General features: G+C 46.0%; 3 protein-coding genes and 1 non-coding gene across 5 annotated transcripts; 2 read left to right on the top strand and 2 right to left on the bottom strand.

Moving 5' to 3' along the window:
* Positions 1–17,927: 17,927 nt before the first annotated feature.
* On the top strand, positions 17,928–19,893 carry LOC125555754 (putative glycerol-3-phosphate acyltransferase 3). Its single transcript, XM_048718609.2, has one exon. The coding sequence runs from the start codon at positions 18,110–18,112 to the stop codon at positions 19,730–19,732; it is 1,623 nt and encodes a 540-aa protein (XP_048574566.1). The 5' UTR covers positions 17,928–18,109; the 3' UTR covers positions 19,733–19,893.
* A 1,704-nt stretch (positions 19,894–21,597) lies between these two features.
* On the bottom strand, positions 21,598–21,669 carry TRNAG-UCC (transfer RNA glycine (anticodon UCC)). Its single transcript has one exon. It is a non-coding gene; the product is annotated as a tRNA-Gly (tRNA).
* Positions 21,670–24,143: 2,474 nt separating this feature from the next.
* LOC125508132 (protein REGULATOR OF FATTY ACID COMPOSITION 3, chloroplastic) lies at positions 24,144–27,308 on the bottom strand. Of its 2 annotated transcripts, XM_048672733.2 has the most exons (5): positions 26,992–27,307; positions 25,450–25,504; positions 25,312–25,368; positions 25,106–25,183; positions 24,144–24,797 (listed from the first exon to the last, which is right to left on the bottom strand). In XM_048672733.2, exons 1-5 carry the CDS (start codon positions 27,229–27,231, stop codon positions 24,316–24,318), a joined length of 912 nt encoding a protein of 303 aa, XP_048528690.1. In that variant the 5' UTR covers positions 27,232–27,307; the 3' UTR covers positions 24,144–24,315. The 2 variants fall into 2 exon arrangements, with proteins under 2 accessions (XP_048528690.1, XP_048528689.1); XM_048672732.2 differs by having other exon boundaries at positions 25,312–25,504; positions 26,992–27,308.
* Positions 27,309–27,393: 85 nt separating this feature from the next.
* LOC125508131 (rhodanese-like domain protein) lies at positions 27,394–30,956 on the top strand. The gene is made up of 9 exons (XM_048672731.2): positions 27,394–27,704; positions 27,817–27,978; positions 28,087–28,192; positions 28,338–28,536; positions 28,632–28,713; positions 28,825–28,907; positions 28,991–29,123; positions 29,243–29,414; positions 30,053–30,956. Exons 1-9 carry the CDS (start codon positions 27,489–27,491, stop codon positions 30,775–30,777), a joined length of 1,878 nt encoding a protein of 625 aa, XP_048528688.2. The 5' UTR covers positions 27,394–27,488; the 3' UTR covers positions 30,778–30,956.
* The last annotated feature ends 41,133 nt before the right edge of the window (positions 30,957–72,089 follow it).

Raw genomic sequence — 72,089 nt, forward strand, 5'->3', positions numbered from 1 at the left:
GTTATGATGTTCGGACACATCATCACACTATGGTGTTCTAGGCTGTATTAGTTGTGAAACGATTTCCACAATGTCTTAATTCTGTGCCAAACTCGTAATTCAGATATTCATCTCTATGATCATATCATAGATATTTTATCCTCTTGTCACGACGATCTTTCAACTTCACCCTGAAATTACTTGAACCTTTCAATAATTCAGACTCGTGATTCATCAAGTAAATATACTCAACATCTACTCAAATCATCTGTGAAGTAAGAACATAACGATATCCACTACACGCCTCAGCACTCATTGGACTGCACACATCAAAATGTATTACTTCCAACAAGTTGCTCTCTAGTTCCATTTTACTGAAAAAGAGGCTTTCAGTCATCTTGCCCATGTGGTATGATTTGCATGTCTCAAGTGATTCAAAATCAAGTGAGTCCAAACGGTCCATTTGCATGGAGTTTCTTCATGCATATACACCAATAGACATGGTTCGCATGTCTCAAACTTTTCAAAAACGAGTGAGCCCAAAGATCCATCAACATGGAGCTTCTTCATGCGTTTTATACCGATATGACTTACGTGGCAGTGCCACAAGTAGGTGGTACTATCATTACTATCTTATATATTTTGGCATGAACATGTGTATCACTATGATCGGGATGGTATTATTCAAATAAACAGAGTAACCATTATTCTCCTTAAATGAATAATCGTATCACGATAGACATAATCCAATCATGTCTATGCTCAACGCAAACACCAAATAACAATTATTTAGGTTTTAATACCAATCTCGATGGTAGAGGGAGCGTACGATATTTGATCCCTGGTGCTACTAGGAGTACTAGTAAAGTACACATTATAATGCATATCCAATATACTTCTGTCGACCTTGCCAGCCTTCTCATCTACCAAGTATCTAGGGTGGTTCTGCTTCAGTGACTGTTCCCCTTATTACAGAAGCACTTAGTCTAGTGCTTGGGTTCAACTTTGGGTTTCTTCACTAGAGCAGCAGCTGATTTGCCGTTTCATGAAGTATCCCTTCTTGCCCTTTCCCTTCTTGAAACTAGTGGTTTCACCAACCATCAACAATTGATGCTCCTTCTTGATTTCTACTTTTGTGGTGTCAAACATCGCGAATATCTCAAGGATCATCATATATGTCCCTGATATATTATAGTTCATCACGAAGCTCTAGCAGCTTGGTGGTAATGACTTCAGAGAACCATCACTATTTCATCTGGAAGATCAACTCCCACTCGATTCAAGCGATTGTTGTACTCAGACAATCTGAGCACAAGCTCAAGATTGAGCTTTTCTCCCTTATTATGCAGGCTAAGAAAATCGTCGGAGGTCTTATACCTCTTGATGTGGGCACGAGCCTGAAATCCCAATTTCAGTCCTTGGAACATCTCATATGTTCTGCGATGTTTCAAAAACGTCTTTGGTGCCTCAATTCTAAACCATTTAGCATTACGCACTGAACTATCATGTAGTCATCAAAACGTGTATGTCAGATGTTCGCAACATCCACAGACGACGTTCGAGGTTCAGCACACTGAGCGGTGCATTAAGGACATAAGCCTTCTACTGTCTACATAATTGCTACTATCAACTTTCAACTAATTTTTCTCTAGGAACATATCTAAACAGTAGAACTGAAGCGCAAGCTACGACATAATTTGCGAAGACCTTTTGACTATGTTCAGGATAATTAAGTTCATCTTATGAACTCCCACTCAGATAGACATCCCTCTAGTCATCTAAGTGATTACATGATCTGAGTCAACTAGGCCGTGTCCGATCATCACGTGAGACGGACTAGTCAACATCGGTGAACATCTTCATGTTGATCGTATCTACCATACGACTCATGCTCGACCTTTCAGTCTCTTGTGTTCCGAGGCCATGTCTGTACATGCTAGGCTCGTCAAGTCGACCTAAGTGTTTCGCGTGTGTAAATCTGTCTTACACCCGTTGTATGTGAACGTTAGAATCTATCACACCAGATCATCACGTGGTGCTTTGAAACAACGAACTATCGCAATGGTGCACAGTTAGGGGGAACACTTTCTTGAAATTATTATGAGGGATCATCTTATTTACTACCGTCGTTCTAAGTAAACAAGATGCAAAAACATGATAAACATCACATGCAATCAAATAATAGTGACATGATATGGCCAATATCATATAGCTCCTTTGATCTCCATCTTGGGGCTCCATGATCATCTTGTCACCGGCATGACACCATGATCTCCATCATCATGATCTCCATCATCGTGTCTCCATGAAGTTGCTCGCCAACTATTACTTCTACTACTAAGGCTACCGGTTAGCAATAAAGTAAAGTAATTACATGGCGTTGTTCAATGACACGCAGGTCATACAATAAATAAAGACAACTTCTATGGCTCCTGCCGGTTGTCATACTCATCGACATGCAAGTCGTGATTCCTATTAAAAGAACATGATCAATCTCATACATCACATATCATTCATCACATTCTTCTTGGCCATATCACATCACATAGCATACCCTGCAAAAACAAGTTAGACGTCATCTAATTGTTGTTTGCATGTTTTACGTGGCTGCTATGGGTTTCTAGCAAGAACGTTTCTTACCTACGCAAAAACTACAACGTGATATACCAATTGCTATTTACCCTTCATAAGGACCCTTTTCATCGAATCCGATCCGACTAAAGTGGGAGAGACAGACACCCGCTAGCCACCTTATGCAACTAGTGCATGTCAGTCGGTGGAACCAGTCTCACGTAAGAGTACGTGTAAGGTCGGTCCGGGCCGCTTCATCCCACGATGCCGCCGAATCAAGATAAGACTAGTAACGGCAAGTAAATTGACAATATCGACGCCCACAACAACTTGTGTTCTACTCGTGCATAGAAACTACGCATAGACCTAGCTCATGATGCCACTGTTGGGGAACGTAGCAGAAATTCAAAATTTTCCTACGTGTCACCAAGATCTGTCTATGGAGAGACCAGCAACGAAGGGAAGGAGAGTGCATCTACATACCCTTGTAGATCGCTACGCGGAAGCGTTCAAGAGAACGGGGTTGATGGAGTCGTACTCGTCGTGATCCAAATCACCGATGATCCTAGTGCCGAACGGACGGCACCTCCATGTTCAACACACGTACAGCCCGGTGACGTCTCCCATGCCTTGATCCAGCAAGGAGAGAGGGAGAGGTTGAGGAAGACTCCATCCAGCAGCAGCACGATGGCGTGGTGGTGGTGGAGGAGCGTGGTACTCCAGCAGGGCTTCGCCAAGCACTGCAAGAGACGAGGAGGGAGAGGGGTAGGGTTGCGCCAAGAAGGAGAGGAACTCGTGTGTATTGGGCAGCCCAAACCTCAAGTATATATAGGGGAAGGGGAGGGGCTGCACCCCCACCTAGGGTTCCCTCCCTGGGGGTGGCGGCAGCCCCCAGACCCCATCTGGGTGGCGGCCACAAGGGGGAGAGGGGAGGCGCACCTGGGGTGGGCCTTAGGGCCCATCTGCCCTAGGGTTTGCCCCCTTCCCCTCTTGGAGGCGCCTTGGGCCTTGGTGGGAGGGCGCACCAGCCCACCTGGGGCTGGTCCCCTCCCACACTTGGCCCATGCAGCCCTCCGGGGCTGGTGGCCCCACTTGGTGGACCCCCGGGACCCTCCCGGTGGTCCCAGTACGTCACCGATAAAACCCAAAACTTTTCCGGTGACCAAAATAGGACTTCCCATATATAAATCTTTACCTCCGGACCATTTCGAAACTCCTCATGACGTCCGGGATCTCATCTGGAACTCTGAACAACATCGGTAACCACATATATCTATTCCTTATAACCCTAGCGTCATCGAACCTTAAGTGTGTAGACCCTACGGGTTCGGGAACCATGCAGACATGACCGAGATGACTCTCCGGTCAATAACCAACAGCGGGATCTGGATACCCATGTTGGCTCCCACCTGTTCCATGATGATCTCATCGGATGAACCATGATGTCAAGGACTTAATCAATCCCGTATACAATTCCCTTTGTCTAGCGGTACGATACTTGCCCGAGATTCGATCGTCGGTATCCCGATACCTTGTTCAATCTCGTTACTGGCAAGTCTCTTTTACTCGTTCCGTAACACATCATCCCGTGATCAACTCCTTGATCACATTATGCACATTATGATGATGTCCTACCGAGTGGGCCCAGAGATACCTCTCCGTTTACACAGAGTGACAAATCCCAGTCTCGATTCGTGCCAACCCAACAGACACTTTCGGAGATACCTGTAATGTACCTTTATAGCCACCCAGTTACGTTGTGACGTTTGGCACACCCAAAGCACTCCTACGATATCCGGGAGTTGCACAACCTCATGGTCTAAGGAAATGATACTTGACATTAGAAAAGCTTTAGCATACGAACTACATGATCTTGTGCTAGGCTTAGGATTGGGTCTTGTCCATCACATCATTCTCCTAATGATGTGATCCCGTTATCAACGACATCCAATGTCCATGGTCAGGAAACCGTAACCATCTATTGATCAACGAGCTAGTCAACTAGAGGCTTACTAGGGACATGGTGTTGTCTATGTATCCACACATGTATCTAAGTTTCCTATCAATATAATTCTAGCATGGATAATAAACGATTATCATGAACAAGTAAATATAATAATAACCAATTTATTATTGCCTCTAGGGCATATTTCCAACATTGCCTTCCCACCGGAGCTCACCCAGTTGATCTAGCAGCAGAGCACATTGATGCAGTTGCTAGTCTAGAATCAGAATCAGGGGAACAACAACAACAACCCACCACCACCACCACCACCACCAGTTGATCACTTAGCCCGTTTTCTTAGGCTGAATCCACCGGTGTTCTCTAGTAGCACCGAGCCGATAGTAGCAGATGATTGGCTCCATAAGACAGCAAGGGAGTTGACCACCGCAGGATGCACAGATGCGGAAAAGGTGAAATTTGCCGCACATCAGCTTGAAGGACCCGCGGCATCATGGTGGGAGAATTTCACAGCCACTTTCCCTGTCGACACTGTCATGTGGGACCAGTTTCAGCATGTTTTTCATACTGCCCGTGTTTCAGCAGGAGCTATGGCCATGAAGAAGCGAGAGTTTTGCAACTTGCGCCAAGGAGGAAGGACAGTTGGTCAGCATGTGGAGGACTTTAGTAAGTTAGCACATTATGCCCCAGATGACGTAGCTACAGATGCAGCTAAGCAGGAGAAGTTTCTGGAAGGACTGAATGATGAGTTGAGCATGCAGTTGATGGTAGCAACCTTCAACAACTACCAGGAGTTGGTAGACCGTGCTCTTATGATTGAAGGGAAGCAGCAGCAAATTGAGACCCGCAAGAGGAAGTATGGACAAGGGAAGTTCAGAAGCTCAGCAGAAGCCACGTTTTACCCCTAGACCGGGAGGACATTTTCAGCATACCCATGGAGGAGGTAGCTCGCACAATCACAATGGCACCAAGAATGGTAATGGGAATGGAGGAAGCAATGGCCAGAACCGCACCAACCCATCAACCCCAGCCAAGAGAGACCTGAGCCAAGTCACTTGTTTCAGGTGCCAAAAGACCGGACATTATGCTAATGAATGTCCTGAATCCCAGAATGGAAATGGCAATGGAAGCTCTGGGAAGAAGCCGAACCCTTTCAACAGGGGACAGGTGAACCACGTTAACGTGGAGGAGGTTGAAGAGCAGACGGATGCTGTAATCGGTAAGTTTTTGGTTAAGTCATTTACTGCGCTCGTTCTTTTCGATACTGGTGCATCGCATTCATACATATCAAGGGGATTTGTGGATAAGTATAATCTGCCCACCAAAGTTCTTAGAACACCTATGTTAGTAAGCTCACCAGGAGCGGAGTATATGGCTAGCCAAGGATGTTTTCAAGTGCCATTGAGTATAGGTAGGCATGTGTTTCCCTCGGATTTAATCATTTTGGAATCACAAGGATTAGATGTAATTCTGGGTATGGATTGGCTGACGATGTATGGAGGAAACATTGATTGCGCCAGTAAGTCGATCTTGCTTACCACCCCAGAAGGGAGAAGGATCAAGTATGTATCCCGACATGTGCCAAAGAGGACTCAAGTAAATTTTTTAACAGGAGTTGTGCAGGAGGAAGTACCAGTGGTGAAGGATTTCCTTGGTGTATTTCCAAAGGAGTTGCCAGGCATGCCACCGGATAGAGATATTGAGTTTTTGATTGAGCTTTTGCCAGGCACAAGGACAATATCAAAGAGACCATATAGGATGCCCGCAAAGGATTTGGTGGAGATTAAGAAGCAGATTAAGGAGTTACTGGATAAAGGATATATTCGCCCAAGTTCTTCGCCTTGGGGATTGCTAGTACTTCTAGTGGAGAAGAAGGATGGATCGTTAAGGATGGTTGTTGATTATCGAGGATTGAATGAAGTAACCATCAAGAACAAGTACCCACTACCAATAATCAATGATATGTTTGATCGATTGCAAGGAGCTAAGGTATTTTCTAAGATCGATCTGCGATCAGGATACCATCAGTTGAAGATTCGAGAACAGGATATACCTAAAACGGCTTTTACCACCAGGTATGGGTTGTACGAGTATACCGTTATGTCATTTGGTCTGACTAACACACCTGCATATTTTATGAACATGATGAACAAAGTAGTCATGGAGTTTTTGGATAAGTTCGTCGTAGTGGTAGCTGGAATTTGACATGCAAGCTCAAGAACAGGGTCACCTAAGCAGCAAAAATTTGCAATGAATAAAGCACTAGAAAAAAACTAATTGGACCAATGGAGGAGTCACATACCAAAGAACAATCCCCCAAAGCAGTTTTGTGAATGGAGCTTAGAGCTAGGAGATCGAAAATGGCAGCAAGATGAGCTTGCACTCGAGTTTGAGCTGGTTGGTGATTTTTGTGGGAGGAAGAAGGAGTGTGTGGTAGCTGGAATAAGTGGAGGGGAGCCACCATGGGCCCATGAGGCAGGGGGCGCGCCCAGGGGGTGGGAGCGCCCTGGACCCTCGTGGCCAGGTGCTTGCTCCCCCTGCTGTGTTCTCAGTGCCAAATATTCTCAAATATTCTAGAAAAAATCATATTTAATTTTCAGGGCATTTGGAGAACTTTTATTTTCGGGGTATTTTTTATTGCATGGATAATTCAGAAAACAGACAGAAAAATACTATTTTTGCTTTATTTAATATAAATACAGAAAGTAAAAGGAGGGTACACAGAGTTGTGTTTTCAAAATTCACCCATCTCATGCTCATCAAAAGGTATTCACTAACAAGGTTGATCAGGTCTTGTTAACAAACTCATTTCGAGTAACATGAAACCGGAGAAATTTCGAATAACACTATGTTACCTCAACGGGGATATGCACGTCCCAATAATAAGAATATCATATTTCTTCTTGACAGTAGGTAGAGGAAATTCAAAACCTCCAAAAATAATCGATGGAATTTTTCCAATAGAATTGATACTGTGGACTTGAGGTTGTTTCCTCGGAAAGTGTACCATATGCTCATTACCATTAACATGAAAAGTGACATTGCCTTTGGTGCAATCAATAACAGCCCCTACAGTATTCAAAAAGGGTCTTCCAAGAATAATAGACATATTATCGTCCTCGGGAATATCAAGGATAACAAAGTCTGTTAAAATAGTAATGTTTGCAACCACAACAGGCACATCCTCACAAATACCGACATGTATAGCAGTTGATTTGTCAGTCATTTGCAAAGATATTTCAGTAGGTGTCAACTTATTCAAATCAAGTCTACGATATAAATAGAGAGGCATAACACTAACACCGGCTCCAAGATCACATAAAGCAGTTTTAACATAGTTTCTTTTAATGGAGCATGGTATAGTTGGTACTCCTGGATCTCCAAGTTTCTTTGGTATTCCACCCTTAAAGGTATAATTAGCAAGCATGGTGGAAATTTTATCTTTCGGTATCTTTCTTTTATTAGTAACAATATCCTTCATATATATAGCATAAGGATTCATTTTAAGCATATCAGTCAAACGCATACGCAAAAAGATAGGTCTAATCATTTCAACAAAGCGCTCAAAATCCTCATCATCCTTTTTCTTGGATGGTTTAGGAGGAAAAGGCATGGGTTTTTGAACCCATGGTTCTCTTTCTTTACCGTGCTTCCTAGCAACAAAGTCTCTCTTATCATAACGCTGATTCTTTGATTGTGGGTTATCAAGATCAACAACAGGTTCAATCTCTACATCATTATCATTGCTCGGTTGAGCATCAACATGAACATCATCATTAACATTATCACTAGGTTCATGTTCATTACCAGATTGTGTTTCAGCATCAGAGATAGAAATATTATTGGGATTCTCAGGTGTGTCAATAACAGGTTCACTAGAAGCATGTAAAGTCCTATCATTTTTCTTTCTCTTTCTTTTAGAAGGACTAGGTGCATCAACATTAGTTCTCTGAGAATCTTGCTCAATTCTCTTAGGGTGGCCCTCAGGATACAAAGGTTCCTGAGTCACTTTACCTCCTCTAGTTGCAACTCTAACAGCAAAGTCATTGTTTTTACTATTCAATTCATTGAGCAAATCATTCTGAGCTTTAAGTACTTGTTCTACTTGAGTGGTAACCATGGAAGCATGTTTACTAATAAGTTTAAGTTCACCTTTAACATTAGCCATATAATCACTCAAGTGTTTAATCATGTAAGCATTATGTTTCAATTGTCTACCAACATAAGCATTAAAATCTTCTTGCTTAACCATAAAGTTATCAAATTCATCCAAACATTGGCTAGCAAACTTAGCAGGAGGGATTTCAGCTTTATCATATCTATAGATAGAATTTACCTTTACTACATGTGTCGGGTTATCAAGACCGTGTGTTTCTTCTATAGGTGATGAATTAAGACCATGTATTTCTTCAATAGGAGGTAAATTCTTAACATCTTCAGCTTTAATACCTTTTTCTTTCATAGATTTCTTTGCCTCTTGCATATCTTCAGGACTGAGAAATAGAATACCCCTTTTCTTCGGAGTTGGCTTAGGAGTTGGTTCAGGAAGTGTCCAATTATTTTCATTAGTCAACATATTATTCAATAGAATTTCAGCTTCATCAACAGTTCTTTCCCTGAAAACACAACCACCACAACTATCCAGGTGATCTCTGGAAGCATCGGTTAGTCCATTATAAAAGATATCAAGTATTTCATTTTTCTTGAGAGGATGATCAGGCAAAGCATTAAGTAATTGGAGAAGCCTCCCCCAAGCTTGTGGGAGACTCTCTTCTTCAATTTGCACAAAATTATATATTTCCCTTAAAGCAGCTTGTTTCTTATGAGCAGGGAAATATTTAGCAGAGAAGTAATAAATCATATCCTGGGGACTACGCACACAACTAGGATCAAGAGAATTAAACCATATCTTAGCATCACCCTTTAATGAGAACGGAAATATTTTAAGGATATAGTAGTAGCGAGTTTTCTCATCATTGGTGAATAGGGTGGCTATATCATTTAATTTAGTAAGATGTGCCACAACAGTTTCAGATTCATAACCATAGAAAGGATCAGATTCAACCAAAGTAATTATATCAGGATCAATAGAGAATTCATAATCCTTATCAGTAACAAAAATGGGTGAAGTAGCATAAGCAGGATCATATTTCATTCTAGCATTCAGAGATTTTTGTTTCAGCTTAGCTAATAGTTTCTTAAGATCACTCCTATCATTGCAGGCAAGAAAGTCTCTAGCAGTTTCTTCATCCATAACATAACCCTCAGGAACAACAGGCAATTCATATCTAGGGGGAGAACCTTCATCATCACTTTCATCAATATTATCAGTTTCAATAATTTCATTCTCTCTAGCCCTAGCAAGTTATTCATCAAGAAATTCACCTAGTGGCACAATATCATCAAGCATAGAAGTAGTTTCATCATAAGTATCATGCATAGCAGAAGTGGCATCATCAATAACATGCGACATATCAGAATTAATAGCAGAAGCAGGTTTAGGTGTCGCAAGCTTACTCAAAACAGAAGGTGAATCAAGTGCAGAGCTAGATGGCAGTTCCTTGCCTCCCCTCGTAGTTGAGGGAAAATCTTAGTTCTTTGATCTTTCAAGTTCTTCACAATGATAAGCAGATATAAATCCCAAGTGACTCAAATAATAGAGCTATGCTCACCGGCAACGACGCTAGAAAATAGTCTTGATAACCCACAAGTATAGGGGATCGCAACAGTTTTTGAGGGTAGAGTATTCCACCAAAATTTATTGATTCGACACAAGGGGAGCCAAAGAATATTCTCAAGTATTAGCAGCTGAGTTGTAAATTCAACCACACCTGGAAACTTAATATCTACAACAAGGTATTTAGTAGCAAAGTAATATGATAGTAGTGGTAACGATAACAAAAGTAACGGTAGCAAAAGTAATATTTTTGGGTTTTATAGTGATTGTAATAGCAGCAGCGGAAAAGTAAATAAGCGAAGAACAATATATGAAAAGCTCGTAGGCAATGGATCGGTGATGGAGAATTATGCCAGATGTGATCGATCATGTAACAGTCATAACCTAGGGTGACACAGAACTAGCTCTAGTTCATCAATGTAATGTAGGCATGTATTCCGAATATAGTCATGTGTGCTTATGTAAAAGAACTTGCATGACATCTTTTGTCCTACCCTCCCGTGGCAGCGGGGTCCTAATGGAAACTAAGGGATATTAAGGCCTCCTTTTAATAGAGTACCGGACCAAAGCATTAACACATAGTGAATACATGAATTCCTCAAACTACGGTCATCACCGGGAGTGGTCCCGATTATTGTCACTTCGGGGTTGCCGGATCATAACACATAGTAGGTGACTGTAGACTTGCAAGATAGGATCAAGAACTCACATATATTCATGAAAACATAATAGGTTCAGATCTGAAATCATGGCACTCGGGCCCTAGTGACAAGCATTAAGCATAGCAAAGTCATAGCAACATCAATCTCAGAACATAGTGGATACTAGGGATCAAACCCTAACAAAACTAACTCGATTACATGATAAATCTCATCCAACCCATCACCGTCTAGCAAGCCTACGATGGAATTACTCACGCACGGCGGTGAGCATCATGAAATTGGTGATGGAGGAAGGTTGATGATGACAATGGCGACGGATTCCCCTCTCCGGAGCCCCGAACGGACTCCAGATCAGCCCTCCTGAGAGAGTTTAGGGCTTGACGGCGGCTCCGTATCGTAAAACGTGATGAATCCTTCTCTCTGATTTTTTTTCTCCCCGAACACGAATATATAGAGTTGGAGTTGAGGTCGGTGGAGCATCAGGGGGGCCACGAGGCAAGGGGGCGCGCCCAGGGGGTAGGGCACGCCCCCCACCCTCGTGGACAGGTGGAGGCCCCCTGACGTGGATTCTTCTTCCAGTATTTTTTATATATTCCAAAATAATTCTCCTTTGATTTTCAGGTCATTCCGAGAACTTTTATTTCTGCTGCACAAAAATAACACCATGGCAATTCTACTGAAAATAGCGTCAGTCCGGGTTAGTTCCATTCAAATCATGCAAGTTAGAGTCCAAAGCAAGGGCAAAAGTGTTTGGAAAAGTAGATACGATGGAGACGTATCAGGGATCGGGACCCTACCCCCTCAATCACCTGTAGCCGAGCGCCCCGGCCCGACCTCTTTCGCGCCCACAGTCACATCCTCCAATGGACGAGTGATGACCCACAAGCCTAGGGGATCTATCATAGTCGTTTCGATAAGTAAGAGTGTCGAACCCAATGAGGAACACAAGGAAATGACAAGCGGTTTTCAGCAAGGTATTCTCTGCAAGCACTGAAATTATGAGTAACAGATAGTTTTGTGAAAAGATAAATTGTAACAGGTAACAAGTAATGAAAGTAAACAAGGTGCAGCAAGGTGGCCCAATCCTTTTCGTAGCAAAGGACAAGCCTGTATGAACTCTGATATAAAACAAAGCGCTCCCGAGGACACATGGGAATTGTTGTCAAGTTAGTTTTCATCATGCTCATATGGTTCGCGTTCGTTACTTTGATAATTTGATATGTGGGTGGACCGGTGCTTGGGTGCTGCCCTTCCTTGGACAAGCCTCCCACTTATGATTAACCCCTCTCGCAAGCATCCGCAACTATAAAAGAAGAAGAATTAAGGTAAACCTAACCATAGCATGAAGCATATGGATCCAAATCAGCCCCTTACGAAGCAACGCATAAACTTGGGTTTAAGCTTCTGTCACTCTAGCAACCCATCATCTACTTATTACTTCCCAATGCCTTCCCCTAGGCCCAAATCATGGTAAAGTGTCATGTAGTCGACGTTCATGTGATGCCCCCGATTCAATCGTACACTAATCATACACGCAAACGTGTACGATCAAGATCAGGGACTCACGGGAAGATATCACAACACAACTCTACAAATAAAAATAAGTCATACAAGCATCATATTACAAGCCAGGGGCCTCGAGGGCTCGAATACAAGAGCTCGATCATAGACGAGTCAGCGGAAGCAACAATATCTGAGTGCAGACATAAGTTAAACAAGTATGCCTTAAGAAGGCTAGCACAAACTGGGATACAGATCGAAAGAGGCGCAGGCCTACTGCCTGGGACCCTCCTAACTACTCCTGGTCGTCGTCAGCGGGCACCACGTAGTAGTAGGCACCTCCGGTGTAGTAGGAGTCGTCGTCGAAGGTGGCGTCTGGCTCCTGGGATCCAACATCTGGTTGCGACAACCAGGTAGAAGGGATAGAGGGAAAGAAGGAGAAAGCAACCGTGAGTACTCATCCAAAGTACTCGCAAGCAAGAAGCTACACTACATATGCATGGGTAAATGTGTAAAGGGCCATATCGGTGGACTGAACTGCAGAAAGCCAGAATAAGAGGGGGATAGCTAATCCTTTCGAAGACTACGCTTCTGGCAGCCTCCGTCTTGCAGCATGTAGAAGGGAGTAGACTGCAGTCCTCCAAGTATCATCGCATAGCAATAATCCTACCCGGCGATCCCCTCCTCGTATCCCTGAGAGAGAGCGACCACCGGTTGTATCTGGCACTTGGAAGGGTGTGTTTTATTAAGTATCCGGTTCTAGTTGTCATAAGGTCAAGGTACAACTCCAAATCGTCCTGTTACCGAAGATCACGGCTATTCGAATAGATTAACTTCCCTGCAGGGGTGCACCACATACCCCAACACGCTCGATCCCATTTGGCCGGACACACTTTCCTGGGTCATGCCCGGCCTCGGAAGATCAACACGTCGCAGCCCCACCTAGACCAACAGAGAGGTCAGCACGCCGGTCTAAACCTAAGCGCCCAGGGGTCTGGGCCCATCGCCCTTAGCACACCTGCACGTTGCGTGGGCGGCCGGAAGCAGACCTAGCCTAGTGGCGTTCCAGTCCAATCCAGCGCGCGCCGCTCCGTCGCTGACGTCAAGAAGGCTTCGGCTGATACCACGACGCCGGGATACCCATAACTACTCCCGCGTAGATGGTTAGTGCGTATAGACCAAATGGCCAGACTCAGATCAAATACCCAGATCTCGTTAAGCGCGTTAAGTATCCGCGAACGTCGACCAGGGCCAGGCCCACCTCTCTCCTAGGTGGTCGGAACCTGCCCTGCCGCTCCGCCTCAAAGATCCACTCGCGGGTGCTCCTACGAGCCGACCCGTCTTTAGTCACCACATGTATCATGTATAAAGTATATAGTATATACCCGTGATCACCTCCTGAGTGATCACGGCCCGATAGTATAGCAAAGCAGACGGACAAGAATGTAGGGACACAGATGGAAATAGTAGCATCCTATACTAAGCAAGTAGGATTGCAGGTAAAGGTATCAATAGTAGTAGCAAGGACAGGCTATGCATCAGTATAGGATTAACGGGAAGCAGTAACATGCTACACTACTCTAATGCAAGCAGTATAGAGAAGAGTAGGCGATATCTGGTGATCAAAGGGGGGGGCTTGCCTGGTTGCTCTGGCAAGAGAGAGGGGTTGTCAACACCGTAGTCGTACTGGGTAGCAGCGGCGTCGGTCTCGGTGTCTAGCGAGAGAAGAGGGGGAAGAAACAATAAATATAATGCAAACAGATGCATAAAGATGCATGACATGACAAAACATGATGCTAGGTGTGCCCTAACGCGGTACGAGGGGGTACCGGTGAAGGGGGAAAACATCCGGAAAAGTATTCCCGGTGTTTCGCGTTCTCGGGCAGATGAAACGGAGGGGGAAAGTTGCGTGTTCGCTATGCTAGGGATGCGTGGCGGATAAACGGGCTGCGTATCCGATTTCGTCTCGTCGTTCTGAGCAACTTTCATGTACAAAGTTTTTCCATCCGAGTTACGGTTTATTTTATATTAATTTTAAAAGATTTAAATCATTTTTTTGGATTTATTTATTTAATTTAACCAACATTATCCAGAATAGTGCCCGCTGACATCAGCATGACGTCAGCATGACATCAGCAGTCAACTGACGTGTGGGTCCCGATCGTCATACTCTGTTTTAATTAACTAACAGTTAATTAGGTTAATCTAATTATAATTAATTAACTTAATCAATTCCTTAATTAATTAATTAATTAATTAATTAATTTTATTATTATTATTATTATTATTTTAAAATTCTTTTCTTCTCATTTTTTTTAATTAAAACGTTCTGGGGCCGGGCCCCACATGTCAGTGGCCCAAGGGGCCACAGCGATTCGGGCGCGCGGGTTACGGGCGCAGGCACCCAGCCCGATTGGCAAATGCCCAGATGGGCAGGGGGCGCCGGCCACGGGCACGGCAAGCCCGGCCGCCTGGGACGACAGCGGCAGCGGCGAGGGTGGCCGGAATGGGGCGGCGCCGGCGATGCTGGGCAGCGGGGGGGTGCGGCAGAGGTAGCAGCTGCCGCAGCAGTGGCGGGCGATGCGAAGGCAGGCGGGCACGACGGCCGCTGCGGTCGTGCGCGCACGGGGAGGAGGAAAGTGGGGGCGCGTGCGGGCTTGAGGGCACGCCGGCGCGGCAACGCAGCGGGGGGAGAGGCGGGAGGTGGCGCACGGCGTGCTGCGGTGGTCGAAGCTGACGGGCACGGCGGAGCGTGCGTGCAAAGGCCGCAGCCAGGGGGTGCGCCCCGGCGCGGGCGAGCGAGAGGGGAGGCACGGGGCTGTGCGGGGGCGCGTGCGGGAGCAGAGCTCCAGGCGGCGGGGGGGCGGAGCCATGGGGCTCGTCCGACCTGAGACGAGGCGGGCGCGAGCGTGCGGCGGAGAGGGGAGAGGAGGCCGAGGGCCTCACCGGGGTGCGTAGGGTCTGGGGAGAGGGGGTTGAGGAGGAAGACGGCGACGACGCCGTAGAGGAGCAGTCCGGTGATGGGGGGGGTCCGGCGACGGGGAGGTCGAGGCGGAGGCGCAGTCCAGGCGGCGACGGGTGCGCGAGGGAGAAGGGCGAGGGGATCGGGCTCCTCCCGATCCAGATCCAGCGCGAGGGGGGGTGGGGGAGAGCGAGTGGGGAGTGGGGGGTGAGTGGGGCGACGGGGTGGGGTTAGGGTTTCGGGGGTGTGGGTTATGGGGGGGTGGCCGGCTGGGCCTTTGCCCAGTTGGGCCAGTGGTGGCCTGGCCGGCTGGGCCGTCTGGCCCAGTGGGGGGGGTCCTTTTATAATTTTTTTTGTTTGTTTTCTGTTTTTTTTTTGTATTATCTTTTCTTTATTTATTTTCTTTTATGTTTTGATTCATTTTAAGTATTTAGGTCTTTTATAAAGGCATGGATCCCACACCATAAATTCCTAGGCATTTATTTGCACACCCCGAACATTTTTGTTTTAAATTTTGAAAAGTTTTATCCCCTGGTTGATTTTGAATTTGAATTTGAATCAGTTTCGAACTAACACGAGATTAGGAACAGTAACCGAGGTGACGTGGCATCATTAGCAGAGGTTCACTGTAGCTTAATTATCCGGGCGTTACAGTTCACATAACACCACTAGAGGAGAGACAACATACATTTCATCAAAATATCGAACGAATACCAAATTCACATGATTACTTATAACAAGACTTCTCCCATGTCCTCAGGAACAAATGTAACTACTGACAAAGTATATTCATGTTCATAATAAGAGGAGTATTAATTATCATTAAGGATCTAAACATATGATCTTCCACCAAATAAACCAACTAGCATCAACAACAAGGAGTAATCAACACTACTAGCAACCCACAGGTACCAATCTGAGGTTTTGAGACAAAGATCGGATACAAGAGATGAACTAGGGTTTGAGAGGAGATGGTGCTGGTGAAGATGTTGATGGAGATTGACCCCCTCTTGATGAGAGGATCGTTCGTGATGACGATGGCTTCGGTTTCCCCCTCCCGGAAGGAAGTTTCCCTGGCAAAACAGCTCCGTCGGAGCCCTAGATTAATTCTGCCCAGGTTCCGCTTCGGGACGCCGGCGCTTCGTCTCGAAAACTTCCTTCTTATTTTTTTAGGTCAAAACACACCATGTAGCAGAAGATGGGCGTTGGAGGCCTGCCAGGGGGCCCACAAGGACGGGGGCCCCTCCACCCTTGTGGCTGGCTGGTGGCCCCCCTCTGGTGCTTTCTTCATCTAATATTTTTTATATATTCCAAAAATATTCTGCGTGAAGTTTCAGGACTTTTGGAGTTGTGCAGAATAGATCTTTAATATTTGCTCCTTTTCCCGTCCAGAATTCCAGCTGCGGGCATTCTCTCTCTTCATGTAAACCTTATAAAATAAGAGAGAAAAGACATAAATATTGTGATATAATGTGTAATACCAGAAACCACCTCCTAATCAGAACCAGCCTCCTCCCTAGCATGGTTCGCATCAGAAGCCATGGCCATCACGCGTGCATGCCCCTCAGCCACTCGAGTATGAATTAGGCCCCTCTTCGTCACACTTTCCGCGACAACAACCTAGGCCAACTCCTGTGCCCCAAAGCTTTCCAACCTCTCCAAAGGGAGCCTTGCTCGGGACTCCAAATAACATGACTACTTGAGGCCACTTTCAACAAGTTTGCATTAGACGTAAGAGCCAAAACTTTAAATGTTGGCATAGATCACGTAATGGGCTTAGGAAATATACCTTCGAGGCCTTGTGTCGCCTTAAGGTTCATTGCCCTCTCCATCATACCCGAACCCGACGTGATGACCGACATCACACTCTCCCTAGAAGGTAGAAGCCGTGATTGGCGAGGTGGGGTCCTGCACACCCTCCGCCGCCTTCTCATTCTTCTCCCCCCACTTGAGTCCCAGCATCCCCTTGAACGTCCCCCAAACATTTTTCCATGGGGAGCATATTTTCGATGAAGGTCTCCCCATCGAACTAGTCCAGGAGTGCCATAGAGTTCCACGGTCTTGTCAGTAACATGGACATTTCCAAACCCTTTAGGTGTCGTGGAGAGCATAAGGGTGAGACTGCGTGACGAGTATACCTGAGCGAGTTGGAACTTGGAAGGATGGGAAATTTTACGGGTTTTGGAGTTTGATCTTTGAGCATGTAGTAACAAATATTTCCTCTCATATCGTCGAAGATCTCTTTTTGATAGTATCAACTAATGGCCTCAAAGTGACACTTATTGCCAAAATGGAATTAACAAATAGTGCCCTCGCCAAAAAATATACAAATAATAGTTAATGAACAGACTGTCTGTCTGCTAGCAAAATTCATGGAAAGGTTTATTAGGAGGGTGTTTGTTTCCAGGGACTTATTGGTCTAGGGACTTAAATAAGTCCCTATAAGTCCCATCTAAACCAAACGGGAGGGACTTATAGGGACTTAAAGTGGGCATTTGGGACTTATGAAATAAGACTCTCAATGAGGGACTTATAGGGACTTATAGTTGTAATATGGTCTTATAGAGACTTATAAATCTCAGAAACCAAACACATAGGGACTTTTTAGGGACTTAGGACTTATAAGTTGAGACTAAAAAAAGTCCTAAGACTTATGAACTAAACAGAGCCTAGGCACGCACCAGGGCGCCGTGGCAAGCCACCCCACATTATTAGGCTTGCACCATGACGACGATGTGCCGCGGTGGTATATATAAGACGGCGACAACTACATCTAGCTGCATGGTTGAGGAGAAATGGCGGGAGCCCACAAGTTCATCTTCCCCAACTTCCTCTCGCTCTTCTTCCATGGTGGCTGTGGGGCCGCATTGCCACCACCGCACCCCTCTGACGTCCTTGTCCACAAGCGGGCGCCACCCTCGGCTCGGCTCACCGACGCAACCGCGCTGGTCGTCGACGTCGACGGCGGCTTGCTCCTCTCCTCGGGCTCCCTCTTCCCCTACTTCATGCTGGTCGCCATCGAGGCCGGCGGCTTGCTCAGGGGCCTCCTCCTGCTCCTCCTCTACCCTTTCATCGCCTGCATCGGCGGCGACGTGGCCATCAGGGCTATGGCCTTCGTCGCCTTCTGCGGGCTCCGCGCCACGAGGTTCCGCGCTGGCCGCGCCGTGTTGCCGCGGTGGCTCCTGGAGGACGTCGGTCTCGAGGCGTTCGACGCCGTGCGGCGGCGGTGGTCCTCTGGCGCTGCCGGTAGGAGGGCGGCGGTGGTGTGGGCCAGCAGGATGCCGAGGGTGATGGTGGAGCCGTTCTTGAAAGATTACCTCGAGGCCGACGTGGCCGATGTCGTCGCGGCGAGGGAGATGAAGGTGCTGTGGGGGCTCTATACCGGCCTCATGGAGGAAGGGGGCGGCGAGGCGGCGTCCGAGGCAAGGAAGAAGATCATGGAGGGCGCCTTCGGCGATGATGTCGTGGGCTTCTCCGGAGGATCCATGGAATTTCTTTGCAACAACACTCTGTCTTCCTCGTGCAAGGAGGTGTACGTGGTGAGCGCCGAGGAGAAGAGCAAGTGGCGGCCATTGCCGCGGGACGAGTACCCGAGGCCGCTCGTCTTCCACGACGGCCGCCTCGCCTTCCTTCCGACGCCGCTCGCTACCGTCGCCATGCTCGTGTGGCTCCCATTGGGCGCCGCTCTCGCCGTGGCCCGCATCGCCGTCGCGATGACGCTCCCATACAAGTACGCCACGCCGATCCTCGCCGCCACAGGCCAGTCGTGGCGCCTCCGCGGCTCGCTGCCGCCGCCGCCGTCGTCGCGCGGGCAGCTCTACGTGTGCAACCACCGGACGCTCATCGACCCCGTGTACGTGTCCATCGCGCTGGACCGCCCCGTGCGCGCCGTGTCCTACAGCCTGAGCCGGCTCTCGGAGCTCATCTCCCCCATCGGCCGCACCGTGCACCTCGCCAGGGACCGCGCCCACGACGGCGCCGCCATGGCGCGCCTCCTGGCCGGGGGAGCGCACGTCGTGGTCTGCCCCGAGGGCACCACCTGCCGCGAGCCGTACCTGCTCCGCTTCAGCCCGCTGTTCGCCGAGCTCAGCGGCGACGGCGTCGTGCCCGTGGCGCTCGCCGTCGAGACGGCCATGTTCCATGGCACCACGGCAGGCGGCTGGAAGTCCATGGACGCGCTCTACTACCTGGCCAACCCAAGGATGTGCTACACCGTGGAGTTCCTCGGCAGGGTCGACACGTCGCCCGTCAGGGACGGCGGCGCCGCGAGCACGGACGTGGCCAACCGCGTGCAGCGGCTGATGGCGGCGTCGCTCGGGTACGAGTGCACCATGCTCACCAGGAAGGACAAGTATCTCATGCTCGCCGGCAACGACGGCGTGGTGCGCGCAAAGGGGGCAGCGTGCCAGTGGCCGTGACGGAAAAGAATTACTCTAGATGCAAGCGTCGGAAAAAAAGAAAAAGAAAATAGAGGGAGTCAGGACAAATTTGATTTGAGATCGAGAGTTTGCTACAGCATATGTACTCTGTAGCCTCTGTTAAAGATATATACTAGTATATACTCTTTAAAGTTTTTGCACATCCTTCAACGCCGCATTACCTTTTCCATATGAGAATAGGGTTCTTTGGCCCTGGCAAAAATATATACTCCTTATATTTTGAAACTCATACATAAATTCATATATACGCAGATACACTTACTCCTATAAAAGCTCCCATCCACACCCTAATTCTATAAGTATTTGCGAGAAACTGACGCACATTACCAGATGACTTGAAATAAATTTAGAAAAAATGCGAACATTGGTGTCAAGTCTAAGACTTCACCACTGTCCTCCTAACCACTCAATCACATATTGGTTCACTCTATATTTTAGAATTGAGAGAGTATATATATCATGAAAGAAATGACACAAATAATCTCCCTACATTATGTTCACTAGGTAGTATTAGAGCATCTCCAAAAGTCCCTACATGTACATTATGTTCATCCATTACATCACCACCAAAAGTTAGCACTAAACCCTAGCCTAGCTACAAAACTCATTTGTACTAAACCCTAGCTAAATGAAAGGGCTCGGCGATGAACGCTACAATAGCCGCGGCCATCACCACATCGGTGGGGGCCATGTGGCAGTTCTGTGGCAGCCTCGAGATCGGAGTGGGAGATGACCACAACCAACATCACCTACTCCTCGGCATCTGCCCGAGACGGGGAAGCCTATCAGCGAGGGGAGTGTGAAGGGAGCGGCGTTCACGATCTCAGAGCAGGGTAACGACCGCGACCATCATTGCCTCCTCCTCGGTTTCGTTGGTCGGCACCAGGGACATGGGCCAAGGGAGGGTAGCGGGTCGTCGTTCGGGAAGAGGGCCTGGATGACTAGCGACCAGAGTCGCCCTCCATTAGCGGCGGTTGAAAGCTGCCTTCTTCCTCGTCTGAGTCATCATGTGTCGTCATGACAACATGAGGTGGGGACGCGCAGGGGCCCCTATGGTGGGACGGCTCGCCATCGTCTAGTGGAGATCGAATACGACGAGGCTAGCCAATGTCATTGGACCGAGGTGCGTGATCACATGAAGGGACCAAGGGGTTGTTTGGTTGCTGCCCCCATTCCTCGCCAATCGTGGGCTGACCAAAAAACTAGCAAAGGATCCGCGTGCACTGGTTTCACCAATTTGTTGGCGTGAAATCAATTGGAGGGTGGGTGGACGGGCTGAGCATGCCAAAAAATAGGAGCTAATCCAAACATATGCCCACGTCTCAGTCAACGCCAATGTTTTGGCTTGGCAGGTGAGGGCAGCGATCCAAATGTCCCCCAAGTACGAGTGCTGTTACCGTTGGCGCGAGTGATTGTCGATCATCCAAAGAAGCTAGATGTCACGGTGGGGTCCGAGCAGGTCCTCGCAACTGTGGCAAGGCATCATGAGAAACGACCGGTGGGGTTTGTAGATTGGACTTCTGGGATCGTAGTGCAGAGTGAACCGGGGCACGAAGAAGAGAGCGAGGCAAGAGAAAGTATGAAAAGGCCCTTTTATGGAGGTGAGGTCGGTGCGGGGTCACACCACTAAATCAAAAAAAAATGTGACTACAATACCAAACAAACTTGCATACATGGCTGCTTGCATTTTCGCTGCAAGACAAGTTGTGGCTGCTTGCATTTTTGCTACAAGACAAGTTTAGGTCATCAAAAGAACCCTACAAAAGTTTAGGTCATCAAAACGAGCATGTAGCTGATTGATATTTTTCCAGAAAAAGGGAAACAAATTGGGAGAAAATGAAAAATGCGTCTGCCGGGAGTCGAACCCGGGTCTATTGCTTGGAAGGCAATTATCCTAACCGTTGGACTACAGACGCTTTGATGTCAGCAACATTTTATTACCTTATACCAACGGAACAGAAAGGCGTCATCACGCACTATTCTTGAGACGTACAAGAAATGAGAGAGAAAATGCCACCGTCACCTGCGCAAGCAGGCCCAGAAAGTCATTACTTCACACTACAGCCAGTCTGGGGGGACGAAACAGTGGAACAAACCACTCCACCGATCGCTTGATCGATGGCCTGGATAGTTCTGCAATGGGAAGGGCTTGCTGGAATCTAGCCTGGATAGTTCGAGCCATGAAAAGATTGCTGAAATGTGACCTTGATGGTTCTTCTGCCATCAACAGCCAGTTTCTACCAAAATGCCAGCATCATCTGCAGAAGCAGACTCCAGACCAGACCTAAATTTGGGGGCTAAACAGTTCCGACATCCTAGATAGTTCATCTGCCATAACCTGGATAGTTTCTTCTGATACAGAGAAGATTGTGCTAAAGTGTTGTCTTGAATGAACAGGAGAAAGTAGTTAGGTCGTGGCTGACAGCCTTCGGCGATAAATAGCACCTAACAAGAGCAGGAACCAGAGATTGGACAGAAAGCCATGGGGCTTTCCACATTATGGCCATAATGTTAAAAGGGAATCTGTACTAATTGCCGCACCTTATGATGAACTGGAAAAAAATCTAGTAAGTTGTCTGTACAAAGTTGGTGGACATAATTAGTTGGTACTCCCTCCGTCCGGAAATACTTGTCCTCAAAATACATTTTGAGGACAAGTATTTCCAGACGGAGGGAGTACATGCCAAACGCGTTGCGTCTGAAGGAATTTGCTTGAAGGTTCTTCAGATTATGACCAAAACAGGCCAACATATCAACAAGATAACAAGATGGCATTGCTTACCAGCAGGTATTGAAAGTTTCCAGATCGTGATCAGATTGATCGAGGGGGGCCACGAGACGTGATTAAAGTTTCCAGATCATAGATACGCTGTTGAAAGCAAAGTGCAGGATCATGCGCAGCAACAGTACCAGTATAAGGACAGTCGTACACCAATTTCGGCTCATCAATGCACCATACGGCAAATAGCAAATAAGTGAAGAAACTCACTAAATTATCTAACCAATGCAGAATGATTTTATTATTTCCAATTGACAATTCTCCTGTCGGCATAAAATCTGGAACCAGCTGCTTGGTATTGTGGCATGGAGAAAATTATGGCGAGATAAGACGGTGAATCAACAAGGTCCCGACAATCAATAGAAAGTCTTAATAATCTCAAGTAAGGTACATTTAAGAAAATCTACCCATAACCAGTTCCAAGTGTTGAATTCTTGATCATCTGAAACTCACGCCACAGGCCCTAAATGCAACATACTCCCTCCGTCCGGAAATACTTGTCCTAGAAATGGATAAAATGGATGTATCTATAACTAAAATAAGTCTAGATACAACCATTTCTACGACAAGTATTTCCGGATGGAGGGAGTACAAAGTAGTGACAGAACAAAATGATATGCCAAATTCAGAGAGATGCATTAGAACTACATACATTTCAAAGAAAGATGGTCAGAAGCATGCACAGATAAGTTCAGTGATGATAAACTGCAAATTTTTAATAGTCTCTATTTGATAGAAAAACTTGCAGGAGACCAGCGAAAAACAAGTTGGGGGCATGAACAAGAATTCTCTACGACCAAAGTTATTGCTACTTATTGATTGGCGAATCCACTCAATCATCTCCAGCCTTTATTGAGCATGGAGGACACCTACCAACAACTGTTGAACAGTATTAAGGTATGATCATTCGTGAAGTTTGCATACCTAGCCAATCATCTTCCACACTGCTAGATTGCCACCATATTGGTTAGATCATGTCATGAGTTTAACAAGTCAATACCCAGCACTGTACTCCGTTAAATGCAGTTGGAAATGTTAGTACCTTGTACAGACGAAAGCAAAAAGATTCTAAGAGTGTCTGGATAAATGATGAAGATATGCTGATTTTTTGGAGTAACAATATGAACCAAACGGTGCATATATAGGCTACCAAGGTTTAATTAACTGATACAGTCCAGCAAACATGAGGACCTGCAGAGGAATTCAACAACTACCATGCAGAATATGAAGGAATTTGCCAGTCACTAAGCATTTTGTCACGCACAGATCAACAGCAACTGAATGCATCGAAAAAATTAGTCTACTCAAACAAGGAGAACATCAGAAGTAACATAAGCACGTCTTGATCAAATTATAGACCAGCTCTTCTTATTTACTGCTAAAATAAAAGCATCTATTCCAACTACCAAGCATCTAGATATGTAATGACTTCGGCAATTAGTTTTACTAATTAAGCCAATAAAAGGATGCATGAGTTTTACAATAGAGAGTTGTGCTAATTACTTAAATTTGCCTTTTTAACCCACACTGGTATTTTGGCTTTTGATGCTTTTCAAAAAATAAAAGGTGTACTAAACAATGCATCTACAAGGGAATGATCATACCACATAATTTGGAAAAACAACAACAGCTCAAGATTTAGGGAGAAGACCTGATGAGCTTATCTCACTAATTACTACCATCGTAATAGTGGTCACCGATACAGGGAAAACACCTAATGTAATTACTTCATCGTACAAGTGTTCCTTTGTATAAGAACTAAACCATACAGTAGATACGCATGCTACCTCAAGACCTTCTCCACGGTATACTTCTCCAGTTTCACCTTCCTATTTCTTCTTCTGAGGTCTTCGGCATTGTCATCGTCAACTTCATCAACAAGAATGATTTCAGGTTCATCGCCATCTTCAACGTCATCGTCAACATTGCCAGAAGACTCTAGTTCAGCCTCATCATCCCCATCGTCCACCCTCCCATATTCCTCATCAATATACTCGTCATCCAACTGTTGAGATCGCATAGCATGGAACTCTGGTGGAGGAGGGCAATCTTCAGTAATCGCCTCATCTCGTTTCATCACAAGGTGTCTAATGATTCTTTCATCCTTATCTAGCAGAGTCTTGAACTCGTTTATGGATTGTGCCTGTATCTCAAAGTTCATTAGGATGTAGTTGGCATGTGTTGCTTTCTTTATCTTGTAAGCAAGTCTGCGCAGTCCCCAGTTGTTCACCCTCCAAATCCTTCCTTTCTTCTCTCTGATAAAGTCTACAATAGAACGAAGAACATAGTTTATAGCATACCTTACAGCAGCAAAATCCTCGATAGAACTGAAATACCCCAAATAGTATGTTTTAGGCGATTAAAGTTAGCAAATCAGCCAGACAGGAGTATTCTTTAGCAGGCCATGGCTCCAGAAGAGTGTCAAACCCTTTGCCGCCATAACATGGAAGTTTGTCATACTCATCATGACTGAGATTAACTCGCTGAGGATTTAAGTACATACAAACAACATGTGGACAAAATCACATCTTTGTACAACTGAGTAAGTGATGCGTGAGTATCGAGAAATGCACCTTGTACTTTTGATACAACGTCTTCAACTTCTTCCACGCGGTCCTCGTGAATGAGGTAAACAACTTCATAGTGTCGCACTGCAGAATGATGGAGAATGTTCATTATCCTGATCTTAGATCACCACATCTGAACAGGCGTGCAATGATGTCGCCATATATAACCAATTAAAATGTTTTGATAAGGGGGGAAAGGGAAGAGGTCTTACTTCTTTGCAGATTTAAACCACTCTCTAGCTGAATGTTAAGAAGCTCGTATAGCTTTTCTGTAAATTTAGTTGGGTTAGACAGATCGCGTATTGGCATCAAGCACAAAAAGGACCAACTGAGTGCAAAATGACTATCACCTTCTTCGGTGTCCGCGAATTCTGGCAAAGCTTCACCGTCCTCTTTCACCTTTTTCTGCAAAACAATCAGCATAAAAAAGTATAATCAACTATAAATCTCATTTTTCGCTTTCTTCTCAAGGAACAAATAAATATTGAAAACTTCTAATCTAAGGAAACAAACATTAAAATGATTATAACCGAACAAATAAATATTGAAAACTTCTAATCTAAGGAAACAAACATTAAAATGATTATAACCATTACAATTTGTCTGTCATTTAAGTCTTAGCAGTGATAGTTTGGTCCATTGGCTAATAGCAACGATTTATGGTGTTCAGAGATTAACGCAATCATGCAAGGAACCAAATTAGAAGGAGCAATTCCTGCTGAAGACCATGCTGCGACGTACTTACAGGACCATCTTCTACCACCGGCAATTCAAAATACAGATTTTTTTGCAGGCAATGCTATCTTCTGTGATGCTGCATGGCGAATACAACCAGATGATGGTACTAAACATGCAGGAATTGGAGTCTTCATCCAGGTTCAGAACAATCAGCATATCCAGCAATTTCACATCTCGGCAATGTCCCCCCGGCTTCTTCTACCTAGGAAGCCGCCGCCGCCGGGCTCGGTGACCTGCACGCCCCAGTTGCCGCGGAGGTGTTTGGTGACGGCTGATCACCTCGAGGAGTTCCGCAAAGCGCTTTCCCGCCTTCCAGCTCGAGGACGAGCTGTTTGTGTAGGCGGGGAGAAATGTTATGAGCGGCATATATTACAGCCAGGCAGTTAGGGGCCTGGCCCAGTTATCTTATCGTGTTAGGGGCTTAGCCCAATTATATCATTAGGAGGATTATATAAACTCATGTAAGGACCTGTTTTGAGATTAAGCAAGAAGCAATCATTATTTGCTCGACTTCCCGAAGGGAGCCGGGAGACCTAACCCTAGCCGCCTCCTGCCAACGCCGCCGCCTCTTCCCTCGCGCACGACGGCGACCGCGAGATCGCCCGCGTCCAGCCCCCTCCTTCCCCTACAATCTCCGCCCTAGACCCAGTAGAACCCTAGTTTCTACCATATTTCTTCCAAACGAAAGATGAGGGGCCAAATGCCAAGCATAAGGGACTGTTACCAGCATTTTAGCAAAATAGAAACATTGCAGATTGTATCAGTAGAATTCGCCCATCCAGCCCAAGAAACATCATCATGAAACTACACTTGTGGATCTACCCATGCTCACTATTAATAAATACTGCAATCTGGAAACTATGAGCAGAGAATGATACCAAACTATGCTCAGAGAATGACACCATATTCAGAATTCAGATACGGAAAGCTGCAACAAATACCATCTATTGCCTCCAATAATCTGCCTAGCTTTTCGGTCCAAGGTCTATCGAATAATATGCCTACTTCACCAAACTAGCAACCATGCTACATTTGATATTCGTCAAAGGGAGTTCATTATCCATAAGCTAACATCAAAATTCTCCGCAACCCAAATGCCAACGCTCTACAGAATTAGTGCAACTGCCCGCAGCACAAATCACGGGCACACGCACCTTTCTGAGAAGCACGGCCTCGGGGAACGGCCCGGTGACCTCGCCGGCCTTGGGGTTGAAGCTGTGCGCGTCCACCCTCTCCTCCCCCGCCTCCCCGTCCTGCCGCCCCCTCTTCTTCCTGGCCCCCGCGGCCACGAACCGGCGCCTCCCCACGCCAAGGGCGAGCCGCACCGTGCTGACCAGCGGCGGCGAAGGCGCCAGGAGGAAGAGAGGCCGCGTCGACGCGGCGGTGGCCTCCATGAGCGACGGTCGTCGGTGAGAAGAGGAGAGGAGGAAGGTTCTCGCGGGGGTTTTGGTTTGGGGACGCGGAGCGAAACGAAACGTGGGCAGATAAGGTAGTTAACGGGCCGGGCTCTTGGGTGGGCCATTTTGTTTTTTGTAGAGGCCGCGCGCTCAATCAATATGGGCCGGGTTCTGGGAAAGCCGGCCTCTCCGTCTTCTTCCTCCTCCGGCCGCAGTCGCCTAGGGTTTTGCGGCTCGTGGTCGTACTCGTAGCCATGGACGCGAAGGCGGCGCTGCCGCCGACGTCGACTCAGGAGCAGCAGAAGCAGGAGGAAGGAGGCGGTGGAGACGGAAGCTACGGCGTGCTCCTGTACTACAAGTACGCCGATGTCCCCGACGCCCCCGCGCTCGCGGCCTTCTACGAGTCCCGCTGCCGCGCTCTCGCGCTCGTCGGCCGCGTCCGCGTCGGCCCCGACGGCGTCAATGCCACGGTGAGCATCCGCCTCTTTCTAGTTCTCCCCCCGCTAACGGCGCCGTGTTTTGCGGATTCCCGTATGTATCGTGGTGGGTACTTGAATTCGTGGCGACGTTTTGCGCTGGTAGCTCGGGGGAAGAATGGCGGCGCTGGAGAAGCACATCGAGGAGATGAGCTCGAACAGCCTGTTCGACGGGACCGACTTCAAGCTGGCCTCCTGCGAGGACCCTATCGACGAGAGGGTCGCCAGGGAGTGCGGCTTCACGTCACTCTCGGTTCGGCTCGTCAAGGTTCTCTTCTTCCTCACAAGGCAAATGTTTTCACCATTTATGAGCTCGTGTAGCACCGTGAAGTCTTGTCAATTACATTGTGTCTAATGCTGTTCTTGGGATTGGCAGGAGCTGGTTACGCTTTGTTCCAACCCATCACTGACAACGCCCGATATCTCATTCGCCGGGAGGCATTTGTCAGCGGCTGAGTTCCACTCGGTGCTTCAGACTGTGGGTGGGTTGATTCTCAAACCGAAGCTTGTATACATCTGGCTGTCAATGTGATCTACACTCTGCTTAGTAGCGAGATCATTCTCTTGCCATTAAGAACAGATGTTTAAACAAGAGCTTGATGCTAAGTTGGATTGCTCTTGTCGCAGGAACTGGTTCGGATACTGAGGCGCCTGCGGGGCAGAATGATGTGGTTGTTTTGGATGCAAGGAATCTGTATGAGACGCGGATCGGCAAGTTTCATGTACCAAATGTGGAGACGCTGCATCCTGAGATCAGACAATACAGTGACTTGCCATTGTGGATAGATGAGCATACTGAGAAGCTACGTGGTAAATCAATTATGATGTATGTATGGCCAGGTCTTCGAATTATACATTGCTTTAGAGTTTAGGCAACACATTTAGCAAGCAATTTAAGAACTACCTTATTGGTATTTTCAGGTACTGCACAGGAGGTATACGGTGTGAGATGGCCTCAGCTTATATCCGCTCCAAAGGTGAAGGCTTTGAGAATGTTTTTCAAGTAAGCTGCACCTTTCGGTTGCTAATTTTGAGATTTCAGACATCCGTACATATACACCATGATATCGTACTTTGCATTATTTATGATCATTCATTATTGTGCTTGCGTTAGTTATACGGTGGCATTCAAAGATATTTGGAGCAATATCCCGATGGTGGCTATTTTGATGGAAAGAATTTTGTATTCGACCATAGGTTAGTGCTGAACTTTGTGCTCGAACCCTTGAACTATTTCATAGTAACTCAGTTACTTAACTTGTTTCAATATGGTTTAACAGAATCTCTGTGGGAAGCAATAAAGATAACATACTTGGAACTTGTTTGATATGTGGATCTACCTATGATGACTATTCCTCTCGGTGTCGTTGCAGCAATTGCAGAATGTTGGTCTTAGTGTGCTCCACATGTCAGGTACCTAAGATGACATGCTTTATATTGTTTTCTAAATTGTTGCTAATTACCTTAATTTCATTCTTGATGACTCATGACAGAATGTGTCTGCTAAATCTTGTAAACATTTTCTTCTCCAGGATTCTAATAAGGAGTATGTATGTGAACTATGTCTAAAGAATGGAAAACAGTGCTGTGAAATATCTGTAAAGCAAGACTGCCAAGCAGAGTCAGAGCTATCTGAACCTTCTGACATTGGAAAGCTATCCATAAGCAACAAAATTTCAACCTCTAAAGCTCCTGGGAGTAATGGTAAGGTCTGTATCAATTCACATTTGTGACATTCGGATGTTTGGCTATTTAAGATATTATCAAGTATGCCCAGCCTAGAAGTCCATATGCTACGTAGGCAGAACTAAGGAAGTGTTGCTCACCAAGAAAGAGTAATGCACAGTAGATTCGCTAATTTTGTAGAGTAACTATGTAGGCAGAACTAAAGAAGTGGTGCTCAGCAAGAAAGAGTAACACACAGTAGATTCGCTAATTTTGTAGGGAGTATTTGAAACCTATGGGGTCAAAATGAACTCCATAGACCATATGGTAGCAAGCTTCTGTACTAACTTAACTAGTCGTTACCCTTGTATTGCTCTGGAGCAAAGAGATAAAAGCATTGGTCAAATGGAAGGTCTGTCCGGCGCACGCCTCAAGCACGGCACACATGCAGCTTTTGACAGTGTTGCAACAAATGTTGATGTCTTTCTCCTGTTTTCTCCTCACGAACTTCCACTTGTAGTTTGAAGTGCCTATTTCTTTTTCAATCAATTCGTTTGTGGTCTTCAATTCATTTTTGTCTGAGATAGTATTACCTTTTGTCGGTACCCGTGCATTGCTTCCGAGTCAGTATTTTTGTCTGAGTGTTAGTATTGCAACTTGTGGAAATGATGTACCAGGTAGTGAGCAGCTGAAGAAGTTGAGGATTCTCTGCTTGCACGGCTTCCGTCAGAACTCTTCAAACTTTAAGGGAAGAACATCATCACTTGCGAAGAAGCTGAAACACATCGCGGAGCTTGTCTTTATAGACGCTCCACACGAGCTTTCATTTGTATACCGACCACATCCAGATGTCTGCTCCGACAAACCCTCACCTCCATCTGGCACAGCAAAAACAAAATCCGCATGGCTAGTTTCTCCGAACATGAGCTGCCACACCATGCAAGATTGGAAGGTTGCAGATGCACCGTTTGACCCCCTTCAGTACCAGGAACAAACAGACAGGTTCAAGGAATCATATGCATACCTTGAAAGTATAATTGCTCAGGACGGCAACTTTGATGGCGTTCTCGGTTTCTCCCAGGGTGCAGCAATGGCTGCCTTACTGTGCAGGCAGCAGCAGAAGACTTGCGGATCTCCAAAGTTCAGGTTTGGGATATTCTGCTCTGGATATCCAGCACCTGTTGGCGATTTTGACAGAGAGCCAATCAGGCTCCCCTCGCTCCATTGCTTCGGTGGCGGTGAAGGTCATGACAGGCAGATTGCAAGCAGGGCAAGCACTGAACTTGCTGGCATGTTTGAGGAGGGCCGGTGCACCATCGTTGAGCATGACATGGGGCATATCATTCCTACCCGGCCACCCTACATCGATCGGATGAAAGAGTTCCTATGCAATTTCATATGACCTTTTTGGAAAATAGGGGATGTGCTTTGTTGTATCTCTGGACCTGCTATGATGTATTTCTTCTTTTTGTATACTACTTTTGCCTCTAAAACCGAAGGAAAGGAAAGACAACAAACAAATCAGTGAGTTGAAACCAGATGCTTTGTGGATGGTGCAAAATAGTTATTGTCCCGCGTACAGCACTGTATAAAATCATGTCTTAGGATGTGCCCATTATTCTGCTTTAGTATTTGTGCAAATTTTTTATATATCTATAAGTGTGAAAGATTTTGATTGTTTGAGCTAAAATTTTGTTTGACCTTCAGGGAAAAATGACATGGATACTTTGAACAAAATGTAACATGTATTTGGTTTAGGACAAACTTTGACCAACAATTTCTCTGCTACCCTCTGTCCCATAATGTAAGACGTTTTTTGACACTACACTAGTGTCAAAAAACGTCATATATTATGGGAGGATGGAGTATTTTACATGGTATAAAATTGGTATTAGATTTTTATTCAAAAGTATTAGCTGGTGATCCTGATATTGTATCACATGAGTTTCGGTGTAAAATTGATCAAATATTTGTCAATAATTTTTTAGGTGATTAATGGCCGGCAAGATTGATAGTTCAGAATGCTCTTTCTCCATCGCCATCTCACTTTGTGCAGGTTTGTAGTGTGTGATCCAACTTACATCAGATATATGATCATTGCAACAAATTCAGACAATAAAGATTTTTATAAAACTGAAACATTGAGATTTTGAAGTTCCGTAATGACTTTGCTGATGAACTATGGACGATTAAAGTTGCACAAACTAGACTAGTGATGGCCAAAATCCACACCATGATGGAGGTAGAATGGTGAGACTTTTATATCATGCATCACTGCCTCAGACACACAACACATAACAAAAATAAACATAAAAACACCCCCCAAAGGGGTACATGTCTTCTCTCACTTCCCTGTGCTAAATAGGGCGTCCTGCGAGGGACCATGGAAATTTGGACCCTGGCTACATTGTAGCTAGGTTTTCTGATTTCGTCTCATAGTCTACACACATATGTTATTGTTGGAAATATGCCCTAGAGGCAATAATAAAATGGTTATTATTATATTTTTTTATTCATGATAATTGTCTATTGTTCATGCTATAATTGTGTTATCCGGAAATCATAATACATGTGTGAATACATAGACCACAACATGTCCCTAGTGAGCCTCTAGTTGACTAGCTCGTTGATCAATAGATGGTTACGGTTTCCTGACCATGGACATTGGATGTCATTGATAACGGGATCACATCATTAGAAGAATGATGTGATGGACAAGACCCAATACTAAGCATAGCGCAAGATCGTGTAGTTCGTCTGCTAAAGCTTTTCTAATGTCAAGTATCTTTTCCTTAGACCATGAGATTGTGCAACTCCCGGATACTGTAGGAATACTTTGGGTGTGCCAAATGTCACAATGTAACTGGGTGACTATAAAGGTGCACTACGGGTATCTCTGAAAGTGTCTGTTGGGTTGGCACGAATCGAGACTGGGATTTGTCACTCCGTATGACGGAGAGGTATCTCTGGGCCCACTCGGTAAGACATCATCGTAATGAGCTCAATGTGACTAAGGGTTGGTCACGGGATGATGTGTTGCGGAACGAGTAAAGTGACTTGCCGGTAACGAGATTGAACGAGGTATTGGGATACCGACGATCGAATCTCGGGCAAGTAACGTACCGATTGACAAAGGGAATTGTATACAGTATTGCTTGAATCCTTGACATCGTGGTTCATCCGATGAGATCATCGTCGAACATGTGGGAGCCAACATGGGTATCCAGATCCCGCTGTTGGTTATTGGCCGGAGAGTTGTCTCGGTCATGTCTGCATGGTTCCCGAACCCGTAGGGTCTACACACTTAAGGTTCGATAACGCTAGGGTTATTAGGAAGACTTGTATGTGATTACCGAATGTTTTTCGGAGTCTCGGATGAGATCCCGGACGTCACGAGGAGTTCCGGAATAGTCCGGAGGTGAAGATCTATATATGAGAAGTTGTCATACGGTCACCGAAAAAGTTCGGGGGCATATCGGTATTATACCGCGGCCACCGGAGGGGTTCCGGGAGTCCACCGGGAGGGGCCACCTCTCTCGGAGGGCCTCATGGGCCGTAGAGGAAAGGGAACCAGCCCTTGGAGGGCTGGGCGCATCCCCCCTTTGGGCCCATGCGCCGAGGGTTGGGGGGAAACCCTAGAGGGGGCGCCCCCCTTGCTTGGGGGGCAATCCCCCTCCCCTTGGCCGCCCCCCGCCCTCTAGATCTCATCTGAGGGGGCCGGCCCCCTTCCTCCTTCCCCTATAAATAGAGGGGCAAGGGGAGGGCTTTAACAAATTCGCATCTGCCCATAACCGCGGGCATGGCTTTCGAAAGTTCAAATCCCTGCAGGGGAGTCCCAACTTAGCCCATCACAAGCTCTCACGGTCAACGAAGGATATTCCTTCTCCCAAGACATTCCGATCAGACTCGGCATCCCGGTTACAAGACATCCTCGACAATGGTAAAACAAGTCCAGCAACACCGCCCGAATGTGCCGACAAATCCCGATAGGAGCTGCACATATCTCGTTCTCAGGGCACACTCAGATGAGCCAGACGTCGGGTAGGCCAGCCCAGAGTTGCCCCTGGTAGCCCCGGACATCGCTCAGTTGGATCAACACTTAGAGAAGCACTGGTCCGGGGGGTTAAAATAAAGATGACCCTTGAGTCCGCGAAACCCAAGGGAAAAAAGCTAGGTGACGAATGGTAAAACCAAGGTTGGGCATTGCTGGAGGAGTTTTATCCAAGGCGAACTGTCAAGGGGTTCCCATTATAACCCAACCGCGTAAGGAACGCAAAATCCGGGAACATAACACCGATATGACGGAAACTAGGGCGGCAAGAGTGGAACAAAACACTAGGCATAAGGCCGAGCCTTCCACCCTTTACCAAGTATATAGGTGCATTAAGATAACAAGATAATAAAGTGATATCCCAACAATAAACAATGTTCCAACAAGGAACGATCTCCAATCTTCACCTGCAACTAGCAACGCTATAAGAGGGGCTGAGCAGAGCGGTAACATAGCCAATCAACGGTTTGCTAGGACATGGTGGGTTAGAGGTTTGACATGGAAATTTGGGAGGCATGATAAGCAAGTGGTAGGCATCGTAGCATAGGCATAGCAAAAGAGCGAGCATCTAGCAAGCAAAGATAGAAGTGATTTTGAGGGTATGATCATCTTGCCTGCAAAGTTGTCAGAGTTGACTTGAGCCTCGTAAGCGAACTCAACAGGCTCCTCTTTCATGAACTCGTCTCCCGGCTCTACCCAAACAAGGACAACAAGCAAACGGAACACAATCAACCACGTGCAATGCTCAAACAACATGATGCAAACATGGTATGATATGCGGGATGCGGTATGCGATGCATATGCAAGATTTGACAAGAAATGATTGAACCTGGCCTCAACTTGGAAATCCAAGAGTGCCACTGGAAAGGTGAGGCGATTTCGGTTGAAATCGATATAAAGATCACCGGAATCCGATGCACGGTTTGGAAATGGCAAGCAAAACAAATGACACCGGTCTGCGATAATCAGCAAATGATCAACTAAATGCATCAAGAAAAATATGCTACAACACTCAAACATGACAACAAAATACATGGCAGGGATCCACTCATGAAGCTTGACAAAAGATGAACACTGAGCTACGGCTAATTCATCCATTAACAGGTTCAAACAAGCATGGCAAAAGTGCAAATGACAACAGGTTTCAGACTTAGTGAAATTAACACAAGTCTGGAATTTATCATCAGGAAGCACACTTTAGAGCATGAAAACTACATGCTACAGGAACTTAACATGGCAAATCAAGGCATGGCATGAAGCTACTCAAAGCACTTAACAAAAGTCCCTTAGTGACCTTGAGCCAAAAGGGATCAGAAAAAACAATTCAAGCATGTGAACATGGCAAAAATATAAACAGATTCAGACTTAGTGGAAAAATTGGAGCATGCAAATCAGTTAACGAGTAGGCATGTTTACGAGCTCGATGCACTCACTACAGAGCATGGCATGACAAACTAAGCATACACCCATCAAGAATACATAGCATAGAAGCTAGACATGGTAAGAACAACAACATAACATGCACGGATCAATAGCAACATCCTCAGAAAAATCGCTAAACATGTCAACAATCTGCCAGGATTAACTTTATAGCAAAAGTAGAGCTCGATTGACTCAAGCTAGGGTGCTTCATAAATGCAAAATAAGACATGGATAGATAGAGCACCACAATGTTAACAAATCATCCTTACTGATCATCCTCAAAAGAGGCACGGATCACTAGGAAACAATATGAACATATGGCATAACGACAAAATCAGGACAAGGACTTAGTGAAATTCTAAGTCCCTGAAATCAGCATTACCGATTACGCTACTTTGCAAGCTTGTGCTAGTCACCACAAATATCACAAAAATACATGGCAATCACCTCTGTAAAGATGGCATGGCATATGACGAAACACATGTAGAGCTCAGGATTATAGCATGCACACATTAATCATGGTAAAAATGACAAATAGCTATTTGATGCAACAGATCTGACAAATTCACCACATAGCCCTCTTCCAACAGCATTTCGGGCATCAAGATGAGCTCAAATGAAAATGATGCAATGAGATGAAATGATGTACTCGACGAGACGAACATTACGATATGCTACACGCACGAATCGGAGCTACGGATGCAGAGTTATAGCATGCCAAAGTTTGCAAATATTTAGGGTTTGGGGATGAAAGTCAACCCTCTCAGATCCAGATCTGGATCCAACCGGTACTGTAGCAGGGCGCGGAAAATGAGGATCGACGGCGACGTCGGGGAAGAAGAAGCAGCGGCCGGCGGGGACGGCGAGGTCGCCGGAGCGGGATCCGGCCGGAGCTGCGGCGGCCGGGGTCGGAGACGGCGCGGCGAGGCCGGGCGGTAAGGACGGGGCAGCGGCCACTGGGCGGCAGGCGGCGGAGGAAGCCGGCGTTGGCGCGGCGGCGGTGGTCGTGGTCGGCGATGGCGGTGGAGGGCCGCGGAGCTCCCAGGCGCGGGCGGCGGAGCACCTCGGCGGCGGCGACAGGCGCGCGGGGTCGGGCGCTCGGGCCCCTGCGCGGCTCGGGCGGGCCGCGGCGGCGGTGAACTGGGGACCGGGGGAGCGGCGAATGGGAGGAGGCCACGTGGCGGCGGACGGGCAGGTCGGACGTGTCCGTCTGGACTGAATTCTGTCCGGCGGCGCGGTGGGGAAAAAGGACTAGGGTTTTGCCCGAAAATTTCGGGAAGTGGCCTTTAAATAGAGGTAGAGGAGGCTAGGAAGCTCCAGATGGAGTGCGGTTTTCGGCCACGCGATCGTGATCGAACGCTCTAGATGATGGAAAGGTTTTTGGGCCAAATTGAAAGGGTGTTGGGCTGCAACACAAACGAGGCCTTTTCGGTCCCTCGGTTAACCGTTGGAGTATCAAACGAAGTCCAAATGGCACGAAACTTGACAGGCGGTCTGTTGGGGAACGTAGCAGAAATTCAAAATTTTCCTACGTGTCACCAAGATCTATCTATGGAGAGACCAGCAACAAGGGGAAAGGAGAGTGCATCTACATACCCTTGTAGATCGCTACGCGGAAGCGTTCAAGTGAACGGGGTTGATGGAGTCGTACTCGTCGTGATCCAAATCACCGATGATCCTAGTGCCGAACGGACGGCACCTCCGTGTTCAACGCACGTACATCCCGGTGACGTCTCCTACGCCTTGATCCAGCAAGGGGAGAAGGAGAGGTTGGGGAAGACTCCATCCAGCAGCAGCACGACGGTGTGGTGGTGGTGGAGGAGCGTGGTACTCCAGCAGGGCTTCGCCAAGCACCGCAAGAGACGAGGAGGGAGAGGGGTAGGGCTGCGCCAAGAAGGAGATTGAATCGTGTCTCTAGCAGCCCAAAACCTCAAGTATATATAGGGGGAGGGGAGGGGCTGCGCCCCCACCTAGGTTCCCACCCCTAGGGGTGGCGGCCAGCCCTAGATCCCATCTAGGGGGGCGGCCAAGGGGGGAGAGAGGGGGGCGCACCACTAGGTGGGCCTTAGGCCCATCTGAGCCTAGGGTTTGCCCCCTTCCACTCTTCCTTGCGCCTTGGGCCTTGGTGGGGGGCGCACCAGCCCACCTGGGGCTGGTCCCCTCCCACACTTGGCCCATGCAGCCCTCCGGGGCTGGTGGCCCCACTCGGTGGACCCTCGGACCCTCCGGTGGTCCCGGTACACTACTGGTGATGCCCGGAACACTTCCGGTGGCCAAAACCATACTTCCTATATATCAATCTTTACCTCCGAACCATTCCGGAACTCCTCGCAACGTCCGGGATCTCATCTGGGACTCTGAACAACATTCGGTAACCGCATACATACTTTCCCTATAACCCTAGCGTCATCGAACCTTAAGTGTGTAGACCCTACGGGTTCGGGAAACATGCAGACATGACCGAGATAACTCTCCGGTCAATAACCAACAGCGGGATCTGGATACCCATGTTGGCTCCCACATGTTCCACGATGATCTCATCGGATGAACTACGATGTCAAGGACTTAATCAATCCCGTATACAATTCCCTTTGTCTAGCGGTACGATACTTGCCTGAGATTCGATCGTCGGTATCCCGATACCTTGTTCAATCTTGTTACTGGTAAGTCTCTTTTACTCGTTCCGTAACACATCATCCCGTGATCAACTCCTTGATCACATTGTGCACATTATGATGATGTCCTACCGAGTGGGCCCAGAGATACCTCTCCGTTTACACGGAGTGAGAAATCTCAGTCTCGATTCGTGCCAACCCAACAGACACTTTCAGAGATACCTGTAATGTACCTTTATAGCCACCCAGTTACGTTGTGACGTTTGGCACACCCAAAGCACTCCTACAGTATCCGGGATTTGCACAATCTCATGGTCTAAGGAAATGATACTTGACATTAGAAAAGCTTTAGCATACGAACTACATGATCTTTGTGCTAGGCTTAGGATTGGGTCTTGTCCATCACATCATTCTCCTAATGATGTGATCCCGTTATCAATGACATCCAATGTCCATGGTCAGGAAACCGTAACCATCTATTGATCAACGAGCTAGTCAACTAGAGGCTTACTAGGGACATGGTGTTGTCTATGTATCCACACATGTATCTGAGTTTCCTATCAATACAATTCTAGCATGGATAATAAACGATTATCATGAATAAGGAAATATAATAATAACCAATTTATTATTGCCTCTAGGGCATATTTCCAACAGTCTCCCACTTGCACTAGAGTCAATAATCCAGTTCACATAGCTATGTGATTAACACTCAAGGTCACATCCCCATGTGACTAACACCCAAAGAGTTTACTAGAGTCAATAATCTAGTTCACATTACCATGTGATTAACACTCGATGAGTTCTGGGTTTGATCATGTTATGCTTGTGAGAGATGTTATAGTCAACGGGTCTGAATCTTTCAGATCCGTATGTACTTCGCAAATCTCTATGTCATCTCCCAGATGTAGCTACCACGTTCTATTTGGAGCTATTCCAAATAACTGTTCCACTATACGAATCCAGTTTACTACTCAGAATAATCTGGATTAGTGTCAAAGTTTGCATCGGTGTAACGACGAACTCTTTTACCACCTCCATAATCAAGAAAATTCCTTAGTCCACTAGTTACTAAGGATAACTTTGACCGATGTCCTGTGATCCATTCTTGGATCACTCTTGTACCCCTTGACTGACTCATGGCAAGGCACACTTCAGGTGCGGTACACAGCATAGCATACTGTAGAGCCTACGTCTAAAGCATAGGGGACGACCTTCGTCCTTTCTCTTTCTTCTGCCGCGGTCAGGTTTCGAGTCTTACTCAATGTTCACACCTTATAACACAGCCAAGAACTCCTTCTTTGCCGATCCATTTTGAACTCCTTCAAAATCTTGTCACGGTATGTATTCATTTGAAAGTACTATTAAGCGTTTTGATCTATCCTTATAGATCTTAATGCTCAATACTCAAGTAGCCTAATCCAGGTTTTCCATTGAAAAACACTTTTCAAATAACTCTGCATGCTTTCCAGAAATTCTACATCATTTCTGATCAACAATATGTCAACAACATATACTCATCAGAAATTCTATAGTGCTCCCACTCACTTCTTTGGAAATACAAGTTTCTCATAAACTTTGTAGACACCCAAAATCTTTGATCATCTCATCAAAGCATACATTTGAACTCCGAGATTCTTACTCCAGTCCTTAGAAGGATTGCTGGAGCTTTGCATACTTATTAGCATCTTTCAGGATTGACAAAACCTTCCGGTTGTATCTTATACAACCTTTCCTCAAGAAAATCGTCGAGGAAACAATGTTTTGAAATCCTATCTGCATGATTTCATAAATAATGCAGTAACTGCTAACATAATTCCAACAGACTTTTAGCATCGCTACGTGTGAGAAAGTCTCATCGTAGTCAACTCCTTGAACTTGTCGGGAAATATCTTAACGACAAGTCGATCTTTCTCAATGGTGACACTTACCATCATTGTCTGTCTTCCTTTTAAAATCCATATGTACCTAACAGCCTTACGACCATCAAGTAGTTCTTCCAAAGTCTACACTTTGTTTTCATACATGGATCCTCTCTCGGATTTTATGGCCTCGAGCCATTTATCGGAATCCAGGCCCACCATCGCTTCTCCATAGCTCGTAGGTTCATTGTTGTCTAGCAACATGACTTCCAAGAAAGGATTACGTACCACTCTGAAGTAGTACACATCCTTGTCATCCCATGAAGTTTGGTAGTGACTTGATCTGAAGTTTCATGATCACTATCATAAGCTTCCACTGTTGGGGAACGTAGTAATTTCAAGATTTTCCTACGCACACGCAAGATCATGGTGATGCATAGCAACGAGAGGGGAGAGTGTGATCTACGTACCCTTGTAGATCGACAACGGAAGCGTTAGCACAACGTGGTTGATGTAGTCGTACGTCTTCACGGCCCGACCGATCAAGCACCGAAACTACGGCACCTCCGAGTTCTAGCACATGTTCAGCTCGATGACGATCCCCGGACTCCGATCCAGCAAAGTGTCAGGGAAGAGTTCCGTCAGCACGACGGCGTGGTGACGATCTTGATGTTCTACCATCGCAGGGCTTCGCCTAAGCACCGCTACAATATTATCGAGGACTATGGTGGAAGGTGGAACCGCACACGGCTAAGAATATGATCACGTGGATCAACTTGTGTGTCTAGGGGTGCTCCCTGCCTCCGTATATAAAGGATCAAAGGGGGGGGTGCGGCCGGCCAGGAGAGGGCGCGCCAGGAGGAGTCCTACTCCCTCCGGGGGTAGGATTCCCCCCCCCCTTTCCTAGTTGGAATAGGATTCGGGAGGGGGGAAAGAGGAGAGAGAGAAGGAAGGGGGGCGCCGGCCCCCTCTCCTTGTCCTATTCGGACTAGGGGGAAGGGGCGCGTGGCCCAGCCCTGGCCACCTCTCCTCTCTTCCACTAAGGCCCACTAAGGCCCATATACCTCCCGGGGGGTTCCGGTAACCTCCCGGTACTCCGGTAAAATCCCGATTTCACCCGGAACACTTCCAATATCCAAATATAGGCTTCCAATATATCAATCTTTATGTCTCGACCATTTCGAGACTCCTCGTCATGTCCGTGATCACATCCGGGACTCCGAACAAACTTCGGTACATCAAAATGCATAAACTCATAATATAACTGTCATCAAAACCTTAAGCGTGCGGACCCTACGGGTTCGAGAACAATGTAGACATGACCGAGACATGTCTCCGGTCAATAACCAATAGCGGAACCTGGATGCTCATTGGCTCCTACATATTCTACGAAGATCTTTTATCGGTCAGACCGCATAACAACATACGTTGTTCCCTTTGTCATCGGTATGTTACTTGCCCGAGATTCGATCATCGGTATCTCAATACCTAGTTCAATCTCGTTACCGGCAAGTCTCTTTACTCGTTCCGTAATGCATCATCTCACAACTAACTCATTAGTTGCAATGCTTGCAAGGCTTATGTGATGTGCATTACCGAGAGGGCCCAGAGATACCTCTCCGACAATCGGAGTGACAAATCCTAATCTCGAAATACGCCAACCCAACATGTACCTTTGGAGACACCTGTAGAGCTCCTTTATAATCACCTAGTTACGTTGTGACGTTTGGTAGCACACAAAGTGTTCCTCCGGCAAACGGGAGTTGCATAATCTCATAGTCATAGGAACATGTATAAGTCATGAAGAAAGCAATAGCAACATACTAAACGATCGGGTGCTAAGCTAATGGAATGGGTCATGTCAATCAGATCATTCACCTAATGATGTGATCCCGTTAATCAAATAACAACTCTTTGTCCATGGTTAGGAAACATAACCATCTTTGATTAACGAGCTAGTCAAGTAGAGGCATACTAGTGGCACTCTGTTTGTCTATGTATTCACACATGTATTATGTTTCCGGTTAATACAATTCTAGCATGAATAATAAACATTTATCATGATATAAGGAAATAAATAATAACTTTATTATTGCCTCTAGGGCATATTTCCTTCATCCACTTCAATTGGTGTAGGTGCCACAGGAACAACTCCCTGTGCCCTGCCACACACTAGTTGAAGAGACGGTTCAATAACCTCATCAAGTCTCCACCATCCTCTCACTCAATTCTTTCGAGAGAAACTTTTCCTCGAGAAAGGACCCGATTCTAGAAACAATCCCTTATTGCTTTCGGATCTGAGACAGGAGGTATACCCAACTGTTTTTGGGTGTCCTATGAAGATGCATTTATCCGCTTTGGGTTCGAGCTTATCAGCTTGAAACTTTTTCACATAAACGTCGCAGCCCCAAACTTTTAAGAAATGACAGCTTAGGTTTCTCTAAACCATAGTTCATACGGTGTCATCTCATCGGAATTACGTGGTGCCCTATTTAAAGTGAATGTGGTTGTCTCTAATGCCTAACCCACAAACTATCGTGGTAATTCGATAAGAGACATCATGGTATGCATCATATCCAATAGGGTGCAGTTATGATGTTCGGACACATCATCACACTATGGCGTTCCAGGCTGTATTAGTTGTGAAACAATTTCCACAATGTCTTAATTCTGTGCCAAACTCGTAATTCATATATTCACCTCTATGATCATATCATAGATATTTTATCCTCTTGTCACGACGATCTTTCAACTTCTCCCTGAAATTACTTGAACCTTTCAATAATTCAGACTCGTGATTCATCAAGTAAATGTACTCAACATCTTCTCAAATCATCTGTGAAGTAAGAACATAACGATATCCACTACACGCCTCAGCACTCATTGGACTGCACACATCAAAATGTATTACTTCCAACAAGTTGCTTTCTAGTTCCATTTTACTGAAAACGAGGCATTCAGTCATCTTGCCCATGTGGTATGATTTGCATGTCTCAAGTGATTCAAAATCAAGTGAGTCCAAACGGTCCATTTGCATGGAGTTTCTTCATGCATATACACCAATAGACATGGTTCGCATGTCTCAAACTTTTCAAAAAAAACGAGTGAGCCCAAAGATCCATCAACATGGAGCTTCTTCATGCGTTTTATACCGATATGACTTAAGTGGCAGTGCCACAAGTAGGTGGTACTATCATTACTATCTTATATCTTTTGGCATGAACATGTGTATCACTACGATCGAGATTCAATAAACCATTCATTTTAGGTGCAAGACCATTGAAGGTATTATTCAAATAAACAGAGTAACCATTATTCTCCTTAAATGAATAACCGTATTGTGATAGACATAATCCAATCATGTCTATGCTCAACGCAAACACCAATCTCGATGGTAGAGGGAGCGTGCGATGCTTGATCACATCAAGCTTGGAAAAAACTTCCAACACATATCGCCAGCTCACCTTTAGCTAGTCTTCGTTTACTCCGCGGCCTTTTATTTCGAGTTTACTAACACTTAGCAACCGAACCGGTATCCAATACCATGGTGCTACTAGGAGTACTAGTACACAATGTATATCCAATATACTTCTATCGACCTTGCCAGCCTTCTCATCTACCAAGTATCTAGGGTAATTCTGCTCCAGTGGCTGTTCCCCTTATTACAGAAGCACTTAGTCTCGGGTTTGGGTTCAACCTTGGGTTTCTTCACTAGAGCAGTAGCTGATTTGCCGTTTCATGAAGTATCCCTTCTTGCCGTTGCCCTTCTTGAAACTAGTGGTTTCACCAACCATCAACAATTGATGCTCCTTCTTGATTTCTACTTTTGTGGTGTCAAACATCGCGAATATCTCAAGGATCATCATATATGTCCCTGATATATTATAGTTCATCACGAAGCTCTAGCAGCTTGGTGGTAATGACCTCGGAGAAACATCACTATCTCATCTGGAAGATCAACTCCCACTCGATTCAAGCGATTGTTGTACTCAGACAATCTGAGCACAAGCTCAAGATTGAGCTTTTCTCCCTTATTATGCAGGCTAAGAAAATCGTCGGAGGTCTTATACCTCTTGACGTGGGCACGAGCCTAAAATCCCAATTTCAGTCCTTGGAACATCTCATATGTTCTGCGATGTTTCAAAATAACATCTTTGGTGCCTCAATTCTAAACCATTTAGCATTACGCACTGAACTATCATGTAGTCATCAAAACGTGTATGTCAGATATTCGCAACATCCACAGACAACGTTCGAGGTTCAGCACACTGAGCGGTGCATTAAGGACATAAGCCTTCTATGAAGCAATGAGGACAATCCTTAGTTTACGGACCTAGTCCGCGTAATTGCTACTATCAACTTTCAACTAATTTTTTCTCTAGGAACATATCTAAACAGTAGAACTGAAGCGCGAGCTACGACATAATTTGCGAAGACCTTTTGACTATGTTCAGGATAATTAAGTTCATCTTATGAACTCCCACTCAGATAGACATCCCTCTAGTCATCTAAGTGATTACATGATCCGAGTCAACTAGGCCGTGTCCGATCATCACGTGAAACGGACTAGTCATCATCGGTGAACATCTTCATGTTGATCGTATCTACCATACGACTCATGCTCGACCTTTCGGTCTCTTGTGTTCCGAGGCCATGTCTGTACATGCTAGGCTCGTCAAGTCAACCTAAGTGTTTTGCGTGTGTAAATCTGGCTTACACCCGTTGTATGTGAACGTAAGAATCTAACCCCCGATCATCACGTGGTGCTTCAAAACGACGAACTTTTGCAACGGTGCACAGTTAGGGGGAACACTTTCTTGAAATTTTAATGAGGGATCATCTTATTTACTACCGTCGTTCTAAGCAAATAAGATGTATAAATATGATAAACATCACATGCAATCAAATAGTGACATGATATGGCCATCATCACTTTGCTCCTTTTGATCTCCATCTTCGGGGCTCCATGATCATCATCGTCACCGGCATGACACCATGATCTCCATCATCATGATCTCCATCATCGTGTCTCCATGAAGTTGCTCGCCAACTATTACTTCTACTACTAAGGCTACCGGTTAGCAATAAAGTAAAGTAATTACATGGCGTTGTTCAATGACACGCAGGTCATACAATAAATAAAGACAACTTCTATGGCTCCTGCCGGTTGTCATACTCATCGACATGCAAGTCGTGATTCCTATTAAAAGAACATGATCAATCTCATACATCACATATCATTCATCACATTCTTCTTGGCCATATCACATCACATAGCATACCCTGCAAAAACAAGTTAGACGTCATCTAATTGTTGTTTGCATGTTTTACGTGGCTGCTATGGGTTTCTAGCAAGAACGTTTCTTACCTACGCAAAAACTACAACGTGATATACCAATTGCTATTTACCCTTCATAAGGACCCTTTTCATCGAATCCGATCCGACTAAAGTGGGAGAGACAGACACCCGCTAGCCACCTTATGCAACTAGTGCATGTCAGTCGGTGGAACCAGTCTCACGTAAGAGTACGTGTAAGGTCGGTCCGGGCCGCTTCATCCCACGATGCCGCCGAATCAAGATAAGACTAGTAACGGCAAGTAAATTGACAATATCGACGCCCACAACAACTTGTGTTCTACTCGTGCATAGAAACTACGCATAGACCTAGCTCATGATGCCACTGTTGGGGAACGTAGCAGAAATTCAAAATTTTCCTACGTGTCACCAAGATCTGTCTATGGAGAGACCAGCAACGAAGGGAAGGAGAGTGCATCTACATACCCTTGTAGATCGCTACGCGGAAGCGTTCAAGAGAACGGGGTTGATGGAGTCGTACTCGTCGTGATCCAAATCACCGATGATCCTAGTGCCGAATAGACGGCACCTCCGTGTTCAACGCACGTACAGCCCGGTGACGTCTCCTACGCCTTGATCCAGCAAGGGGAGAAGGAGAGGTTGGGGAAGACTCCATCCAGCAGCAGCACGACGCGTGATGGTGGTGGTGGAGGAGCGTGGTACTCCAGCAGGGCTTCGCCAAGCACCGCAAGAGACGAGGAGGGAGAGGGGTAGGGCTGCGCCAAGAAGGAGATTGAATCGTGTCTCTGGCAGCCCAAAACCTCAAGTATATATAGGGGGAGGGGAGGGGCTGCGCCCCCACCTAGGTTTCCACCCCTAGGGGTGGCGAACAGCCCTAGATCCCATCTAGGGGGGGCGGCCAAGGGGGGAGAGAGGGGGGCGCACCACTAGGTGGGCCTTAGGCCCATCTGAGCCTAGGGTTTGCCCCCTTCCACTCTCCCTTGCGCCTTGGGCCTTGGTGGAGGGGCGCACCAGCCCACCTGGGGCTAGTCCCCTCCCACACTTGGCCCATGCAGCCCTCCGGGGCTGGTGGCCCCACTCGGTGGACCCCCGGACCCCTCCGGTGGTCCCGGTACACTACCGGTGATGCCCGGAACACTTCCGGTGGCCAAAACCATACTTCCTATATATCAATCTTTACCTCCGGACCATTCCGGAACTCCTCGTGACGTCCGGGATCTCATCCGGGACTCCGAACAACATTAGGTAACCGCGTACATACTTTCCCTATAACCCTAGCGTCATCGAACCTTAAGTGTGTAGACCCTACGGGTTCGGGGAAACATGCAGACATGACCGAGATAACTCTCTGGTCAATAACCAACAGCGGGATCTGGATACCCATGTTGGCTCCCACATGTTCCACGATGATCTCATCGGATGAACCACGATGTCAAGGACTTAATCAATCCCGTATACAATTCCCTTTGTCTAGCGGTACGATACTTGCCCGAGATTCGATCGTCGGTATCCCGATACCTTGTTCAATCTCGTTACTGGTAAGTCTCTTTTACTCGTTCTGTAACACATCATCCCGTGATCAACTCCTTGATCACATTGTGCACATTATGATGATGTCCTACCGAGTGGGCCCAGAGATACCTCTCCGTTTACATGGAGTGACAAATCCCAGTCTCGATTCGTGCCAACCCAACAGACACTTTCGTAGATACCTGTAATGTACCTTTATAGCCACCCAGTTACGTTGTGACGTTTGGCACACCCAAAGCACTCCTACGGTATCCGGGAGTTGCACAATCTCATGGTCTAAGGAAATGATACTTGACATTAGAAAAGCTTTAGCATACGAACTACATGATCTTTGTGCTAGGCTTAGGATTGGGTCTTGTCCATCACATCATTCTCCTAATGATGTGATCCCATTATCAATGACATCCAATGTCCATGGTCAGGAAACCGTAACCATCTATTGATCAACGAGCTAGTCAACTAGAGGCTTACTAGGGACATGGTGTTGTCTATCTATCCACACATGTATCTGAGTTTCCTATCAATACAATTCTAGCATGGATAATAAACGATTATCATGAACAAGGAAATATAATAATAACCAATTTATTATTGCCTCTAGGGCATATTTCCAACACGGTCTACCGGTAGTAAACCAAGGCCGCATGAAAAGTCTCGGTCCAATCCGGAAATGTTTAACCCCCACACACGAAAAGAGGTAGAAAGGGACACTGGAGAAGATAGGAGCGCCGGAATGCAAAACGGACAACGGGGAAAATGCTCGGATGCATGAGACAAACACGTATGCAAATGCAATGCACATGATGACATGATATGAGATGCATGACAAAGGCAACAACACACGGAGACAAAAACCCAAACCCGAGGAAAATAAAATTACTTAGGCCGGAAACGACAAGAGTTGGAGTACAGATAAGGTAAATTACATCCGGGGTGTTACAACACTCCACCACTACAAAAGGATCTCGTCCTGAGATCTAGGACTGGAAAAACGCCAGGTACTCAGAATGGAGGTGATCCTCGTGTTCCCAGGTGGCTTCACGGTCGGAATGGTGTGACCACTTGATTTGAGGAATTTGATTGATTTGTTGCGAGTCTTGCGCTCAGTTTCTTCAAGAATAGCAACGGGGTGCTCACGATTAGAAAGGTCTTCTTGGAGATCAATGTCTTCGAAGTTGACGGTGCGGTTAGGGGTCTTGAAGCACTTGCGGAGCTGAGAGACATGGAACACGTCGTGCACGTTTGCAAAGTTGGAAGGAAGCTCGAGTTGATAGGCGAGATCGCCTCTCTTGCTGACGATATTGAAAGGACCCACGTATCTAGGGGCAAGCTTCCCTTTGATACCGAAGCGACGAGTACCTTTCATTGGAGAGACGGGAGGTAAACATGGTCTCCCATCTCGAAAGCCAAATCACGATGCTTACTATCATAGTAGCTCTTCTGGCGTGATTGCGCTGCTTTGAGTTTATCACGAATGACTTTGCACATTTCCTCTGCCTCTGTGATCAAGTCATTTCCAAGAAGTTGACGTTCACCGGTCTCTGACTAGTTAAGAGGAGTACGACACTTCCTGCCATAGAGAATTTCAAATGGGGCCTTGCTCGAACTCGCTTGGAAGCTGTTGTTGTAGGAGAACTCGGCATATTGAAGACAATCTTCCCACTTCATACCGAAAGAGATAACGCAAGCCCTGAGCATATCTTCAAGAATCTGATTGACACGCTCAACTTGGCCGCTAGTTTGAGGATGAAAAGCTGTGCTAAAACGGATGTTGGTGCCCATGGCCTTCTGAAAAGAATCCCAAAACTTCAAGGTGAAGATGCTGCCACAGTCTAAAGAAATCAACTGTGGAATGCCGTGCAGGGAGACAATCCGAGAGGTATAAAGCTCCGCCAATTGAGCTGCTGTGATAGACTCTTTGATAGGCAGAAAATGAGCCACTTTTGTGAGTTTGTCCATGACAACGAATATAGCATCATTGCCACGCTTAGACTTTGGAAATCTCGTCACGAAGTCCATCTCAATGTAGTCAAACTTCCATTCTGGAATGGCAAGAGGTTGGAGGAGACCAACTGGTCGTTGGTGTTCTGCCTTCACTCTTTTGCAGACATCACATTCATTCACAAACTGAGCAATCTCGCTCTTCATTCGAGTCCACCAAAACGCCTGCTTGAGGTCATGGTACATCTTTGTACTTCCAGGGTGGATAGAGAGGAGTGAATTGTGAGCCTCGTTCATAATGACTTTACGAAGGTCACCTTTAGGTACAACAATGCGATCCTCGAAGAAGAGAGTATCCTTGTCATCAAGGCGATAACACTTGTACTTGGGTTGACTCTTGGCAATCCCAATCTTCACCTTCTTCACCATAGCATCAAGAAGTTGAGCCTCGCGAATCTGATCTTCCAAAGTAGGAGAGACTTGAAGGTTGGCGAGGAAACCTTGAGGAACAACTTGCAGATTGAGTTTGCGGAAAGCTTCACAAAGCTCGGGTTGGTAAGGCTTGAGAATCAGACTGTTGCAGTAAGCCTTCCTGCTCAATGCGTCAGCAATTACATTGGCCTTGCCTGGAGTATATTCGATACTCGGATTATACTCTTGAATCATTTCGACCCAACGAGTCTGCCTGAGGTTGAGATTAGGCTGAGTGAAGATGTACTTGAGACTCTTGTGGTCAGTGAAGATGTCCACTTTCCTTCCCAATAAGAGATGTCTCCAAGTCAAAAGAGCATGCACAACTGCCGCCAACTCGAGGTCATGAGTGGGGTAGTTCTTCTCGTTGGGCTTCAACTGGCGAGAGGTATAAGCCACAACTTTCTTCACTTGCATCAACACTGCACCAAGACCTTGAAGAGAGGCACCACAGAAGACCTCGAACGGTTTGGATTCATCAGGAGGAGTCAGAACTGGAGCAGTGACTAATTTCTCTTTCAGGGTGTTGAAAGCGATGTCACATTCAGGAGACCAAACGTACTTCACGTGCTTCTGGAGAAGGTTGGAAAGCGGCTTCGCGATCTTTAAGAAGTTCTCAATGAACCTTCGAGGGTAGCTTGCGAGACCAAGGAAGCTGTGGAGTTGCTTCACGTTCTGAGGTGGTTCCCAATTCACAATTGCAGACACCTTCTCAGTATTCACCACTATGCCCTTGGCAGAGATGATATGCCCAAGATAGAGAACCTCATCGAGCCAAAACTCGCACTTTGAAAACTTGGCGCAGAACTGATGTTCTCTGAGCTTATCCAGCACCAAACGCAAGTGCTTGGCATGATCTTCCTTGTTCTTGGAAAAGACCAAAATGTCATCGAGGTAGACCAAGATGAAGTCATTTGTGTAGGGGTTGAAGATGAAGTTCATCATGCAAGAGAAAGTCGGCGGAGCGTTGACGAGGCCAAAAGACATGACAGTGTATTCATATGAACCATAGCTTGTTCTGAATGCCGTTTTGGGGATATCTTGCTCACGAATTCGAATCTGGTGATAGCCCATACAGAGATCAAGCTTGGAGAATACTTGAGCACCTTTGAGTTGTTCAAACAGCTCGTTGATGTTGGGAAGTGGGTACTTGTTCTTTATAGTCTTCTTGTTCAATGGACAGTGGTCAACACAAAGTCGGTCCATTCCATCCTTTTTCTTCACAAAAAGAACTCCACAACCCCACGGAGAAGAACTAGGTTGGATGAGACCCATACGCTCTTGTTCATCGAGTTGCTTCTTCAGCTCCTTCAACTCTTTAGGTCCCAGCTTGTAAGGACGTTTGCAAACAGGTTCCGTACCAGGCTCAAGATCGATGACGAATTCAACTTGTCAGTGCGGAGGCATTCCTGGAAGCTCTTCTGGAAAGACGTCTTGATATTCGCACAACGACTGGAATTTGAGAGATGGCATCCAGTTCGTCCTTCTCATTGAGAGAAAATAGGCGGTTGTATTATCCCGAGCGGCAAAGACAATTACATCCTCAGACGAATGAGTCAATTGAATCTGCCTGGCAGCACAATCAAGCTGAGCCTTGTGCTTAGAAAGCCAGTCCATTCCAAGAATAAGATCAATATCCGAGTTACCAAGGACCACTGGAGAGGATAGAAACTTGTAGTCACCCAACGTGATAGTAACATCCGTGGCCATAGCGCTTGCATTCATGAACTTACCCAGAGAAACAACTAATAACTGCCTAGGCAATTCTTGTAAAGGCAACTCATGCTTAGAAACAAATGGTCTCGAGATGAAACAATGCGATGCACCAGTGTCAAAAAGAACTTTTGCAGGAATATCGTTAACAGGAAGGTTACCCATGATGACATCTGACGAGTCCTCTGCCTGAGCTGCATTCATCAAGTTGACCTTTGCAGACTTGGGGTTATGCTTGACCACAGCTGTACTTGCCGATCTCACAGGAGGAGGAGGAGGGAGACGCCTCTGATTGAAGCATTTGTTGGCATAGTGACCCTTCTGTTGGCACTTGTTGCACGTGACCTCTGAAAGCGGACGGTGATACGGAGCACTTGATCTTGGAGCTTGAGACGAAGTCTTGTTCTGAAAGCCAGGGTTGGGTGGGTGGGAAGATCCACTACCACCTTTTCTCTTCTGCTGATAAGGCTGACGAAATGGAGGAGTAGGAAGCCAATACTTTTGCTGCTTAGCCACTTGAGTTGAGGAAGAAGGAGTTGCATCTCTGACTCGCTTCTTGGAAGCATCGCACTTCAGTTGAGCAGTCTCTTGCTTCATTGCCATGTTGTAAAACTCATCGTACCTCTTGGGCTCAAAGAGGACGAGAGCTAGCTGGATTTCTTCCCTGAGACCACCCCTGAATTGGTATATCATGCTCTTCTCGTCAGGGACGTCTTGCTTAGCAAAACGGGTGAGCTTCTGAAACATTTTGTTGTACTCGTAAACAGACATAGTGCCTTGCTTCAGGTTGCAGAATTCCTCACGCTTGCTTTCAACCACACTTTGAGGAATATGATGAGCTTTGAAGTCTTGACGGAATTCATCCCAGGTAATCACACGGCCTCCTCTGGAATCTTTGTACTACTGAAACCATTCTGCAGCTTGGTCATTGAGTTGGAAGGAGGCGAACTTGACAAAGTCCTCAGGCCTGACGCTACTGCACTCGAAATGCTTGCATATGTCCATAAGCCAATCATCAGCGTCTGTTGCCTCAACACAATTGCTGAAGGTCTTTGGCTGGTTAGCAAGGAACTGGTTGAGTGTAGCAAACTGATTCTGATTGTTGCCATGACCCTGGTTCCCTTGGTTGCGCTCTTGAAGAAGTTGCATGATCAGCTGCGTGTTTGCATTGGTAGCGGCCATCACAGCTTGCCATGCCTCCGGAGGTGGAGGTGGTGGTGGCGGATCAAGATTCGGAGTCGTGCGCATTGGAGGAGCCATCCTGAAGAGGTTGACATCCATTAGCACATTGACAGACAATTATTGAAGCTGAATCAAACGGGTTGAAATTGCAACATATAGTCTTCACATCCGAACAAAATGAACGAATGCATTCCAATTGAAATGGTCACATATCCATAAATTGAGAAGACACTTAGAATTGAGGTAGAAGAATAAAAACAACAAGGTACGGACAAGAACAAATACTTGGTGAGGATTACCCAATCCCAAACCAAATATCCGCGGAAGAAGAACTAGAGCTACAAGAATTCCCACCTATGAAACTCCCGAATCTTTCCGGTTATGCAATCAGGTGTTGGGGATACAGGGGAAGCATAATATCTCACCCAAATCTAGCAAATCCTACATCCAGCTGTATCCATCCTTCAACACATAACCGAGAAACCTTCGGAAATCATTTACCTCAACCTTCAAAAAGCATCCGTTCTACGAGTTATGGCAATACTCCCGAACTCCCGCCCCAGCACTGGGTGGCGTCAAGGTTATCTCACCAACAACTGCATAAAAGAGATTTTCGATATCGGCGAAACTCAGGTATTCCAGAATCTCAACGATAAAATTGTGACGACAACACCTCGGAGCTCAACTCCTCGGGACACTGCCACAACCCCTAAATGACAGGTGGCACCAAGAACAATGTTCTCGTCACAAATCGATCGGAACGATTCCAAGATACCCGCGTGATCCTAAAAAAAATTAGTGAAATTTGAGAAGAGAAGAGTCAAAACTCTACGTCAGGATGCCTCACCAGAGCGATGAAGGGACTGGGGAGTAAAAAGAATTCCTAAACTCTCCGATATATAATTCCTAAATGACTCAAAACATTTTTCTAGACTCAACAACGCCAACGATTCGATCAAGCAGAGGGCTCCTAAGGTCGGGGAAGGCTCTGATTACCAACTTGTAACGCCCTCGATGCGGCTATATCTCCTACGTGTCGAAGCACGACTTAGAGGCATAACCGCATTGAAAGCAATGTCGCAAGTAAGGCAATCTTCACAACAACCCATGTAAATAGATAAAAGGGGAAAGGATACATAGTTGGCTTACACTCGCCACGTCACACAAATACATGAATAACATTACAATCATCCAATACACTCATGGTCCGACTATGGTACCAAAATAAAGATCAACCCCCACATGCGACAAAGTCCCCGATCGCCCCAACTGGGCACCACTACTGATCATCTGGGAAAGACACATAGTAACAACGAGAGTCTTCATCAAACTCCCACTTGAGCTCAAGCGCATCGTCTGGAATGGTATCATCGGTCCTTGCATTTGGTTTGGAAGTAATCTGTGAGTCACGGGGACTCAGCAATCTCGCACCCTCGCGATCAAGACTATTTAAGCTAATAGGTAAGGTAAGGTATGATGTGGAGCTGCAGCAAGCGACTAGCATATATGGTGGCTAACCTATTCGCAAAAGAGAGCGAGAAGAGAAAGAAAAGCACGGACGAACAACTATGATCAAGAAGTGATCCTAGAACAACCTACGTCAAGCATTACTCCAACACCGTGTTCACTTCCCGGACTCCACCGAGAAGAGACCATCACGGTTACACACGCGGTTGATTCATTTTAATTAAGTTAAGTTTCATGTTATCTATAACCGGACATTAACAAATTCCCATCTGCCCATAACCGCGGGCACGGCTTTCGAAAGTTCAAATCCCTGCAGGGGAGTCCAACTTAGCCCATCACAAGCTCTCACGGTCAACGAAGGATATTCCTTCTCCCGAGACATTCCGATCAGACTCGGCATCCCGGTTACAAGACATCCTCGACAATGGTAAAACAAGTCCAGCAACACCGCCCGAATGTGCCGACAAATCCCGATAGGAGCTGCACATATCTCGTTCTCAGGACACACTCAGATGAGCCAGACGTCGGGTAGGCCAGCCCAGAGTTGCCCCTGGTAGCCCCGGACATCGCTCAGTTGGACCAACACTTAGAGAAGCACTGGCCCGGGGGGGTTAAAATAAAGATGACCCTTGAGTCCGCGAAACCCAAGGGAAAAAGGCTAGGTGGCAAATGGTAAAACCAAGGTTGGGCATTGCTGGAGGAGTTTTATCCAAGGCGAACTGTCAAGGGGTTCCCATTATAACCCAACCGCGTAAGGAACGCAAAATCCGGGAACATAACACCGATATGACGGAAACTAGGGCGGCAAGAGTGGAACAAAACACTAGGCATAAAGACGAGCCTTCCACCCTTTACCAAGTATATAGGTGCATTAAGATAACAAGATAATATAGTGATATCCCAACAATAAACAATGTTCCAACAAGGAACGATCTCCAATCTTCACTTGCAACTAGCAACGCTATAAGTGGGGCTGAGCAGAGCGGTAACATAGCCAATCAACGGTTTGCTAGGACATGGTGGGTTAGAGGTTTGACATGGCAATTTGGGAGGCATGATAAGCAAGTGGTAGGCATCGTAGCATAGGCATAGCAAAAGAGCGAGCATCTAGCAAGCAAAGATAGAAGTGATTTTGAGGGTATGATCATCTTGCTTGCAAAGTTGTCAGAGTTGACTTGATCCTCGTAAGTGAACTCAATAGGCTCCTCGTTCACGAACTCGTCTCCCGGCTCTACCCAAACAAGGACAACAAGCAAACGGAACACAGTCAACCACGTGCAATGCTCAAACAACATGATGCAAACATGGTATGATATGCGGGATGCGGTATGCGATGCATATGCAAGATTTGACAAGAAATGATTGAACCTGGACTCAACTTGGAAATCCAAGAGTGTCACTAGAAAGGTGAGGTGATTTCAGTTGAAATTGATATAAAGATCACCGGAATCGGATTGACAATTTGGAAATGGCAAGCAAAACAAATATGGCACCGGTCTGCGATAATCAGCAAATGATCAACTAAATGCATCAAGAAAATATGCTACAGCACTCAAACATGACAACAAAATACATGGCAGGATCCACTCATGAAGCTTGACAAAAGATGAACACTGAGCTACGGCTAATTCATCCATTAACAGGTTCAAACAAGCATGGCAAAAGTGCAAATGACAACAGGTATCGGACTTAGTGAAATTAACACAAGTCTGGAATTTATCATCAGGAAGCACACTTTAGAGCATGAAAACTACATGCTACAGGAACTTAACATGGCAAAGCAAGGCATGGCATGAAGTTACTCAAAGCACTTAACAAAAGTCCCTTAGTGACCTTGAGCCAAAAGGGATCAGAAAAAACAATTTCAAGCATGTGAACATGGCAAAAACATAAACAGATTCAGACTTAGTGAAAAAACTGGAGCATGCAAATCAGTTAACGAGTAGGCATGTTTACGAGCTCGATGCACTCACTACAGAGCATGGCATGACAAACTAAGCATACACCCATCAATAATACATAGCATAGAAGCTAGACATGGCAAGAACAACAACATAGCATGCACGGATCAATAGCAACATCCTCGGAAAATCGCTAAACATGTCAACAATCTGCCAGGATTAACTTTATAGCAAAAGTAGAGCTCGATTGACTCAAGCTAGGGTGCTCCATAAATGCAAAAAAAGACATGGATGGATATAGCACCATAATGTTAACAAATTATCCTTACTGATCATCCTCAAAAAAGGCACGGATCACTAGGAAAGAACATGAACATATGGCATAACGACAAAATCAGGACAAGGACTTAGTGAAATTCTAAGTCCCTGAAATCAGCATTACCGATTACCCTACTTTGCAAGTTTGTGCTAGTCACCGCAAATACCACAAAAATACATGGCAAGCACCTCTGTAAAGATGGCATGGCATATGACAAAGCACATGTAGAGCTCGGGATCTTAACATGCACACATTAATCATGGCAAAAATGACAAATAGCTATTTGATGCAACAGATCTGACAAATTCAACATATAGCCCTCTTCTAACAGCAGTTCGGGCATCAAGATGAGCTCAAATGAAAATGATGCAATGAGATGGAATGATGTACACGATGAGACGAACATTTCGATATGCTACACGCACAAATCGGAGCTACGGATGCAGAGTTATAGCATGCCAAAGTTTGCAAATATTTAGGGTTTGGGGATGAAAGTCAACCCTCTCAGATCCAGATCTGGATCCAACCGGTACTGTAGCAGGGCGCGGAAAATGAGGATCGACGGTGACGTCGGGGAAGAAGCAGCGGCCGGCGGGGACGGCGTGGTCGCCGGAGCGGGACCCGGCCGGAGGTGCGGCGGCCGGGGTCGGAGACGGCGCGGCGAGGCCGGGCGGCGAGGCGGTGAGGACGGGGCGGCGGCCACCGGGCGACAGGCTGCGGAGGCAGCCGGCGTTGGCGCGGCGGCGGTGGTCGTGGTCGGCGATGGCGGCGGAGGGCCTCGGCGGCGACGCAGGCGCGCGGGGTCGGGCGCTCGGGCCCCTGCGCGGCTCGGGCGGGCCGGCCCCGGGCCGGGCGGGCCGCGGCGGCGGTGAACTGGGGACCGGGGGAGCGGCGAATGGGAGGAGGCCACGTGACGGCAGACGGGCAGGTCAGACGTGTCCGTCCGGACTGAATTCTGTCCGGCGGCGCGGTGGGGAAAAAGGACTAGGGTTTTGCCCGAAAATTTCGGGGAGTGGCCTTTAAATAGAGGTAGAGGAGGCTAGGAAGCTCCAAATGGATTGCGGTTTTCGGCCACGCGATCGTGATCGAACGCTCTAGATGATGGAAAGGTTTTTGGTGGGTTTTGGGCCAAATTGGAAGTGTGTTGGGCTGCAACACAAACGAGGCCTTTTCCGTCCCTCGGTTAACAGTTGGAGTATCAAACGAAGTCCAAATGGCACGAAACTTGACAGGCGGTCTACCGGTAGTAAACTAAGGCCGCATGACAAGTCTCGGTCCAATCCGGAAATGTTTATCCCACACACACGAAAAGAGGTAGAAAGGGGCACCGGAGGAGATAGGAGCGCCGGAATGCAAAACGGACAACGGGGAAAATGCTCGGATGCATGAGACGAAGACGTATGCAAATGCAATGCACATGATGACATGATATGAGATGCATGACAAAGGCAACAACACATGGAGACAAAAACCCGAACCCGAGGAAAATAAAATAACTTAGGCCGGAAACAGCAAGAGTTGGAGTACAGATAAGGTAAATTACATTCAGGGTGTTACAGCACACCACATCAAAGGCGCAGCCCCTCCCCTCCCCAACACCTCTCCTCCTTCGTTAAGATCTTGGCGAAGCCCTGCCGGAGTACTTCCGCTCCACCACCACCACGTCGTCGCACTGCTGTTGGAGCTCTCTTCCTCAACCTCTCCCTCCTCCTTGCTGGATCAAGGCGCGGGAGACGTCTCCGCTCCGTACTGTGTTGAATGCGGAGGTGCCATCCGTTCGGCGCTAGGATCATCGGTGATTTGGATCACGATGAGTATGACTCCATCAACCCCGTTCTCTTGAACGCTTCCGCTCGCGATCTACAAGGGTATGTATATGCACTCCTCTCCCTCTCGTTGCTAGATGACTCCATAGATTGATCTTGGTGATGCGTAGAAAATTTTAAATTTCTGCTACGATCCCCAACAGTGGCATCATGAGCAAGGTCTATGCGTAGTTTCTATGCACGAGTAGAACACAAGTTGTTGTGGGCGTCGATTTTGTCAATTTACTTGTCGTTACTAGTCTTATCTTGATTCGGCGACATCGTGGGATGAAGCGGCCCGGACCGACCTTACACGTACGCTTACGTGAGACTGGTTCCACCGACTGACATGCACTAGTTGCATAAGGTGCCTAGCGGGTGTCTATCTCTCCCACTTTAGTCGGATCGGATTCGATGAAAAGGGTCCTTATGAAGGGTAAATAAAAATTGGCATATCACATTGTGGTTTTGGCGTAGGTAAGAAACGTTCTTGCTAGAAACCTATAGCAGCCACGTAAAAACTTGCAACAACAATTAGAGGACGTCTAACTTGTTTTTGCAGCATATGCCGTGTGATGTGATATGGCCAAAAGGATGAGATGAATGATATATGTGATGTATGAGATTGATCATGTTCTTGTAATAGGAATCACAACTTGCATGTCGATGAGTATGACAACCGGCAGGAGCCATAGGAGTTGTCTTAATTTATTTATGACATGTGTGTCAACATAAACGTCATGTAATTACTTTACTTTATTGCTAACCGTTAGCCATAGTAGTAGAAGTAATGGTTGGCGAGACAACTTCATGAAGACACGATGATGGAGATCATGATGATGGAGGTCATGGTGTCATGCCGGTGACAATGATGATCATGGCGCCCCGAAAATGGAGACCAAAAGGAGCAAAATGATATTGGCCATATCATGTCACTATTTGATTGCATGTGATGTTTATCATTTTCTACATATTATTTGCTTAGAACGACGGTAGCATAAATAAGATGATCCCTCGTAATAATTTCAAGAAAGTGTTCCCCCTAACTGTGCACCGTTGCTAAGGTCCGTTGTTCCGAAGCACCACGTGATGATCGGGTGTGATAGGTTCTAACATTCGCATACAACGGGTGTAAGCCAAATGTACACACGCAATACACTTAGGTTGACTTGACGAGCCTAGCATGTACAGACATGGCCTCGGAACACGGAAGACCGAAAGGTCGAACATGAGTCGTATAGAAGATACGATCAACATGAAGATGTTCACCGATGATGATTAGTCCGTCTCACGTGATGATCGGACACGACCTAGTTGACTCGGGTCATGTATCACTTAGATGACTAGAGGGATGCCTATCTGAGTGGGAGTTTATTAAATAATTTGATTAGATGAACTTGATTATCATGAACATAGTCTAAAAATCTTTGCAATATGTCTTGTAGATCAAATGGCCCACGCTAATGTTGCCCTCAACTTCAACGTGTTCCTAGAGAAAACCAAGCTGAAAGACGATGGCAGCAACTACACGGACTGGGTCTGTAACCTGAGGATTATCCTCATAGCTTCCAAGAAAGCATATGTCCTTGATGCGCCGCTAGGTGAAGCACCTGTTTTCTCAGCAGATCAAGACATTATGAACGCCTGGCAGACGTGTAGTGATGATTACTCCCTGGTTCAGTGCGGCATGCTTTACATCTTAGAACCGGGGCTCCAAAAGCGTTTTGAGCAACACAGAGCATATGAGATGTTCCAAGAGCTGAAAATGGTTTTCCAAGCTCATGCCCGGGTCGAGAGATATGAAGTCTCTGACAAGTTCTAGAGTTGTAAGATGGAGGAGAATAGTTCCGTCAGCGAGCACATACTCAAAATGTCTGGGTTGTACAACCGCTTGACTCAGCTGGGAGTTAATCTCCCGGATGATGCGGTTGTTGACAGAATCCTTCAGTCGCTCCCACCTAGCTACAAGAGCTTTGTGATGAACTTCAATATGCAGGGGATGAAAAAGATCATTCCTGAGGTATATTCAATGCTGAAATCAGCGGAGGTGGAAATCAAAAAGGAACATCAAGTGTTGATGGTGAATAAAACCACTAAGTTCAAGAAAGGCAAGGGTAAAAAGAACTTCAAGAAGGACAGCAAGGGAGTTGCCGCGCCCGGTAAGCAAGCTGTCGGGAAGAAGCCAAAGAATGGACCCAAGCCTGAGACTGAGTGCTTGTATTGCAAGGGAAACGGTCACTGGAAGTGGAACTGCCCCAAGTACTTAGCGGATAAGAAGGTCGACAATGCCAAAGATATATGTGATATACATGTTATTGATGTGTACCTAACCAGCGCTCGTAGTAGCTCCTGGATATTTGATACTGTACAGTTGCTCATATTTGTAACTCAAAACAGGAACTGCGGAATAAACGGAGACTGGCGAAGGATGAGGTGACGATGCGCGTCGGGAATGGTTCCAAGGTCGATGTGATCGCCGTTGGCACGCTACCTCTACATTTACCTACGGGATTAGTTTTAAACCTCAATAATTGTTATTTAGTACCAGCTTTGAGCATGAACATTGTATCTGGATCTCGTTTAATGCGAGATGGCTACTCATTTAAATCTGAGAATAATGGTTGTTCTATTTATATGAGAGACATGTTTTATGGTCATGCCCCGCTGGTCAATGGTTTATTCTTATTTAATCTTGAACGTGATGTCACACATATTCATAGTGTGAATGCCAAAAGATGTAAGGTTGATAATGATAGTCCCACATACTTGTGGCACTGCCGCCTTGGTCACATTGGTGTCAAACACATGAAGAAACTCCATGCAGATGGACTTTTGGAGTCTCTTGATTATGAATCATTTGACACATGCGAACCATGCCTCATGGGAAAAATGACCAAGACTCCGTTCTCCGGAACAATGGAGCGAGCAACCAACTTATTGGAAATCATACATACTGATGTGTGCGGTTCAATGAGTGTTGAGGATCGCGGTGGCTATCGTTATGTTCTCACCCTCACTGATGACTTGAGTAGATATGGGTATGTCTACTTAATGAAACACAAGTCTGAGACCTTTGAAAAGTTCAAGGAATTTCAGAGTGAGGTTGAGAATCAACGTGACAGGAAAATCAAGTTCTTACGGTCAGCTCGTGGGGGAGAATATTTGAGTCACGAATTTGGCACGCACTTAAGGAAATGCGGAATTGTTTCACAACTCACGCCGCCTGGAACACCTCAGCGTAATGGTGTGTCCGAACGTCGTAATCGCACTCTATTGGATATGGTACGATCTATGATGTCTCTTACTGATCTACCGCTGTCATTTTGGGGTTATGCTATAGATACTGCCGCATTCACTTTAAATAGGGCTCTGTCGAAATCCGTTGAAACGACGTCGTATGAATTGTGGTTTGGTAAGAAACCTAAGTTGTCATTTCTGAAAGTTTGGGGATGCGATGCTTATGTCAAGAAACTTCAACCTGAAAAGCTCGAACATAAATCGGAAAAATGCGTCTTCATATGATACCCTAAAGAAACTATTGGGTATACCTTCTACCTTAGATCTGAAGGCAAGATATTTGTTGCCAAGAATGGATCCTTTCTAGAGAAAGAGTTTCTCTCGAAAGAAGTAAGTGGGAGGAAAGTAGAACTTGATGAAGTATTGTTGGGGAACGTAGTAATTTCAAAATTTTCCTACGCACACGCAAGATCATGGTGATGTATAGCAACGAGAGGGGAGAGTGTGATCTACGTACCCTTGTAGACCGACAGCGGAAGCGTTAGCACAAGGCGGTTGATGTAGTCGTACGTCTTCACGGCCCGACCGATCAAGCACCGAAACTACGGCACCTCCGAGTTCTAGCACACGTTCAGCTCGATGACGATCCCCGGACTCCGATCCAGCAAAGTGTCGGGGAAGAGTTCCGTCAGCACGATGGCGTGGTGACGATCTTGATGTACTACCGTCGCAGGGCTTCGCCTAAGCACCGCTACAATATTATCGAGGACTATGGTGGAAGGGGGAACCGCACACGGCTAAGAATATGATCACGTGGATCAACTTGTGTCTCTAGGGGTGCCCCCCTGCCCCCGTATATAAAGGATCAAGGGGGGGTGCGGCCGGCCAGGAGGCTGGCGCGCCAGGAGGAGTCCTACTCCCACCAGGAGTAGGATTCCCCCCTTTCCTAGTTGGAATAGGATTCGGGAGGGGGAAAGAGGAGAGAGACAAGGAAGGGGGGGGGCGCCGCCCCCCTCTCCTTGTCCTATTCGGACTAGGGGGGCGCGGCCCAGCCCTGGCCACCTCTCCTCTCTTCCACTAAAGCCCACTAAGGCCCATATACCTCCCGGGGGGTTCCGGTAACCTCCCGGTACTCCGGTAAAATCCCGATTTCACCCGGAACACTTCCGATATCCAAATATAGGCTTCCAATATATCAATATTTATGTCTCGACCATTTCGAGACTCCTCGTCATGTCCTTGATCACATCCGGGACTCCGAACAAACTTCGGTACATCAAAACTCATAAACTCATAATATAACTGTCATCGAAACCTTAAGCGTGCGGACCCTACGGGTTCGAGAACAATGTAGACATGACCGAGACACGTCTCCAGTCAATAACCAATAGCGGAACCTGGATGCTCATATTGGCTCCTACATATTCTATGAAGATCTTTTATCGGTCAGACCGCATAACAACATACGTTGTTCCCTTTGTCATCGGTATGTTACTTGCCCGAGATTCGATCGTCGGTATCTCAATACCTAGTTCAATCTCGTTACCGGCAAGTCTCTTTACTCGTTCCATAATACATCATCTCACAACTAACTCATTAGTTGCAATGCTTGCAAGGCTTATGTGATGTGCATTACCGAGAGGGCCCAGAGATACCTCTCCGACAATCGGAGTGACAAATCCTAATCTCGAAATACGCCAACCCAACATGTACCTTTGGAGACACCTGTAGAGCACCTTTATAATCACCTAGTTATGTTGTGACGTTTGGTAGCACACAAAGTGTTCCTCCGGCAAATGGGAGTTGCATAATCTCATAGTCATAGGAACATGTATAAGTCATGAAGAAAGCAATAGCAACATACTAAACGATCGGGTGCTAAGCTAATGGAATGGGTCATGTCAATCAGATCATTCACCTAATGATGTGATCCCGTTAATCAAATAACAACTCTTTGTCCATGGTTAGGAAACATAACCATCTTTGATTAACGAGCTAGTCAAGTAGAGGCATACTAGTGGCACTCTGTTTGTCTATGTATTCACACATGTATTATGTTTCCGGTTAATACAATTCTAGCATGAATAATAAACATTTATCATGATATAAGGAAATAAATAATAACTTTATTATTGCCTCTAGGGCATATTTCCTTCAGTCTCCCACTTGCACTAGAGTCAATAATCTAGATTATACAGTAATGATTCTAACACCAATGGAGCCTTGGTGTTGATCATCTTTTGCTCGTGGAAGAGGCTTAGTCAACGGGTCTGCTACATTCAGATCTGTATGTATCTTGCAAATCTCTATGTCTCCCACCTGGACTAGATCCCGGATGGAATTGAAGCGTCTCTTGATGTGCTTGGTTCTCTTGTGAAATCTGGATTCCTTTGCCAAGGCAATTGCACCAGTATTGTCACAAAAGATTTTCATTGGACCCGATGCACTAGGTATGACACCTAGATCGGATATGAACTCCTTCATCCAGACTCCTTCATTCGCTGCTTCCGAAGCAGCTATGTATTCCGCTTCACACGTAGATCCCGCCACGACGCTTTGTTTAGAACTGCACCAACTGACAGCTCCACCGTTTAATGTAAATACGTATCCGGTTTGCGATTTAGAATCGTCCGGATCAGTGTCAAAGGTCGCATCAACGTAACCACTTACGATTAGCTCTTTGTCACCTCCATAACGAGAAACATATCCTTAGTTCTTTTCTGGTATTTCAGGATGTTCTTGACCGCTGTCCAGTGATCCACTCCTGGATTACTTTGGTACCTCCCTGCTAGACTTATAGTAAGGCACACATCAGGTCTGGTACACAGCATTGCATAAATGATAGAGCCTATGGCTGAAGCGTAGGGAACATCTTTCATTTTCTCTCTATCTTCTGCAATGGTCGGGCATTGAGTCTGACTCAACTTCACACCTTGTAACACAGGCAAGAACCCTTTCTTTGCTTGATCCATTTTGAACTTCTTCAAAACTTTGTCAAGGTATGTGCTTTGTGAAAGTCCAATTAAGCGTCTTGATCTATCTCTATAGATCTTAATGCCTAATATGTAAGCAGCTTCACCGAGGTCTTTCATTGAAAAACTTCTATTCAAGTATCCCTTTATGCTATCCAGAAATTCTATATCATTTCCAATTAGTAATATGTCATCCACATATAATATCAGAAATGCTACAGAGCTCCCACTCACTTTCTTGTAAATACAGGCTTCTCCAAAAGTCTGTATAAAACCAAATGCTTTGATCACACTATCAAAGCATTTATTCCAACTCCGAGAGGCTTGCACCAGTCCATAAATGGATCGCTGGAGCTTGCACACTTTGTTAGCTCCCTTTGGATCGACAAAACCTTCTAGTTGCATCATATACAACTCTTCTTCCAGAAATCCATTCAGGAATGCAGTTTTGACATCCATCTACCAAATTTCATAATCATAAAATGCGGCAATTGCTAACATGATTCGGACAGACTTAAGCATCACTACGGGTGAGAAGGACTCATCGTAGTCAATCCCTTGAACTTGCCGAAAACCTTTTGCGACAAGTCGAGCTTTGTAGACAGTAATATTACCGTCAGCGTCAGTCTTCTTCTTGAAGATCCATTTATTCTCAATTGATTGCCGATCATTGGGCAAGTCAACCGAAGTCCATACTTTGTTCTCATACATGGATCTCATCTCAGATTTCATGGCTTCAAGCCATTTTGCGGAATCTGGGCTCACCATCGCTTCTTCATAGTTCGTAGGTTCATCATGATTTAGTAGCATGACTTCCAGAACAGGATTACCATACCACTTCGGCGCGGATCTCACTCTGGTTGATCTACGAGGTTCAGTAGTATCTTGTTCTGAAGTTTCATGATCATTATCATTAGCTTCCTCACTAATTGGTGTAGGTGTCACAGAAACAGGTTTCTGTGATGTACTACTTTCCAATAAGGGAGTAGGTACAGTTACCTCGTCAAGTTATACTTTCCTCCCACTCACTTCTTTCGAGAGAAACTCCTTCTCCAGAAAGTTTCCGAATTTAGCAACAAAAGTCTTGCCTTTGGATCTGTGATAGAAGGTGTATCCAATAGTTTCCTTTGGATATCCTATGAAGACACATTTCTCCGATTTGGGTTCGAGCTTATCAGGTTGAAGCTTTTTCACATAAGCATCGCAGCCCCAAACTTTCAGAAACGACAACTTTGGTTTCTTGCCAAACCACAGTTCATAAGGCGTCGTCTCAACGGATTTTGATGGTGCCCTATTTAACGTGAATGCGGCCGTCTCTAGAGCGTATCCCCAAAACGATAGCGGTAAATCAGTAAGAGACATCATAGATCGCACCATATCTAGTAAAGTACTATTACGACGTTCGGACACACCATTACGCTGTGGTGTTTCGGGTGGCGTGAGTTGCGAAACTATTCCACATTGTTTCAAATGTACACCAAACTCGTAACTCAAATATTCTCCTCCATGATCAGATCGTAGGAATTTTATTTTCTTGTTACGATGATTTTCAACTTCACTCTGAAATTCTTTGAACTTTTCAAACGTTTCAGACCTGTGTTTCATTAAGTAGATATACCCATATCTGCTTAAGTCATCTATGAAGGTGAGAAAATAACGATATCCGCCACGAGCCTCAACATTCATCGGACCACATACATCTGTATGTATGATTTCCAACAAATCTGTTGCTCTCTCCATAGTACCGGAGAATGGTGTTTTTGTCATCTTACCCATAAGGCACGGTTCGCAAGTACCAAGTGATTCATAATCAAGTGGTTCCAAAAGCCCATCAGTATGGAGTTTCTTCATGCGCTTTATACCGATATGACCCAAACGGCAGTGCCACAAATAAGTTGCACTATCATTATCAACTCTGCATCTTTTGGCTTCAACACTATGAATATGTGTGTCACTACTATCGAGATTTAATAAGAATAGACCACTCCTTAAGGGTGCATGACCATAAAAGATATTACTCATGTAAATAGAACAACCATTATTCTCTGATTTAAATGAATAACCGTCTCGCATCAAACAAGATCCAGATATAATGTTCATGCTTAACTCTGGCACCAAATAACAATTATTTAGGTCTAATACTAATCCTGAAGGTAGATGTAGAGGTAGCATGCCGACTGCGATCACATCGACTTTGGAACCATTTCCCACGCGCATCGTCACCTCGTCCTTAGCCAATCTTCGCTTAATTCGTAGTCCCTATTTCGAGTTGCAAATATTAGCAACAGAACCAGTATCAAATACCCAGGTGCTACTGCGAGCGTTAGTAAGGTACACATCAATAACATGTATATCACATATACCATTGTTCACCTTGCCATCCTTCTTATCCGCCAAATACTTGGGGCAGTTCTGCTTCTAGTGACCAGTCTGCTTGCAGTAGAAGCACTCAGTTTTAGGCTTAGGTCCAGGTTTGGGTTTCTTCTCTTGAGCAACTTGCTTGCTGTTCTTTTTGAAGTTCCCCTTCTTCTTTCCTTTGCCCTTTTTCTTGAAACTAGTGGTCTTGTTGACCATCAACACTTGATGCTCCTTCTTGATTTCTACCTCCGTAGCTTTCAGCATTGCGAAGAGCTCGGGAATAGTCTTATTCATCCCTTGCATATTATAGTTCATCACGAAGCTCTTGTAGCTTGGTGGCAGTGATTGGAGAATTCTGTCAATGATGCAATCATCTGGAAGATTAACTCCCAATTGAATCAAGTGATTATTATACCCAGAAATTTTGAGTATATGCTCACTGACAGAACTGTTCTCCTCCATCTTGCAGCTATAGAACTTATTGGAGACTTCATATCTCTCAATCCGGGCATTTGCTTGAAATATTAACTTCAACTCCTGGAACATCTCATATGCTCCATGACGTTCAAAGCGTCGTTGAAGTCCCGATTCTAAGCCGTAAAGCATGGCACACTGAACTATCGAGTAGTCATCAGCTTTGCTCTGCCAAACGTTCATAACATCTGGTGTTGCTCCAGCAGCAGGCCTGGCACCCAGCGGTGCTTCCAGGACGTAATTCTTCTATGTAGCAATGAGGATAATCCTCAAGTTATGGACCCAGTCCGTGTAATTGCTACCATCATCTTTCAACTTTGCTTTCTCAAGGAACGCATTAAAATTCAACGGAACAACAGCACGGGCCATCTATCTACAATCAAACATAAATAAGCAAGATACTATCAGGTACTAAGTTCATGATAAATTTAGGTTCAATTAATCATATTACTTACAAACTCCCACTTAGATAGACATCCCTCTAATCCTCTAAGTGATTACGTGATCCAAATCAACTAAACCATGTCCGATTATCACGTGAGATGGAGTAGTTTCATTGGTGAACATCACTATGTTGATCATATCTACTATATGATTCACGCTCGACCTTTCGGTCTCCGTGTTCCGAGGCCATATCTGTATATGCTTGGCTCGTCAAGTATAACCTGAGTATTCCGCGTGTGCAACTGTTTTGCACCCGTTGTATTTGAACGTAGAGCCTATCACACCCGATCATCACGTGGTGTCTCAGCACGAAGAACTTTCGCAACGGTGCATACTCAGGAAGAACACTTCTTGATAATTAGTGAGAGATCATCTTATAATGCTACCGTCAATCAAAGCAAGATAAGATGCATAAAAGATAAACATCACATGCAATCAATATAAGTGATATGATATGTCCATCATCATCTTGTGCTTGTGATCTCCATCTTCGAAGCACCGTCGTGATCACCATCGTCACCGGCGCGACAGCTTGACCTCCATCGTAGCATCGTTGTCGTCTCGCCAATCTTATGCTTCCACGACTATCGCTACCGCTTAGTGATAAAGTAAAGCATTACAGCGCGATTGCATTGCATACAATAAAGCGACAACCATATGGCTCCTGCCAGTTGCCGATAACTCGGTTACAAAACATGATCATCTCATACAATAAAATTTAGCATCATGTCTTGACCATATCACATCACAACATGCCCTGCAAAAACAAGTTAGACGTCCTCTACTTTGTTGTTGCAAGTTTTACGTGGCTGCTACGGGCTTAAGCAATAACCAATCTTACCTACGCATCAAAACCACAACGATAGTTTGTCAAGTTGGTGTTGTTTTAACCTTCGCAAGGACCGGGCGTAGCCACACTCGGTTCAACTAAAGTTGGAGAAACTGTCACCCGCTAGCCACCTTTGTGCAAAGCACGTCGGGAGAACCGGTCTCGCGTAAGCGTACGCGTAATGTCGGTCCGGGACGCTTCGTCCAACAATACCGCCGAACCAAAGTATGACATGCTGGTAAGCAGTATGACTTATATCGCCCACAACTCACTTGTGTTCTACTCGTGCATATAACATCAACACATAAAACCTAGGCTCGGATGCCACTGTTGGGGAACATAGTAATTCCAAAATTTTCCTACGCACACGCAAGATCATGGTGATGTATAGCAATGAGAGGGGAGAGTGTGATCTACGTACCCTTGTAGACCGACAGCTGAAGCGTTAGCACAACGCGGTTGATGTAGTCGTACGTCTTCACGGCCCGACCGATCAAGCACCGAAACTACGGCACCTCCGAGTTCTAGCACACGTTCAGCTCGATGACGATCCCCGGACTCCGATCCAGCAAAGTGTCGGGGAAGAGTTCCGTCAGCACGACGGCGTGGTGACGATCTTGATGTACTACCGTCGCAGGGCTTCGCCTAAGCACCACTACAATATTATCGAGGACTATGGTGGAAGGGGGCACCGCACACGGCTAAGAATATGATCACGTGGATCAACTTGTGTCTCTAGGGGTGCCCCCTGCCCCCGTATATAAAGGATCAAGGGGGGGTGCGGCCGGCCAGGAGGTTGGTGCACCAGGAGGAGTCCTACTCCCACCGGGAGTAGGATCCCCCCCCTTTCCTAGTTGGAATAGGATTCGGGAGGGGGAAAGAGGAGAGAGAGAAGGAAGGGGGGCGCCGCCCCCCTCTCCTTGTCCTATTCGGACTAGGGGGGAGGGGCGCACGGCCCAGCCCTGGCCACCTCTCCTCTCTTCCACTAAAGCCCACTAAGGCCCATATACCTCCCGAGGGTTTCCGGTAACCTCCCGGTACTCCGTTAAAATCCCGATTTCACCCGGAACACTTCCGATATCCAAATATAGGCTTCCAATATATCAATCTTTATGTCTCGACCATTTCGAGACTCCTCGTCATGTCCGTGATCACATCCGGGACTCCGAACAAACTTCGATACATCAAAACTCATAAACTCATAATATAACTGTCATCGAAACCTTAAGCGTGCGGACCCTACGGGTTCGAGAACAATGTAGACATGACCGAGACACGTCTCCGGTCAATAACCAATAGCGGAACCTGGATGCTCATATTGGCTCCTACATATTCTACGAAGATCTTTTATCGGTCAGACCGCATAACAACATACGTTATTCCCTTTGTCATCGGTATGTTACTTGCCCGAGATTCGATCATCGGTATCTCAATACCTAGTTCAATCTCGTTACCGGCAAGTCTCTTTACTCGTTCCGTAATACATCATCTCACAACTAACTCATTAGTTGCAATGCTTGCAAGGCTTATGTGATGTGCATTACCGAGAGGGCCCAGAGATACCTCTCCGACAACTGGAGTGACAAATCCTAATCTCGAAATACGCCAACTCAACATGTACCTTTGGAGACACCTGTAGAGCACCTTTATAATCACCCAGTTACATTGTGATGTTTGGTAGCACACAAAGTGTTCCTCCGGCAAACGGGAGTTGCATAATCTCATAGTCATAGGAACATGTATAAGTCATGAAGAAAGCAATAGCAACATACTAAACGATCGGGTGCTAAGCTAATGGAATGGGTCATGTCAATCAGATCATTCATCTAATGATGTGATCCCGTTAATCAAATAACAACTCTTTGTCCATGGTTAGGAAACATAACCATCTTTGATTAACGAGCTAGTCAAGTAGAGGCATACTAGTGACACTCTGTTTGTCTATGTATTCACACATGTATTATGTTTCCGGTTAATACAATTCTAGCATGAATAATAAACATTTATCGTGATATAAGGAAATAAATAATAACTTTATTATTGCCTCTAGGGCATATTTCCTTCAAGTATTGCCTCTTGAACCGGAGAGTGGCGCAGCTCAAGAAAATGTTTCTGAGGTGCCTGCACCGACTAGAGAGGAAGTTAATGATGATGATCATGAAACTTCAGATCAAGTTGCTTCTGAACTTCGTAGGTCCACAAGGACACGTTCCGCACCAGAGTGGTACGGCAACCCTGTCCTGGAAATCATGTTGTTAGACAATGGTGAACCTTCGAACTATGAAGAAGCGATGGCGGGCCCAGATTCCGACAAATGGCTGGAAGCCATGAAATCCGAGATAGGATCCATGTATGAAAACGAAGTATGGACTTTGACTGATTTGCTCGATGATCGGCGAGCCATAGAAAATAAATGGATCTTTAAGAAGAAGACAAACGCGGATGGTAATGTGACCATCTATAAGGCTTGGCTTGTCGCTAAGGGTTATCGGGTTGACTACAATGAGACTTTCTCACCCATAGCGAAGCTGAAGTCCGTCTGAATCATGTTAGCAATTGCCGCATTCTATGATTATGAGATATGGCAAATGGACGTCAAAACGGCATTCCTTAATGGTTTCCTTAAGGAAGAATTGTATATGATGCAGCCGGAAGGTTTTGTCGATTCTAAGAATGCTGACAAGGTGTGCAAGCTCCAACGCTCAATCTATGGGCTGGTGCAAGCCTCTCGGAGTTGGAACATTCGATTTGATGAGATGATCAAAGCGTTTGGGTTTACGCAGACTTATGGAGAAGCCTGTGTTTACAAGAAAGTGAGTGGGAGCTCTGTAGCATTTCTCATATTATATGTGGATGACATATTATTGATGGGAAATAATATAGAATTCTTGGAAAGCATAAAGGCCTACTTGAACAAGTGTTTTTCAATGAAGGACCTCGGAGAAGCTGCTTATATATTAGGCATCAAGATCTATAGAGATAGATCGAGACGCCTCATTGGTCTTTCACAAAGTACGTACCTTGACAAGATATTTAAGAAGTTCAATATGGATCAGTCCAAGAAGGGGTTCTTGCCTGTATTGCAAGGTATGAGATTGAGCACGGCTCAATGCCCGACTACGACAGAAGATAGAGAAAAGATGGGTGTCGTCCCCTATGCCTCGGCCATAGGGTCTATTATGTATGCCATGCTGTGTACCAGACCTGATGTAAACCTTGTCGTGAGTTTGGTAGGAAGGTACCAAAGTAATCCCGGCATGGAACACTGGACAGCGGTCAAGAATATTCTGAAGTACCTGAAAAGGACTAAGGATATGTTTCTCATTTATGGAGGTGACGAAGAGCTCGTCGTAAAGGGTTACATCGATGCCAGTTTCGACACAGATCTGGATGACTCCAAGTCACAAACCGGATACGTGTATATTTTGAATGGTGGGGCAGTCAGCTGGTGTAGTTGCAAGCAAAGCGTCGTGGCGGCATCTACATGTGAAGCGGAGTACATGGCAGCCTCGGAGGCAGCACAAGAAGCAATCTGGGTGAAGGAGTTCATTACCGACCTAGGAGTTATTCCCAATGCGTCGGGCCCGATGACTCTCTTATGTAACAACACTGGAGCTATTGCCCTTGCCAAGGAGCCCAGGTTTCATAAGAAGACCAGGCATATCAAGCATCGCTTCAACTCCATTCGTGAAAATGTTCAAAATGGAGACATAGATATTTGTAAAGTGCATATGGACCTGAATGTTGCAGATCCGTTAACTAAACCTCTTCCTTGAGCAAAACATGATCAACACCAGAACTCTATGGGTGTTCGATTCATCACAATGTAACTAGATTATTGACTCTAGTGCAAGTGGGAGATTGTTGGAAATATGCCCTAGAGGCAATAATAAAATGGTTATTATTATATTTCCTTGTTCATGATAATTGTCTATTGTTCGTGCTATAATTGTGTTATCCGGAAATCGTAATACATGTGTGAATACATAGACCACAACATGTCCCTAGTGAGCCTCTAGTTGACTAGCTCGTTGATCAATAGATGGTTACGGTTTCCTGACCATGGACATTGGATGTCATTGATAACGGGATCACATCATTAGGAGAATGATGTGATGGACAAGACCCAATCCTAAGCATAGTGCAAGATCGTGTAGTTCATCTGCTAAAGCTTTTCTAATGTCAAGTATCTTTTCCTTAGACCATGAGATTGTGCAACTCCCGGATACTGTAGGAATACTTTGGGTGTGCCAAACGTCACAACGTAACTGGGTGACTATAAAGGTGCACTACGGGTATCTTCGAAAGTGTCTGTTGGGTTGGCACGAATCGAGACTGGGATTTGTCACTCCGTATGACGGAGAGGTATCACTCTGGGCCCACTCGGTAAGACATCATCGTAATGAGCTCAATGTGACTAAGGGTTGGTCACGGGATGATGTGTTGCGGAACGAGTAAAGTGACTTGCCGGTAACGAGATTGAACGAGGTATTGGGATACCGACGATCGAATCTCGGGCAAGTAACGTACCGATTAACGAAGGGAATTGTATACGGGATTGCTTGAATCCTTGACATCATGGTTCACTTCATCCGATGAGATCATCATGGAACATGTGGGGGCCAACATGGGTATCCAGATCCCGCTATTGGTTATTGGCCGGAGAGTTGTCTCGGTCATGTCTGCATGGTTCCCGAACCCGTAGGGTCTACACACTTAAGGTTCGATGACGCTAGGGTTATTAGGAAGACTTGTATGTGATTACCGAATGTTGTTCGGAGTCCCGAATGAGATCCCGGATGTC

This window comes from Triticum urartu, chromosome 5A, assembly GCF_056163025.1.
Source record: "Triticum urartu cultivar PI428250 chromosome 5A, HENAU_Tu73, whole genome shotgun sequence".
Taxonomy (NCBI): domain Eukaryota; kingdom Viridiplantae; phylum Streptophyta; class Magnoliopsida; order Poales; family Poaceae; genus Triticum; species Triticum urartu.

What these genes read in the sequence shown, in the direction of transcription:
- LOC125508132 (XM_048672732.2), bottom strand. Translation starts at nt 27,231, where the DNA reads ATGGAGGCCACCGCCGCGTCGACGCGGCCTCTCTTCCTCCTGGCGCCT. An exon ending in AGGCCGTGCTTCTCAGAAAG is followed by an intron (nt 25,505 to 26,991) that starts GTGCGTGTGCCC and finishes ATTGTTTTGCAG; the next exon opens with AAAAAGGTGAAAGAGGACGG. An exon ending in CGTTGTATCAAAAGTACAAG is followed by an intron (nt 24,798 to 25,105) that starts GTGCATTTCTCG and finishes GTTCTATTGTAG; the next exon opens with ACTTTATCAGAGAGAAGAAA.
- LOC125508131 (XM_048672731.2), top strand. Translation starts at nt 27,489, where the DNA reads ATGGACGCGAAGGCGGCGCTGCCGCCGACGTCGACTCAGGAGCAGCAG. An exon ending in CGTGGTAAATCAATTATGAT is followed by an intron (nt 28,537 to 28,631) that starts GTATGTATGGCC and finishes TGGTATTTTCAG; the next exon opens with GTACTGCACAGGAGGTATAC. An exon ending in AATTTTGTATTCGACCATAG is followed by an intron (nt 28,908 to 28,990) that starts GTTAGTGCTGAA and finishes ATGGTTTAACAG; the next exon opens with AATCTCTGTGGGAAGCAATA.
- LOC125555754 (XM_048718609.2), top strand. Translation starts at nt 18,110, where the DNA reads ATGGCGGGAGCCCACAAGTTCATCTTCCCCAACTTCCTCTCGCTCTTC.